Below are 59,887 nucleotides of genomic sequence, written 5' to 3'. Positions count from 1 at the left end.
GGAAAAGGGGAGCAAAGGGCAAACAAGCTGGAGCGGCTAACCAAGAAACTAAAGATTTACCTGCAGGAAATGGAGAAACTAAAAATGAGGAGAGTCCAACCTCTGATGCAGCAGGAGAGAAAGAAGCCAAGTCTGATTAATATCATATCCCATGCCTTATCAGTGGTCCCTGTTTGTCCCTTCTTGTACAACCCAGAGGAATATTTTTATCAACTATTTTGTAAATGCAAGTTGTTAGTAGCTCTAGCAGAAACATTTTTAGGGAGGAGATTGGAATCTCGCCTCATCCCATTTTTTTAAGTGTAAATGCTTTTATTTAAGAGGGGAAATTATTTGCTGGTTGTTTCTTTTTTGATACAACCAGAAAACAGTGGGATATTGACGTGGAAGGCTTTGACTGTCTCGGATGTCAACTTAAGGTTCCATAGGGTGGGGGGTGGCCGTTTTTACACCCTATAACACAACATATACTAAATGAAGGTTTGGAGTCGCTGTCATGCATTTAGTACATGTTGGACATTTTAAATAACTTCTGTTCTGTGTTTTTTAGTAGAGTTGTTTCTTAAAACTGCTCCCTAGTCTTGGCTATCCCTGTCAGAACTGCGTGCACACTGTAACGTCCTTGGTCGTGGTAGTCCAGTTTGCCTCATAACTTCATCATATGCTGGGGAAGATTGGAAATGTGCGTGTGGTGTGTATAATAGTAAATTGTGAATTAGTGGGACTTAGTGATGTAACAGCTTATCACCATTTGAAGACAGTGGTACTTGCTCATCTTCATAGGATAAACTTGCCTCCAAATTTTAAGCTGGAAAGCCACTGGAATAATTTTAGAAAAGAATTACAACTACATGGCTTTTTAGATTTTTGGTACGTGCATTGAGAATTGTGTACAAATTGTTCATAATGTCTGTGCTCATCTTCAGAACAACCAATAAAATCTCACTATGGGGAGAAAAAAAAAAAAACAGACAAAGGGACCCTCCGGGGAGATTTCCAGAGCAGGGCTGGCCCAGCCAAGGAGCCTCACGGGCCAGTCAAGCCCAGACTCATCCATGCCAGCTTCCCACATGAGCTGGCCTGAGTCGTCCAGGGTGGGGGTCAGGGAAGTCCCCGCTCCCTTCCCCTCGCCAGTGGTGGCTGATGCCTCTGGTTGCCCACTCGATTGTATTTGGAATCCGGCTGGGTGGGACTGGGGGGTACATTCACCCAGTCTTTCCCTTCCCACTCTCACCCCTGCTGCACTCCAGACCTGGCCTGGATTCTCGGTAACTGGGGAATCAGATGCTCTCATTAGCATGCATTTTGTCTCTCCGACTCCTGCTGCTGCGTAGCAAAGCCACTGGAGACACCCCAAGGTATCTCCCCACCAGCCTCCCCACGCCCCAGATCCACCAGTTTTAACATTTTGCCACATTTACCATTTGATTCTGTCTGTCTATCTGTCTGTCTGCCTGTCTATCTACATATCCATCCATCCATCCATCCGTTTATCCAACCATTTATCTGTCTATCTATCCGTTGATCCTTCCATTCGTCTATGTATTTAACTATTTTCTAAACCTATGAGAGTAGGCTGTGTACATCATGCTCCTTGAACGCATATTCCATGTACGTATCCTAAACACAAGACAGCTGACTGTGTCACCACCTGTTCTACGTTGCTAGCTGCCGGACTGCAATATACCACAAATGGAATGGCTTTTAAAAAGGGGAATTTAATAGGTTGCTAGTTTACAGTTCTCAGGCCAAGAAAATGTCCCAATTACAACAAGTCTATAGAAATGTCCAATCAAAAACATCCAGGGAAAGATACCTTGGTTCAAGAAGGCCGGTGAAGTTCAGGGTTTCTCTCTAGTGAGAGGGCACATGGTGAACACAGTCAGTTTCTCATCTGGAAGGGCACATGGCGAACACGGCATCATCTGCTAGCTTCCTCTCCTGGCTTTCTGTTTCATGAAGCTCCCCGGGAGGCGTTTTCCTTCTTCACCTCCAAAGGTGGTTGGTGGACTCTGCTTCTTATGGCTATGTCGTTCTGCTCTGCTCCCTCTGAATCTCTCATTCCCCAAAATGCTTCCTTTTTTTGGGGACTCCAGTATAACTAATGAAGACCCACCCAAATGCGTGGAGACATACCTCAACCTAATCCAGTTTAACAACCACTCTTGATTAAATCACATCTCCAGGGAGATGATCTGATTACAGTTCCAAATTTACAGTACTGAATAGGGATTAGAAGAAACGGCTGCCTTTACAAAATGGGATTAGGATTAAAACATGGCTTTTCTAGGGTACATACATCCTTTCAAACCAGCACACCACTTTACGGACCGTGATGAAATACAAGAACTTCAACGTTGTTATAAGGCTTATAGTCTAGAGAACAGGGAGTTTTCTGTCTGTCTTGCTGAGTGCCATTTCCCAGCATCTGGAACAGAGCGTGGGACATGTTAAGTCCATATTAGTGATAGTGATGGATGAATGCATGGATGCCTGTTTCCTACTGTCCACAGCAACCTCAGAACACTTGCAACTGTCCCTTATCCTTGTTGGGATTCTCTGCTTCTACCTCTGTGTCTGCTCATCTGAGGCTTTAAAAGAAGCCCCAAGTGAAAGTCTCCCTGGCACCGTGGGATCAACAATTCCATCCTGACCAAAAAGGGGAAAAGAAGTGTAACTGAAAAAGTATCGATGGCTGAGAGAGTTCAGATAGAGTCAAGAGGCTACTCTGGAGGTTGCTCTTATGCAAGCTTCAGGTAGACCTTGCTACCTATCATAACCTGCCAAACCCTGACCAGGACCATTCCAGCCAATCCTAAAGAACACCTAGGGCAATGTATAAGATTCTGTAAAGGTTCCACGCACTAGGGGTAACTTTCCAGAAACCTACAGCCTCCAAACGGGTCCCTGAACCAGATAAGTGCTGAAACCTAGAAGGCCCAGCCTCTCCAGAACATCAGATAGTTCCATCTCCCTACCTCATATTATGGACAGATCCTTCTAAAATAAAAAAGTTAGAATGGCCATAGCTCAAACACCCCTTAAGAGAGGGATAGAAAGATCAAAGATGATGGTGGAGTTATAAAGAGAAGGTAGGTTTTAACAAATGAATAGGATTGCTGAATCATTAAACTGGTATTTCTTTTAGTCTCTAGTATCATAGAGCAGCTAGAAGTAAATACCTAAAATTGTGGAATTGTAACCCATACCAAACTCTGAAATCTAGTCTACAATTAAATGTGCTGTGCTTTGAAATTTATTGCTTTTTTGTTTTTTTGGTATATGTTATTTTTCACAAAAAAAGAAAAAAAAGTCGATTGTGATGTTAAAAATATGTACATTTATTCCTTCTAGCCTCCTATGTTCTGGAGCCGCTGGAAGAAAAAATCTGAGAGGATGGTATGCGAGCCCATGACAAACTCTGGGATCTGTCCTGTAACTACCTGTTGAAGAGTGCTTTCAAAACTATTGCTTTTTCTCTTTCTTTGCTTTGTATATATGTTATATTGTACAATTTAAAAGCTAAAAAAAAAAAAAAAAAGAAGAAGCAGAGCACCCCCAGCTGCCTGGCTTCTGCACAGCTTCTCTCGGTCCCTGCCTCCCTCCGTCCTTCCGCCGACCCAGGACCAGCTGCATCCTGTCACCAACTCTCGCGCCAAGTGCTGTCTGCTCTCAACCTTCGACCCTCGACCCTCGGTCAATTTTGTGTCCTTGGGTCTGGAGGGTGGGGGCGGTGTCTCTCCTGCTTCTCTCCTGCATCTCCATCCCCCTCCCTCACCCCCGTCTCCACTTTCCTGTCCGCACATGGTTTCTGAAACCTGCTAGTGGCTCTGCTGAGAGGTGCCGATGGTGCCACATTGTCTGGTGCAGATGCCTTTCTAAATTTCGGGGGTGTTGACCTTGGCTTGGCTGGTCCTGGGCATCCTCGGCATTCCGGGAGTTTCCAGGGCCTAGGGCCTGCCAGCTCACCCACTACAGTACAGGGTGGGGGAGCCCTCAGCTCCCAGAGAAGAGCATGGGAAAGGATTCAAGAGCTGTGGAAGAACTTTCTCCAACATTTCTGGCAACCTGGACTCAGGACCACAGTAGTGGGGGGCCCAGCCCACCGCGAGAAGGCTCAGATTCATTCAGCAGATGTGTCTTATGTGCCCCCTTCCTGCCAGGCACTCCTTCAGGTCCCAGCTTTGGGGAACAGCAGTGAGGGGGCTAAAAGGTATTTCTGATATTGGGGATTGACATTCTAGTGGGGGAGACAAATAAAAGACTGAGGCTCTCAGTGGGGACAACAAATCAATAGGCCGAGCCCCTGATCTTGGGGTTTGCCCCTGTGAAACTTATTCCTGCAAAGGAGAGGCTAAGCCTACTTATGATTATGCCTAACAGTCACCCCCAGATAATCCCTTTTGTTGCTCAGATGTGGCCTCTGTGAGCCAGCTCGGCAGGTGAACTCACTGGCCTCCCTGCCCCCCCGCCACGTGGGATATGTCTTCTAGGGGTGTAAATCTCCCTGGCAACGTGGGACAGCAATCCTGGGATGAGCTGGAACCTGATATCAGGAGATTGAGAATACCTTCTTGACCAAAAAGGGGGAGAGAGAAATGAGAAAATATAAAGTGTCAGTGGCTGAGAGATTTCAGAGTCGAGAGGTTGTCCTGATGCATGATACAGATATTCCATTTCAATTTATGGTGTATCTGCATGGCTAAAGGGAAATACCTGAAACTGTTGAGCTGTTTCCAGTAGCCTTAATTCTTGAAGACAACTATATGAAGATATAACGTTTACAATGTGACCATGTAATTATGAATAGCTTGTGTCTCATTCCTGAGACACTAGGGTTTCAAAGAGAGGGAGAGTTTATTACTAGGCATGTAGGAGGAGAAAAGATGATGTAGCAGCCCAAAATCTGTCTCCCCAATCTGCAGCAACTTTGATAGTTTTATTAGAGAAAAGATGGGCAGGGTTTAGGATAATGAGCTCAGTGGCCCCAGATGATGTAATTAGGGGTGATCTAATTATTGAGCATGACCAGATTTCATTACCTGCTTAGTCACAGGACATATGTAAGAAAATGGCAGAATGAGGTGTATGTGACTTTTAAGTCAAAGCCTAAGCTACTGCACATGTCAGGAGGGCGCACTTTGGTTAGATCCAGTCTCGGTCATCAAGATAACTTTGTATTTGGGGTGGGTTAATTCTGGGGTGGACCCTAGACCCTTCATTCATAAACATTAGGGGCTGACTTGAGTGATTTCAAGACTCTGAAGTTGAAAAAAACTAGATAACCGGGTACAAATGAAGGTTTAGCGCAAGGTTTTTACAATCACCAGGACAGGAGATAAGGGCTATACAATCATTATCAGAGATCCGGGCAGCTGGATTATAATTTAGAGATTTCAGGAATTTCTCTCTGTCTACTCCAATATACCAGAAAGCAAAAAGGAGTATCTATATAATGATTCAGTAATCAAAATCATCCCTTAAATCCTGATTTCTCAGTTGCAATGCTATGCTCTAAATACTCTATTTAAAACAAAAAAAGTTATCCGGGGAAAATGCAGCAGGGAAAGAGAGAAGGTGTGGCTTGAAAGTGGGTGTCCAAGAAAGTTCTCATTAGTGACTAAATGTACAGATTTAAAAATGTTTTTGCATGAGGAAGAACTAAGGAATGTCAATATTGCAGGGTATTGAAAATAGATGGTAATTCATATTTTTAAACTTTAACTTATGTGTAAGACTAGAGCAAAAAATGTTTATTTGGTACAAAATTTGTATTTTGACTAGTGCATTTCCTAATATGACTTCTGTGGACAGCTTAATTGAACACCATAAGTACATGGAAACTTGAGTAGGGCATGAGATTTTGTGGTTTGTCCAGAGTGATGCCCCAATAAATCCCAGAGTGATTTGAAGAGTGAATTAAAAAGTACCTGCAAAGTCCTCTTGGGGGAATGGTGAGAAAGGGAGAGAATTCAACTTCCCCAAGTCGAGAATTCCTGATATTCTCACAAGCAGTGGGGACAACCAAAGCAATAGGCCAACTCCTCAAACTTGGGGCTAGTTCATATGAAACTTATCCCTGCAAAGGACAGGCTAAGCCTACTTAAAATTAGGCCTAAGAGTAACCCCCAGAGAACCTCTTTTGTGGCTCAGATGTGGCCTCTCTCTCTCTCTCTCTCAGCCAACACGACAAGTAAACTCACTGCCCTTCCCCTCTCTACATGGGACATGACTCCCAGGGGTTAAACCTTCCTGGTAATGTGGGACAGAAATCCTAGAATGAGCTGGGACTCACCATCAAGGGATTGAGAAAACCTTCTAGACCAAAAGTGGGAAGAGAGAAATGAGACGAAATAAAGTTTCAATGGCTGAGAGATTTCAAGCAGAGTCAGGAGGTTATCCTGGGGGTTATTCTTACACATTATATAGATATCACCTTCTTAGTTAAGATATAATGGAGAGGCTGGAGAGAAGTGCCTGAAAATGTAGAGCTGTGTTCCAGTGGCCATGTTTCTTGAAGATGATTGTATAATGATACAGCTTTCACAATGTGACTGTGTAATTGTGAAAACCTTGTGTCTGATGCTCCTTTTATCTATAGTATGGACAAATGAATAAAACATAGGGATTAAAAATAAATAATAGGTGGAGCAAATGTTAAAATAAATTTAGTAGATTGAAATGCTAGAGATCAGTGAAAGGGAGTGATAAGGGGTATAGAAAAAAATCGGGGAAACAAAAGCTAAAATATATTGGGTAGATGGAAATACAAGCAATCAATGAGAGGGAGGGATAAGGGGTATGGTACGTATAAGGTTTTTTTTTCTTTTTATTTCTTTTTCTGAAATGATGCAAATGTTCTAAGAAATGATCATGGTGATGAATATACAACCATGTGATGATATTGTAGTTACTGATTATATACTGAGAATGGAATGATCATCTGGTAAGAACGTTCATGTTTGTATGTTGTTATGTTAAAAAAAAAATTAAAATTAAAAAAAAATTGGAGAAGTCCAAAAAAAGAGAAAGAAAGAAAGTCCTCATTGTGAAATTGATCTCAGTGAGCCATCTGGATATTTGGGGAACACTTTGGGTGCAGACAACAGCAACCTCAAAAAACAAACAAACAAGCAAAAACCCTGTGTGGCTGGAGAGGAGAGAATTGAAAGGAAATAAGGTAAGAGATGAGGTCAGATTGGGGTGGACCCAGACTTTCTTCCCTAGAGAAAGCCCCAGTTTTAGGTGATTCATAGCCTAGGCACATAAAACGGGGCCTTGGGAGTAGCCCTAGGTAAGGAGGGATACCGCCCCCGTAAAGCCACTTCTGCAGTCCCCTGCCTGGCGACGTAGGCAGCTGGCATGGGAGCGTGAGAAAAACGCAGATGCTCTGAGGACGCCCCAGTGCTTCTGCGCAGCCGCAGCACATCCGCCTCGCCGGGACTCCTGTGATTGGTCGGGTTCAGGGGCGCTGCAGCCAATCAGCGGCCTGGCCGGAAGGGCTCGCACGTCCCCTCCCTAGCACGTTGATGGCCACGTGGGCAGCGCTGGGCGCACTACCACCCTCTGCTGGGTCCCCCTAGCTATGCTCAGGCGCAGTTCGCTCTGCTCGACGCCGGCGGGGGCGAAGGCGGGCGGGGGAGGGGGTAGAACGCTAACCTGGGCGTGGCCTTCAGACTTCCCAGCGACCCCTTCTGGAGGCAGCCAGTTTAGTTAATGTCGTACCCAAGGTTAATCTTTTAGATTGGGAGACTGTAGTATGATTACATAAACTCTGTACTATTTTGCAATTTTTCTGAAGTCTAAAATTATCTCAAAATAGAAAGTTAAAAACAAACAATCAACCCTTGGAAGCTGGCACTATTAATAGTCCCATGTTCCATAGAAGGAAACAGGAACAGAGAGGTTAAGCTATCTTTCTAAGGTCACACAGCCTGGAAGCATCAGGCCATGTTCCACCACCCGGTCTAAACAACAGCCTCACGCTGCCTTTACTTGATGGAAACAAAGTGCTTATCCCTGTCTATCTCACATGTCTCCTATTACTGGATCTACAGAATGACTTGTTATTGCGAGGTTTTTTTTTACGGTTCTTGGGCATATAGCGTTCTTCACACTTATGATTGGGAGATATTCCAAACACAGGCTTTCCTGGCTTAAAAGGTAAGGACATCATCATTTTGAAAGCTATCAAGAAACTGCCCGCACCCACCACCAACTTCCTACAACGGCCCCAGCATCCCAGTTTGTCAAACGTTCCTGTTTTTTTTTTTACCAGTCTGTAGTTATCTGTCCACTTTTTCTTAGAAGATCCGTTGTTCAACCAGATACTACCAAACCTCTTATGGCAAAGTTTAAGGGGAGCGAGTAGCTGTGGAGTGATCTAGAATAACTGCAGCCACAGCCTGTGACTCAAGCCTGCCCTCCCCCATCCCCCGTTCATCCCTCCCAATTACTCTTTTGAGGGAGGAAAGGAATCCTAAAGGGGCGCTCCATCTCAGCTTTCCTCAATCCATCCAGGAGGGGCTGGGATATTATGCAATTCCTTTGTGCGTGCTTTAAGCCTCCACATTTCAGACAGACGTGGGTTGAATCCGGCTCACCCACTTTAATTCCATTTATTCAACAAGCATTTTGAGCACTAGGGGGTACAGCTGGTGCACAAAACAACCAAAGCCCCTCCCTTCCCTCAAGGAGTTTCTATTCTTGTGGGATGAGATGCGTAATAAGCAAATATATATGTAATATGTCTGGAAATCATAGGAAAAATAAAACGGGGAAGGAGATAGAGAATAGTGGGGGTTATTTTTAATCACTTTTATTTTTAAGTAAAAGTTTTTATGGGTAAACATACGACTTAGGCATACATCTTTTAAGTGAACAGTTCCACGTGCTGTCCCTCTCGCAGTCTGTCTGGACTGTGACTTTCGAGCAGGTAGTTAGGGAGGACCTCACTGAGGAGGTGACATTGGAACAGAGATTGAGACGACGTGAGAGAGAGGCCAGGCAGGCGTCTTGGGGAAATGTTTTCCGGGTAGACGGAAGGAGCTGCTAGTGCAAAGGTCCTGAGGAGGAGGCGGGCTTTGGATTCAAGAAACAGGTCTGGAAGGATCAGCAGGAGCTTGGGAGAGACGCTTGGCCTCTCTGAGCCTTGAGTTCCCTTTATAAAATAGGTCCTGCGAGGGTGATGGTGAGGCTGTGCTTGGCACAGTGCCTGGAATAGTATACCTGAATAACGGTCTCTGCCTGCTTCCTGGAGAACAGGGCTGTTGGGATTAGTAGATGCAGGGTTGGGTATCTGTGACTCTGCCGCCCCCAGCCAAGACGCACAGATACAAAAGGATGTGTGTTTGAAAGGATTCTTACAGTCAGGAAGGCTTTAGGGAACCCCAGTTGAGGGGAGGCAGGAATTTTCTTCCATGACTGCCCCGGACCCTCGGGGAAAACCAGTTTCTGAGAAGGTCCCACACTTCTCATTTCGATGGGAAACTGAGGCACAGGGGAGCCTGGGAAGTATAGCGATTCAGAGACAAGAGATAAGACAGTGTCCAGAGTTGGAGGGGCCAGGTTGAGCCAGCAGGGGCCGGCCCGTCGGGGACCCCGGGCTGCCCCGTCGCGGGGGACTCCCCCACCCCGCCCCCGTCGTGCCTGGGCGGTGATTTCAGAGCCGGCGCGGATTCTATAAATGGCCAAGCTGCAGCCGGCCGGGGGGGCGGGGCCGAGTGACTCAGCGCGTGGCGTCATCGCCGCCCTGGCTGCGTCAGGTCCCGCCCCCGACCGCCCGCCAGGACCGCCAGGGGGCGCCGGCCGCCAGCTGCGGTCTGCACATGCGCATTAGCGACCTTGGCCCGCCGCGAGCCGCTTCGCTTGGGTCGGAGCTCCGAGTCCGCGGGTTCGAATCCCGGGCCCCGCCGCAGTCTCTGGGGGACCTAGCGCAGCCGGCCTCACCTGCGTCTCACTTTCCCCATCTGCCGAGGTGGCATCAGTGTAGGGCTGTCCCAAGAGGATTGAGTTAGTAGATCCTAAGTGCTGGCGACAGACAGTGCGTACACACAGGCGGTGCCAATTGTTAACTTATTTTGCGTATCTTCAACATATCCTTCCAGACCACCAACTTGTCCTTAGTCTCTTTCCTCTTAGCTCAGTGGGTTCTCGGCTGGGGGTAATCAGTCCCCCAGGGGACATGTGGCAGTGTCTGGAAACATTTTTGACATCCCCAGATGGTGGAAGTCAAGGATGCTGCAGAACAGGACAACCCCATAAACTAGGGGCAGGGGCCTGGGTTCAAATCTCACTCAGCCGCTGGCAAGCTGGTTGACACCCGGGAACATGACTCTACAGCCCCGTGCCTCAGTCTACCCATTTGTATAAAGAATGTAGAATAACCATGTCCATTTCATAGGGCTTGGAAAGATAAGGTGAGCTAAGACACGAGACAGGAACAGGGCCTGACATTTGGGCCATCGTAACATTGGCCACATCATAGCATGCCCTTAGCAAGCCCTTAACATGTCATTCACGTAGGGCAGGCCATTGACATGGCCTTGCGATAAGTGGCCCCTCATCTGCCCCGTGGTCCCCGCCCAAATCTGGCGCCTGTTTGCATGTATGTTTTCCAGGCCTGCCTGGCTGGGACGGGAGCATAGGGGAGGTGTCCATGGCCTGGGACCTACTGAGTGAGCCACTCCACACTTCGGGCAGCCCATATATATGGGGGGGTCTTTAGGAGGCTGTCAGGGACAGAACTGGGGTGCCAGAGCCTCAGCAGGCATCATGCAATGGCCTCTGAGCCAGGCACCACACTGAGCATGTCAAAGGGACAAGTTCTTATCCTCACCATACCCCAGACCTCTGTGCCCACATCTGTAAAATGGGCTAAGAATATTAGCCCATTATTCTTAGCCCATTTTACAGATGTGGGCACAGAGGTCTGGGGAAGGGACTTGGAAAGGTTGTAGACCATTTGTGTCAGGTGTTAAATCCGGGACAGGGCCTGGGAAACCTCAAGGCCGGAGAGAGGGGAACTCAGAGCCACCGAGGGATGGCCTCAGGGACGAGACGTGGCCAGAGGCCCGAGGGACAGCAGGGACGAGTGGGGGACAGTGGTCCCTACCCAGCCCACCTCCCCCCCCATCCATGGAATCACCCAGGCCGCCCCCCTAGGTGGAAACAATGACATAATTAGCTTCCAATACCAAGGCCCTGACATCACGAGGGGGGGATGGCTGGGGGGGTGCCCCGCCCCTTGGCAGGCCCCCGCGGCCAATGGGACGGCCCTGGAAGAGGCCCGGGTGCCTCCGGAGCTTCAAAAACGTGTGAGGAGGGAAGAGGGTGCAGAGGGAGCTCCGGCTGCGGCCACGGACCTCGTGCCAGTGCCCCCCGCCGCCCCGTCCCCAGCCCTCTGGTCAGCATGTCTTCTGCTCACTTTAACCGAGGGCCCGCCTACGGGTTGTCCGCCGAGGTCAAGAACAAGGTAGGGCCATGGGGCTCCCAGGCAGGCCCCACACCCTGCCGGCCCCTGCTCTGGGGGTGCCCTGAACCCTCTCCTGCCCCATCCCGTGTGATCTGGAGCCTGAGAGGGGATGGGGGATGGGCGTGGGGGGGACTTCCTCGCTGTCCTAAGCATCCCAGAGCCTTCAGCTCCTGTTTGGGGGATGCGGGGGTGCGAAATAGGGCTTCCCTCCCCCTGCAGGTTAGCCCCAGATAAACAGATCCCCCACCTGATCAGAGTCCTCTGTTAACCCCTTGTGTTCCCGGGAGGGGCATGTGGCACCCACGTGTTGACTTTTTCCCCCACCCCTAGCCCCATAAAGAAATTGGGGAGTGCTTGAGAGCTGGGGGTTCCTGGGAGGTGAGGCCCAAAAAGTGTGGGAGATGATGGGGGAAAGAGGGAGGGGCCAGGCATTATGGCTATGGCAGGGTTTTCCTAATGATGCCACAGTCATCCTGCAGGAGGGTAAACTGAGGCCCAGAGAGGCAAGGCAGGTAGGTAAGGGTCAGGCACCAGGCAGGTGCAGAGCTACGGCCCCAGCCTGGCTCTCCCTACACCAGGAAGGGGTCAGTTCCTCCAGGACAGGGAACTCGAAGTCCCCACCCCACTGGAATCCACCCACGGACGCTGCCAGGGGACCCCATTTGACAGGCAGGAACACTGAGGCTGGGGCCGGCTTTTCCCAGAGTCCCGCAGCGACGGAGCGGGGAGCCGGGATTGGAACGGGGCTGGGGGAGGAAGGGGAGGCCGAGGGCTGGAGAGGGGGGCGGGGGCTCGGGCCGGGAGCCGGATCCCAGCGCCGTCCCCCTCCTCCCCCAGCGCCAGCCGGGGAGCCGCGCACGGAGCCGCCGCGCCATATAAGGCGGCCTCGGGGAGCCCGGCCCGCGGGCCCGCGCTATATAAGGGCCGGTTTGCTTTATAAAGCCGGGCTGCTGGGGAGGGGGGCGCCACGGCCTGGGCCAGGTGAGGGAGCCACCCCCTCGCGCATCCCCCCACTCCCACTCCACTGTCCCCTCCAGGAGAAGGGGCAGCTCGCCCCCACCACTGCCTTCCTCCACTCCCAGGGACCAGGAGCTTGTCTTGGCAGGGCGGAAGGTTCTGGAAAAAGCAAGGAGGGCAAAGTGGGGAGAGGGAAGCCGGGAGAGACGCAGCCCGGGATACTGGGAGCCTGAGACATGGCAGGGGGGAGGCTAGACAGTTGGAGAGATAAGAGGGAGACAAGGATGGAGAGGCAGAGAGGGGAGACAGGACAGCCCCACCCCCGTCAGAGGCGGGGAACCTGCAGTCAGGGACAGAGAGACAGACAGGGACAGAGATGTCAGCACAGTGACCCAACCCAGGGACAGACACGCCACCTGGGGAGATGGGGACATGGACAGGGCCAAGGAAACACAGGGAGCTGGGGGGTGCTGGACCCAGCGGAATGTGGGGGCAGGGAAAGAGAGAAATGGGGACACACGTGGGGTCAGGGGTAAGACAGGGACAAGCCCCTGTCCCCAGCCAGGCAGAGCCCCCGAGAGATGGTGAGACAGTGAGAGCTGGAAGCAGATGTCAGAGCAGCCCCCTTCAAGCCAGTGCTCAGGGACACCTCCTTAGGTGTGTCCCTTCCCTGCCCAAGGCACCCCCTTTTCAGCAGGGGGGAGGAGGGCCAAGGGGATGGAGGAGGCAGGGCCATGGGAAGCTAAGCCCCAAGTTTGGCCTGGAGGGGGAGCCGGGAGGCGTGTCTTGTCCCCCACCCCACCCCCTCGTCCGCATTTTCTGGTGCCAAACCTCAGAATGTCCGGAATGGCCCCCTGGGCAGGTGCCACCTTGGCCCTGGCTCCCAGCCACCCCCCACTCCGCCAAGTCCACCCCGCACCAAAGGGTGCTGGGGCGGAATCGCCTTAGCTGGGAAGGGACCAGGAAGGAGAACAGGCCTGGGGAGCCAGCCCGTGCCCCTTTTTCTGTGCCCCCCACCCCCAGCTGGCCCAGAAGTACGACCCCCAGAGGGAGCACGAGCTGCGAGAGTGGATCGAAGGGGTGACCGGGCGCCGCATTGGCAACAACTTCATGGACGGCCTCAAAGACGGAATCATTCTTTGCGAGTGAGTGGGGCACCCGGGGGCCGGCCCCACCTTGGGCTGCTCCCCCCAGGGCCAGCCCCCACCAGGGCCCCCTCAGCCCCCTGCCAACGGCCACATGCCTGGGACTGGCTGGACGCTTTAGCTCCACTACCTCGAAACAGTTCCTTGATGGCAGATAATCATTGCACCCATTTAACAGATAAGGGCAACTGAGGCTCAACCCAAACAACAGCAGGATCTGAGTCTTAACCATCAGTGGCCAGGGCTGGGCTGGGCCATCTGGGTCCCAGCCAAAAGGCAGTTGTCCCAGGTGCAGGCGGAGTGGGGGTAGGGGGTTGGGGTAACAAAGGGGATGCCTTTGGGACTTGGGTCTCAAAGAGTGCGGAGCCTCCTACCCCCTCATTCATTCATTCACTCGCAGAGCAAGCGTTTCGGGAGCTCCTGCTGGGTGCCGGGCACTGGGCTCTGCAGTGAGGACAGTGACCAGGACCCCTGCTCCCACGAAGCTGTAGTTTTTATTACAGCAAACAGGGACTCGGATAACCACATGTTTGTCTAGTGCGTCGGGTGCTATTGGAGAAAGGTCAGGCACAGGAGCAGGGTGGAGGGCCAGGTTGGGTTCTATGTTTGATAGAATGGTCTAGAAAGGCCTTTTGGAGAAGGTAACGTTTGAGTAGCGCCTTTGATAGAGTGAGGGAGGAGCTGCGAGGATATCTGGGGGTGGGGGAGTCAGACCAGGCAGAAGGACAGCCAGTGCAAAGGCCTTGAGGCGTCCAAGGGTGACCTAGTGAGGGGCTCCTCAACTGAGTCCCAGGATTTCATCCTGAAGGCAAGGGGAGACCACTGGAAGATTCTGTGCTGGCGTGGGGCGGGGGGGCAGCTTGATTTTGTCTTTAGAAGGTCAGTCTGGTTTGTAGGGGACAAGATGGAAGCTGGGGGTTCAGGGGACGGTCATAGACAAGAGACGCCGATGGTCAGTCCAGGGTGGGGATGGAGCGGATGCTGAAGGCAGAGCCCAAGGACTTGCTGAGGGCTTGGATGGGGTGGGGGTGAGAGGAAGGGAAGGGGAGAGTCAGGGCAAGTCCAAGGGCTTGGGTTTGGATGCTCACGCCTATCTGAGATGGGGAGGGTGGGGGAGGAGTGAGTTTTGAGGGGGTGGGTGGGTGCCAGGAGTCTGGAACTGGACAGGTTCTTGGGGAACTGGACTTGAGGGTGAAGCCTGGACTGCGGAGGGAATCTGGGGGAGTCAGTGGCACGTCAGCGGCACCTAAAGCCAAGAGACTGGCTGGACCATCAGAGGGGGAGGGTGTAGATGGAGAGAAGGGGTTGTGTTTGGAGATGTGCAAGAGAAGGGGAGGCTGAGACGGGGCTGCCAGGGGATGTGGGAAACTGGGGAGACTTGGGCGTGATTAGCTAAGGGAACTCTTGGCCTGGGGTCCTGAGTCTAGCTCCCAATGTGGTTTCCCCGTCTCAGTCTTGACGGGGTTGGCGGGAGGGTTTGGGGACTGCGATGCCAAATGTCACGGTGGGTGTCACGCAGCCACGCTGGGGTGGGCACAGGGCCACCTTCCTCACGCCCCGTCCCCCATCCATCTTAGGTTCATCAACAAGCTCCAGCCGGGCTCCGTGAAGAAGGTGAACGAGTCGACCCAAAATTGGCACCAGGTGAGCTGGGACCCCCCTACCTGTTCCACCCCCAGCCCTTCCCAGCTCCTGCCACCTCTGACCGCCACCCGCTCCCCACCAGCTGGAGAACATTGGCAACTTCATCAAGGCCATCACCAAGTATGGGGTGAAGCCCCACGACATCTTCGAGGCCAACGACCTGTTCGAGAATACCAACCACACGCAGGTGCAGTCCACCCTCCTGGCCCTGGCCAGCATGGTGAGTGTCGGGGTGGCTGGGTGCCATGATGGGGGGGGTGGGGTGGGGGAGCGGGCTGGGGGCTGCAAGTCGGGAGTCGTGGTTTCCCAGGGTGACTGTCACAAGGAAGCCACAAGCCAGAAGAAATTAGTGGTCTCCCAGTTCCGGAGGCCGGAAGTCCGAAATCTAGCGTTGGGAGCCCGGGGCGAGCCTCTTCCCGGCTCCTGGTGAAGCCCCCCGGGGTCCCCTCGCCAGCCCCTGCCCTCCTCGCCCTCCCCAGGCCAAGACAAAAGGTAACAAGGTGAATGTGGGGGTGAAGTACGCGGAGAAGCAGGAGAGGAAATTTGAGCCAGGGAAGCTGCGAGAAGGGCGGAATATCATCGGGCTGCAGGTACCGCCCCCTTCCATGCCTGGGCCTCCATCGAGTTCAGGGGAGGGTCGGGGCGGCCGGGAGGGCCCCCCTGCTCCCCACTGGAAGCTTTCGGGGACGGCAGATTTGACATTAATGAAACCCATTGTCAAGTTCTGTGCTGAGCCCATTCTCCACCCAAACACACATCCTCCAGCGTTCCTCGGGGGTCAGCGCTGTTAGCATCGGTACCCTTTGCACAGAAGAGGAAACTGAGGCTGGAAAAATGAGTTCACGGGGAAGTCAGGCCCTGGGGCTCTGAACCATGTCCCGGTCATGTGTGCGCTTGGACGAATGGGGTGGCCCTCTTTCAGGCCTCGGTTTCCCCATCTGTAAGAAGGTGGTGTGGGGTGGATTGTGCTGTGGCCACCTCACATGGATCGGTCGCGACTCCCCTTCTAGATGGGCACCAACAAGTTTGCCAGCCAGCAGGGCATGACGGCCTACGGCACCCGGCGCCACCTCTACGACCCCAAGCTGGGCACGGACCAGCCGCTGGACCAGGCCACCATCAGCCTGCAGATGGGCACCAACAAGGGGGCCAGCCAGGTGCGCGGGGGGCCACGGGGTGGGCTGGTGGGGGTCCCCGGCCCGCAGCCTGATGGATGACCGCCTCCCCATGCCCCCCCCCCAGGCTGGCATGACCGCGCCCGGGACCAAGCGGCAGATCTTCGAGCCGGGGCTGGGGATGGAGCACTGCGACACACTCAACGTGAGCCTCCAGATGGGCAGCAACAAGGGAGCCTCGCAGCGCGGCATGACGGTGTACGGGCTCCCGCGCCAGGTCTACGACCCCAAGTACTGCCTGACGCCCGAGGAGGCCGAGCTGGGCGAGCTGGCCCACAACCACCACCTGCACAACTACTACAACTCGGCCTAGGGCCCCCCAGCCTGCCCCGCCTGTCCCCCCCCCACCCCACCCCCGGGTGGTCGGCCGGCCCCTCCCCCTGCACGGCGACCCCCCCCCCCACCTCCCTGGCACCCGCCCACAGTGGGGTTAAGAGTTTGGGGAGAGCAGGCTGGGAGTGGGGGCCGTGCGGGGCCAACGGGACCTCCTCCTCCTGGCAGCGCTGCAGGGTCCAACGCAGAGCCCCACCCCACCCCAAAGGACACACTGAGCAAGGCTATTCTGGCTGCCCCCGCCCCCCAACTCCCTTCCGGGTGGGTGCCCCCAGGACCAGAAGCTCCCCACCCCCCCACCCCCCCAAGCGAAGCCCCCAGAGCCCAGGCTCGGCCTTGCCCCCACCCCAGTCCCGCAGAGGGAGCCGACTGCACGCCCCGGGTCCAGCGGGCACACGCGGTTTGGTTTGCAGCGCCTCGGCGGTCGTGAACGGTCGTGAACGTGGACGTGGCGGCGCGTGGAGCGAGCACTTTCTTGTTCTATTTCACTGGAGCACAATAAAAGCTGTCGAATCACCGAGGCCTGCGGCGGCTCTGTCTCCAGGTCCGCGTGTCTCCGGCATACAGGCACCCACCTGGCTCAGGCACGCTCTCTCCACACATGTGTGCACTCACACCACCCCGAGATCCACATGTGAAAACCCTCTCACACGCCCACACCTCACGGCCACTTGGCTCAAAGCCGGAGGTGCCCTGTCTCGCTCATACCTGCAAATACGGCACATGCGCACACACACAGACACATACACTCTGTAGTCCTAGGCACACAGTCACACGCAAATCCTCCCACACCCTCTTGCACACCTCGGCAACATGCACCCACACGCCACCCCTGCCCACATCTGCCCACATCCAGGGTCACCCCCGGGCTTGGGGTCGCTGAGGGTGCTGAGGGGCCCAAGCCCTGGCATGGGCTAGACTGGGGTGTAAACCCTGGTGACCTTGGACAAGTCACTTCCATCCCATCTCCACGGGAAAATGGGGATGGTGAGCCTTGTTGTGTCACAGGGAGACGCCAGGGATCCCAGAGGGGGTGATATGCCCAATCCTTAGACCCCTGGTGAAGTCCAGGCACCGGCCAGTGGGAATGGACAAGGGTTGGGGGGTGGGGTCCGGGTAAGCACTTCTACCCTGGGGACAGGCACTTGGGGGGAATTCAGGACACTGTCCCTTCACCACTGGCACAGAGCGGCCAAGCAGCACGGGGCACGGCTTCCGAGACCGGCTCACCCTCAGCCCCTTTTGAAGGGCTGAGCCCCAGGTCTGGCCCGTGGGCCGGGGCCCTGGAGAGTCTGGGGGCAGGGCGCCAACCTCCTGTGTGTCAGAGGGGACCTGGGACTGGGGATGGTTGTCCCTCTGCCTGAAAGCGTTCTGCAGCAAGGGTGCGGCGACATGGAGGGGCAACGAGTGGCCATCTCCCCCGCCCTCCCCAGGGCAGGGGCCGGGACAAGAGGACCTGCAGAGACAGACGCCAGAAGACAGGCCCGTACTGAGGCAGGCGGCCTCCCGGGCCTCGTAAACGGGATTCCAGGCGCACTTGGCCCGGCTGCCGCACATCCCGCTCCCCAGAGCTGGCGCGAAGGACCCATGCCTGGCCCAGGGCCCTGCTCTTCGGGAAAACAGCACCATATTAGCACTCGGCCTGGGAGGCTGGGGTGGGCGGGTGGCAGGGAGGGCCCAGGGTACCGGAGGAACGAACCCCCTTTCCGCTGCCCCATCCTGGGGTGTTCCCCTCCCCGACCTGGGCCCTTGCCCATCCGATGGCTCCTGCCAGAGCCAGGGGACCTTTCCTGGGACATTGGAGGAGATGGGAGCTCTAGAGAGGGGCACGCCAGGGCAGGGTGGGCCCCAGGGACACTCACCAGCCCAATGGCCCAGTCTGGTGGTTAGGGCTTCCAGGCCAGCCCAGCATCTTCCTCAGCCCTGCCCTCAGCGTGTAACCTTACTGTGCATGGTCTAGAAGCTTCCCACCTTCTCATGTCAACCTTAGTGTGTCCTGGGAAAAAGTTCTCTCATCGTTCCCTCTACCCATAGGGATGCCGAAGAAAAGGTCATCTGCTGCCCAGGCTCAAAGTCCAGGTTGGGGAGCTGGACCCCGTCACCTCTGAGGCCCCCTATGGGCACTGTGTGACCCTGGCCCCCACCCTCAACCTCCCAACTCTTCATCACCCTCCAAAAGGCATCCAAACCCCTTCCACAGCCGTCACCCTTCTCTAGCCCGTGCCCCTTCCCCATCACTTCAGCCCCCCTTTGCCCACCTCCAGGCCGGTCAGTGGACTGCTCCCCTCAGCCAAACCCTCCCCTCCTCCCCTTCGCCTGGCTCCCTGGGCTGCTTTCTGGGACCAGGGACCTCCCTCTCTGGCCTCAGTTTCCTCAACTGCAAGCCTGGGACATAGGGTTACATGGGCAAACCCTGAAAACAGTGTCTGACCTCAAGTGCTACCCCATTCAGGGTGCCTCTTCCAGGAAGCCTTCCCTGACCACCTGGCTCTTTCCCACCTCCCCCCTTCCCTGTGACTCAGTACATATGTGGCCACATGTCCAGGTTCATTAGTGTCCCAAGCACTCAACCCTGCCTGTTTCACCCTGAATGCTTGTTGAGTGAATAAAACATTGGACAGTTCGAAGGACTGAGCAAATCCCATCTCCCAGGGACTGCTGGGCAGCCTTCCAAAGGCCTCAGCCTCGGAGATCCCCTGCCTCCCCACACCAAGTTCCGGGTGCTTGGGCAGACGAAGAAATCACAGACAAACAGGAGTCTGCACTGGCTGCTTTATTGAAGGGCTTATGACTGTCAACTGTCCCCAGCCCAGCCCCTACCCCCTCAATAAAAGCAACTCCACCTGACACGAGGCCTCCAGTTAACACAGGTGTGCCAAACCCCGACTAGGGCCCAGCCGTGAGGCCTGGGGTATGCAGCTTTGACTCCTGGCCACAGGCATTGGAAGGCAGGGAAGGAGGGCGGAAAGTCCAGTTAAAATACATGAGGTGCTGGTGAGGAGAGGCTGGGCCTGCTCTTGCTCAGGGGCATCTGGAAACTGGTTCCAGGGGGGTCCAGGCCCCAAAGCCAAGGAGGGCCAGGGACTGGAAGAGGGGAGCAAGTCAAAGGCTTTCACAGCCAACCGGGCCAGTTTAACCCCTCAGTCCGGAAAGCTCTGAACTGCACCCCAGTCTGCAGCACGCACAAAGTAACAGCTCCTCCAGCCTCCCACTCACACGGCACCTACTTCCCATTCAAACCAGGAGGGCTGGCACAGCCCTGGACCCACACCCTGGACCCCTGCCTGGAATGTCTCTGGTTTGGTACCCAGCTCCGTGGTGGGCGGGGCAGACAAGGGGGTGGGTCTTCTGTGTTGCTACTGGTTGGCTGCCTCACAGGCGTCTATCCAATCGCTGTACACATCCACTGGTTCTGACAGATCTGAGCCGCTGAGGTCAAGGGCATCTGCTGGCATGGGATCCCTTCCCTGCACCCCCCGCTACCCTGCATCTTTCACCCTGTGCAGGTCAGAGCAGTAACCGCGGGCAGGGCAGCCCCGACCATGCCGTCCCACCCCTCCCTGGGAAGAGCCTGCTTTTCCAAGGATACAGGTGATGGGTGTCTGGAATTCCTCAAGGCACACGGTACAGGAGATGACTCCGGTGTTGCGGGCTCGGTCCCTAAAATGTGGGGAGGGGAAGTAGGTGATGAGTGGAGGCCTGCGGGTAATGCCCCCCGCCACCCAACCAGGAGGCAGGGGGCAGACTCCAGACAGAGTGGAGGACAGGGGGCCGCCTCCCCACTGAGGCGGGCCCGGGAGACCTGGGCGTCCCACTCACATTTTCACGTCACAGGACTTCTCGTGGTTACAGAAGGGACAGGTAAACTGGGTTTCCAGGGTGCCCGTCATCTTCTTCTTGGGGGGTGGCTTCCGTTTTGACTTGCGGCGCCCCATGTCCCCAGGAGGGTGGACCTGGACCTGTTGCGGGAGCGGGGGGGGGCAAAAGTCAGCGACTGGGGGACCCACACAGTCCCCTAGCCTCGTGCTCTGGGAATAGGCCGGGAAGGAAGCCTGGCAGCGGGCCCTGGGGGAGGAGGGCTTCTCCGACAGCGCTGGGTCCCAGCCTCCAAGGGACGAGGCGCCCAGTCCCCAGGCAGATGGGTGATTTTAGCACAGTCTGGGCAGAGGGGGTGAAAGCAGGTGCTTGGGTGTCCTGGGTTCCAATCCTGGCTCCCCCATTTACTGTGTGACCCTGGGGACAGGTGACTTCAAGTTCTCTGGGCCTCTGTTTTGTCTGTAAATTAGAGATGCTGCTGCTCTTTCAAGAAGGGCCTTGTGAGGCTGGCAAACGTGGAGGCAAGCAGAGTGCTCAGCCCAGGGCCGGGCCCACTCACGCCTGTGTTCTTGTGAGGACAACACAAATAGGGCAAGGTAGAGTCCAAGTGCTCAGGAGCCAAAGATTTTGTTCTGGCTACTCCTGTTGTAGGGGATGTGAGGGAGCCCCAGACGGGCCCACTGGGCTCCCTCTCCCCAGGCAGAGAAGTAGGGACAAGCATTTGGAGTAGAGGAACACTAGGGGCTGAGGTTCAGGAGTGTGTGTCTGGTGACCACACAGATGGGGACAGCAGGAGGCTAAAGAGGGAGCAGGGACAGGTAGGAGGGGTTCAAAAGTTCAGAAGGATCCTGGAGGCCATGGAGAATGAAAGGATGAAACCTTTCTTTAAGGGACTGAGGCATATAGGTCAAAGGGCTGGAGGAAGCTGGAGTCAGAACTTCGACAGGACGGGTGGAGAGAGGACAGGAGGCAAGAGACCGTAGAGACACATGGACCAGGCAGGTGAATGAGGTGAAATAATAGTCCTGGATGACACCCAGGTGGCAGACGGAGCTGGCGGGGAGAGGCAGAAGGTGGCCTTATTCTCTGGTTTGCAAAAGAGGAAGAACAGGGGGCTGGGGACAATGATGCATTTCTGGTGCCAGAGGGACGTCCAAGGACAGAAGTCCTGGACGCAGCTGGTGGGGAGGCAGCAACAGCTCCCACTGAGTGCCTCTCCCACGCCAGGCACAGTGCCCTGGGATCTGCCTATCACTGACCCTTCCAATCAGTCCCCCAACCTTCTCCCCACGGTTTCGGTATCGTTCCTCCATGACAGGCAAGATGAGAGCCTGCCAGGGTCTTCCAGAATAAAGACCAGATTTTGTTCAACTTTCTTGATCATGGTCTATGTAACAACACCCCTCTTTTAACTGAGGGGGGCGTCCAACTCACTAAGTCAAAAGAAGCAATCCACTGCTGGAGAGAACATCCTCAAGCCCCCAGGACGATCCGCTTGGCCTCCCCCCAGTCCCCTGCTCTAGAAGGATGCCTGTTGCTGTTCATTTGTGCCCTGGATCCCATGCCCTCTCCTGCCTGCAACATCATGTTGCAGCATCTCTCTAGGATCATAACAAATGCATTCACTATTACCTCTTTCTTCATTTAAAAAAAAAACACCCTCTTGACTCTCTTCCAGATATCGCCTGGTTTTTCTGCTGCCTTTTCTAGTATAGAGCTGTCCATGCTGTGTGCTATCTGTGTTCTTTCCCATTCTCTCTCCAAGCCCCGCCACCTGTTCAGGGACACCAACCCCAATGGGCCGACCTCCTCCTCAAGTGACCTTTTCTCCTCCCTCCCCAGGCAGCTCTTAGGACCCCATGTTCTCTTGGTCCTGCCTCACTGTGGCTCCTTCCAGTCTACTCTGCTACTGCTTCTTCCTCACACAAGTCTGTAGCCCCTCTTGCCTCTCTCTGTCTGTACTCGCCCCTGTGGATCTTTCCTGCTCTCAGGGCTTCAGGTGATTCCGCTACACTGAGGACTCCCAGCTTTGGTTGCTGTGTCTCCCTGAACTGCAGATTTGTCCACCTACCTGCCTTGGCCACACTCCCAACTTCATGTCTAAAAAATCAAGCTCTGGAGAACTCAACCTGCTCTCCCACTGTCTTCCCCAGCTTAGCTACAAGCAACCCCATCTTTCCAGGCTGTAGTGAGGTGAACAGCGCCCCCCTCCCCGAAATGCAGTCACCTGGAACCTCAGAATATGACCTTCTATCCTGATAGAAGGTCTTTGAAGATGTAATTAAAGTAAGGATTGAGATGTGATCATCTTGAATTATGGTGGGGCCCTAAATCTAAGGAGAGAGCCCTTATAAATGAAAAAAAACATCATGTAAAGACGGAGGCAGAGATTGAAGTGATGCCACCACAGGCCAAGGAGCACCAAGGACTGCTAGCAGAAGCAAGGAGAGAGGCATGGGATGGTTTCTCCTACACAGCCTCCAGAAGGAACCCACCCTGCTGACACCCAGACTTCAGACTTCTTGTCTCCTGAACTGTAAGCGGATAAATGTATGTTTTAAGCCACCCCAGTTGGTGGTAATTGGTTATACAGTCCCAGGAAATTAGGACACAGGTGCTCTAGCCAAAAGCCTTGGATTCATCCTTCATTGCTTTCTCTCACACCCCCTACCTAATCCAGACCCTGCAGCTGTATCGATAAAATACACCCAGAATCTGACAACTTCTCACCTCCATGGACAGCACCCTGGTCCCAGACACAGTCATCTCTGGCTCGGATGATCACAACAGCCTCCTCGCTGGCCTCCCTGCATCCCCATCCACCGCCCTCTAAATGTAATTCAACAAGATGGACATCTTTGTCTTCTTTGTTCACTACCATATCCCCAGAGCCTAAAATCCCTCCTGGCACAGAGCTGGTACTCAACATGTTATTTACTGAATGAATGAATGAACAAATGCCAGGCCCCATGCTAAACTACAGCAACGCTGCAATAAACAAGGCAAGCAAAGTGGAACTTATATTCTAGTGGAGACAGATTTTTTACCAGTAAAATAATAAACCAGATTCATTTCAAATAATTGGTAAGTGCCTCAAGGTCAGTAAAACACATTAGTGAAGGCTTCTGGAGTGGGGCTATTTCAGCAAGGAGGTGGGGTGAGAGGGAAGGACCCTTAGGGTACCTGTCATTTGAGGCCTAAATGATGGGAGAAGACAGCGGTGCAAGGTGATCCAGGCAGAGGGAATGGCAAGTGCAAAGGCCCCACAGCAAGACAAACTTCCTTGAGAAATAAAGAGTGGCATGGCTGAAGCTCAGTGAGCAATGGGGGAAAGGGTATGGGATGCGACAAAAGAGGAAAGCAGCTGCAGGAACCCAAAAAACCCTGCAGGCTGATCCTTACTGTTTGTTGTTCTTGTTGTTTGTTCCCAAAACCTGGTCGTAGGACCCCTCCAACAGAATCAACTGGGGATGCTCAAAAAATGCTGATTTCTGAGCCTAACCCCAGATCTCGCTCTATTAGAGTGTCAGTTCTGTGGGGTGGGGACTTGGTTCTGTTTCGTCCATTGCTGAATTCCCAACACGCAGATAAATTAAGCCAACACACAGGTAGATTAAGCGCTCAAAAACTACTTGTTGAATGAAAAAATAAGTCTGGTGAATCACAGTCTACGGGGATGGAAACCTGAATCTCCTTATTTAAGCCAATGACAGTCCCTCCGTCCTGCCCCGCCCCGTCCCGTCCCAGGAAAGGGGTTTGGCCTGTCTTTCTGTTGCGAAGTAGGCCGAGGCGCGCCAAAGGGGGCTGGAAGACAGGTAGGCCCCCAACCCCGCCGTGTCCCAAGGGGCGGCGGGGGAGCGGTCCCTCCGGACTCACCGGGACTTCGGCGTCGCCTCCTGACGGCCGCCCGCAGGAGCCAGGCTCCCGAGAAGCCGCGCCTACCGGGTTGGGGCCCGGGGGAGTTAAGCTCCCCGACGGGCTGTCCCCCAGGTCCGGGGCCTCCGCCACCCCCGCCAGGACCCCGTGAGCACTCCCGAATAAAAGAGAACCGGCCCGACCTCAACGCCAGGGATCGCGACCATTACCTACAGTTGCGTTCCCTCGTTGCGAATGCTCCGCTCACCCGGGAGACGGCAACTTCCGGTTCCTGGCGGAGGCGGAAACCCGGGTCCTTTCAGGTCCCGCCCACCCCTGGCTCACAGGCCCCGCCTCCTTCACCAGGTTCTGTGTGCGCACGCGTGCACACATTCCGGGCCAGGCGGCGGGGTCGCGGTGCGCCTGCGCGGAAGCCCTCATTTATTTAATTATCCCCGAGCACGTGACTGCCGCTTCCGGTCAGTTTCCAGGAATACGGGTTCCAGCGTCTCAGAGGCGATGGGCTCTGGCCGTACCAGCGCTGGAAAGGTGGCCTCGCCCTCGGCTACAGCACCTTCACGGGTGCTGTTTTCTAAGTTCAAGCTCCAGCCCCTCGCAACCCACCTGAGTTTCTCTGCCTCCGACACTTAATTCTAAGCAGAGAGACGATGTTTGGGTTCTGGTTTAAGATGCCCGCTTCAGCTGCTGGGTGGACAATAGATGGTAGGAGGAAGCTGGGAGGCCCGTTGGAAAGGCACACAGTAGTTCGGTAAGAGATAGTGTTAGAATTAATGGAGGCGGACAGAAGCCTACTTATCTAGAAGTCTAGAAATGGAGCCAGTCCTTGTTTTTGGAGCTAGGGCGGAGGAGTGGGGGAACAAGGCCCCATAATTTAGTAAAGATGATGGTATGTTACTCAGAATTCTTTAGGAAACAGAACTGATAGGAAATACTGTAAATACTCAGAACTGAAAGTTTTATAAAAGTTGTCTCACGTGAATGTGGATGCACAGGTCCCAATTCTGTAGGGTAGACTGCAAGCTGGGAACTCAGAGGAAGGCTTTTGATGAACTCTCCAGGGGAAGCTAGCTCTCTTCTGACTGCTGGAATTTTAAAGCCTTTAAATGATAGGATGAGACATCTCTCTTTGTTGAAGTTAATCCTCTCAGTTGACTTTAGATATAATCAGGCATAAATGCAATCAAATCACTGATGATTTAAGTCCAGGAAATGTCCTTCCTTGACCAAACAACTAGACACCAAAACCTGGCCACCTTGACACATGAACCTACCTGTCACAGATGGATATAAACATAAACAATTAATTGCTACACATTTAGATACGGCAGAGAAGTGGTGCATAAGTCTCTGAGAACATATGATGGGGGCAGGCGGGGGGCGTTTCAAAAGTTTCCCCGTTGGGCTCATGCTCTGATTGGAATTTGAAGCCTGAGTAGAAGTTAAATAGCCAAAGGTAGTGCCCCTAAAACTTCCAGTGGAGTGAAGGGAAGAGGGGTGTCAAGAATGACTCCTAATGTCCTCAAGTTCCTGTGTGCTCCTGCCTTACTCAGATGAGGAAGCGTAGGAGAGAGGATTTGGAGGGGGAAGTCAAGAGTTGTGTTTTGCCCGTGATAAATTGGAGAAAGACAAAGGGGGGTGTGGAGCAGGCCATTAGGAATGGAAGTCTGGGGCTCAGGAGAGAGATCCAGGTGGAATTTTGAATCATTAGCTGTGGAAGTTACTTGACGTCTTGGGGGCAGAAACCTCGCCTGGTTTCAGGGGTGAGGAGCAAAGTATAGCAAAAGAGGAGGGCTAAGAGAGAGACCAGGGATTTTCTAGCCCCAGAAGTTGGTAAGAGGAGGATCCAGCAAGTAACTAGTTAATGCCAGTGAAAGAGGAGGAGAAAGAGGTGGGTGACCTGTCCTGGAAACCTCCAAAAGGTGTTTCAACATGGGAAGAGTGGTCGGCTGTGTGAAGTGTTGGTCGAGAGATTGAGGAAGATAGGAAAGAGGGTTGATTGTTGACTCTGGCAAGTACTTGGTCACTGGTCACTTTGGGAAGGGGTGCTTCATTGGAGTGTTCAGAAAAATAGTTTGTAATGAAATGTATTTCAAATATAGTTCACTGTTCAGATACTGGGGTCCTGCAATATCAATTGACCTATCTCCATGGTTTCCCCTAGGGGGCAGTGTTACCCTTGTTGGACAACTGCCCTTGGGTAGCATCCTTTCTCCTGAAGTACACACAGAATGGGTTTACACTCTAAACTTTACCCTGCAGCTTGCTATTCCCGCTTAATGATCAACCCACACATGTATAATGCTTGTTTTTAGTAGCTACAGAATCCGTGGTGCAACTCTGCCATAGCATATTCAACCATTATCCTTCTGATGGACAATTCCAGGCGCTTTCTGATTTTTGCCATTGCAAGGATGCAATAACAAATTTTGGACCAATATCCTAAAGATTGCATCTTTTATCATGAAGGGTAGATTTCCAAAAATAGCATTTCTGGGTTACAGGCTGTATATATTTTTCTTTTTGCTTATGATTGCAAGGTTAATTTTATTTTTCTCTCCTTCCTTATTTCCTTCCTTCTTCCCTTCCTCCCTCTTTCCCTTCCTCCCGCCTTACCTCCCTTTCTTCCTTTCTCTTTTATTTCCTTCTTCTCCTTCCTCCCTCCCTTTCTCATTTCCCTCCTTCCTCCTTCCCTCCCTCTCTCTTCCCGCCTTCCTTCTTTTCTTTCTTTCGCAGCTTTATTGAGGTAACATTAAGTATAAACACGTATTTCATTTTTTGACCTGCATATAGCCATGAAACCATCACCACAATCAAGATAGTTAATATATCCATCACCCCAAGAAGGCTCCTTGTGCTCTTTTGTAGGCAACTCCTTCCCCCACCCCCCAGCCCCGATGTGGCACCCACTGGTCTGTTTTCGGTCCCTAAAGCTTTATATTTTTCAGAAAATCATTTAAATGGAATTGTGTAATATGTGAGCTTTCGAGTTTGACTTCTTCCACTCAGCACACTACTATGTTTGAGTCTCATCAGTGTCATTGTGTCAGTAATCTGTTCCTTTTTTATTTTTTTATCATTTAAAAAATTTTTTTAAACATAACATACAAACACAAACATTTTTACCATATTATCATTCCATTCTTGGTATATAATCAGTAGCTCACAGTATCATCACATAGTTGTAATTCATGACCATGATCATTTCTTAGAACATTTGCATCAATTCAGAGAAAGAAATAAGAAAAAAGAAAAAAAGTCATACATACCATACCCCTTACCTCTCCCTCTTATTGACTGCTAGTATTTCTATCTATCCAGTATGTTTTAGCCTTTGTCTCCCCTATTTTTTTCCTATACCCCTTACCACTCCCTTTCATTGTCACTAGCATTTCAATCTACTACATTTATTTTAACATTTGTTCCCCCTATTATTTATTTATTTTTAATCCATATGTTTTACTCATCTGTTCATACCAGAGATAAAAAGGAGCATCAGACACAAGGTTTTCACAATCACACAGTCACATTGCGAAAACTATTTCATTATACAATCATCTTCAAATATTCCCTTTTTAAAAATTTTTTTTAATTGTAGAATATAACATATATACAACAAAGGAATAATTTTCAAAGTACACTTTTAAAGTAACTACAGAACAGATATCAAAATTTGGTATCGGTTACCACTCCACATTTTCAGGCTTTTCATTCTAGCTGTTCCAAAACACTGGAAGGTTGGAAGGTAAAAGAAATATCATTATAGTGATTCAGCAGTCAGACTTGTTTGTTTAATCCCAAGTCCTCTGTTATAACTCCTCCTACTCCTTTGAGCCTACTCCCAGTCTTTAGGGGTCTTTGGGCAATACCCATTCTAACTTTCTCATTTGAAAAGGGGTGTCAAATGAGAAAGTTAGAATGTCAAACTAATTCTGTCCCCCATCCTAATATAGGATGGGGGACAGAATTAGTTTGTATTCTTGGAGAGGCTGCGCCTTCTGGGTTTCAGGACTTATTTGGCCTATCAAGTCTCCAGAGGTTTCAGGAAAGTCAACTTAGTACATGAAACTTTTGTAGAGTCTCATTTAGAGTCCTTCATGTTCTTTGGGGTTAATGAGAATGAGGGGGGATGGGAAACCATGGCAATTAGCAATATCTAGCGGAAGCTCACACGAGAGGAGCCTCCAGAATAGCCTCGTGACTCCATTTGAAGTCTCTTAGCCGCTAATACATTATTTTGTTACATTTCTTTTCCCCCTTTTGGTCAGAAATGCATTGTCAACCCCTCAGGGCCAGGGCCAGGGCCAGGCTCATCCCTTGTCGACAAGTCTCATGTTACCAGGGAGACTTTCACCCCTGGATGTCGTGTCCCATGTTATGGGGAGGGCAGTGATTTTCCTTGCAGAGTTGGGCTTAGGGAGAGAGAAAGGCCACATCTGAGTAACAAAGAGGTTTCCTGGAAGCAACTGTTAGGCATAATATAGGTAGCCTTAGCTAATCTGTTCCTTTTTATTATTCCACTGTATGTATAAATCAGTTTGTTCATCCTTCCAACTCTTGATGGGCATTTGGGTTGTTTCCAGTTTGGAAATTATTGGCAGTTATGAGTAGAGTTCCAATGAGCCATCTCATTCAGATCTTCATTCATTTTCATCTTCTACTGTGTTTTATTTTTATGCTGAAATAGTTGATCCCTTTGAAATTTATGTTTGTCTACGGTCTGAAGTACAGCTTAGCCTTTGCCTTCTTTTGGGCAAATCAACAAGGCAAAGACCATCCCCTTTGCCATGAAATCATAACGCCCCTGTCAACAGACGCTGCATTCTTGCCTGTTCCTGAATTTGTTTCTGGATTGCCTCTTGTCCCACCAGACTCTCCATGTTTTCCCAAGCCGATGCCACGCTGTTTTGATGACAGTGAATCTTGCTGTTTGGTAAGGCAGCCCTCATGCTCCTTCTCCTTCACGGCTCTTCACCTTGGGTGTGACCCTTGCTTCCCGGGGGCTGGCCTGGTAGCTGCAAGTCCGTGCTGGTGCCTGTCCCAGGACCTGCTGGGAGGAGCGGAGGAGGGAGAGGAGGAGCGCTGTTTTAGACAAGCCGGTGTCCCAGGGAGAGAGCTGTGGATATGAATTTGGGGGCACAGCGGGGCACGTCCATGTCAGCGATGGTTGCAGTTGGGTGTGATTGCTCAGGAAAGGTGAGAAGAGATGAGACCTTGCAACAGGCCACAACGCACTCTGCCATCTGGTCCTTGCAGTTTAGAAGGCATCTGTGCCCTGGCTAGTGTCCCCACAGCTGGACGGCTGCTTCCTGGGGGCGAATACGCGCCCTGCCCTAATCCTTTTCGTGCTCCTGCAGTTCCCAGCTGCCTGGCTGGAAACTTCGGTCCTTGGTGCTTGGTAGAAGCCCTCGGCTGGTGGGGAGGAGGGGGCCCCCATCCTGCCACTCACTCCCCGGGTGACCTTACATGCGTCACTTCTCCTTTCTGAGCTCTGGGTCCCTCTGCTGTGAATGGGAACATCGGGCTAAGGCACCTCTGATTCAGACCCCTGCTTGCCCGGAGTCTCTGAGTCAGAGGGAAGAGAGAAGGCAGCTTGGTCGCCGAGGGTAAGGCCGCAGGGCTGACACTTCCCAGACGGCACCTTACTTAACCCCTTTGAGCATCTGTGATGTTCTCCTCCGAGAAGTGGTGAGAATTCGGTCCCAGCCTCACAGGGATGATTTTAACTTGCAGAGCTTGCCTCCTAGTAATTGCCTGGAAAATATCAGCTGGAATGAACCCAGAGCCGGCATTTTGATAAGACTACTTTGTCTCATTATAAGGGTAACACATGCACCGTGTGACAAATTCGATGACATTTATAAAGTAACAAATGGAAGGTGCCACTTCCAGGTCCCTCTCCCCAGAGGTGACCTCAGCTACATTTTTGTTCATGTGGCCAATTTCCTGTCAGTTGGCTGGGTCAGGAGCTGGAGCCAAACAGCTGGGTCCCTGCCCTGTCGCAGCTGAAGTGGCAGTTGAGGGACAGTTTCTGTGAATTGCCTCGTGCCGGCTGGCCGGCTGTGGGTGGGTGTTACTCAACCTTCCCTAGAGGGGAACTGGGTCCCCTGCAGCCTTCAGCTCAGGGCAGTCACTCTGCTTTCAGAACTCATCGTGCAGCAATAATTCTGCTTCTAGGTTTCCCACGTGTGAACTTGCATGGATGTACAAAGAGCATGGGTCCAGACACCTCTGTGGCTGCGAAAGATTGGAAAAGACCTCAACAGGTACCAGCAAGGAACTGGTGACGTAGGCTGTCCAAAAAGAAGGCAGCTCTCCTCCTGGGAATTTTGTGTGTGTGTGTATGCTGTATGGTAGGGTCACATTTCCTTATTTGTCCATGTGAGTAGCCCGTTATTGCAGCACCAGTTGTTGAATTTTTGCTTGTTTGTTTTTGGGGAAGTGTATGGACTGGGATTCAAACCTGGGTCGCCCACATGACAGGTGAGAATTCTGCCACTGAATTACCTGTGCATCCTCTGTGCTTGGGAGTTTTTCCTGCTTATGTGGTAAATGCATTCTGCACACATAGGGAGGTCCAGGGTTATTTATTGCCGCATTGTGTGAGCAGAGCAAAGGTATTGGAATGAACGTAGGGGTGTTGGTTTGAAGCTGTAAGTACCCCAGAAAAGATCATGTTCTTTTAATCCATCTCGGTAGTGTAGATCTACTGTAGATGGGACCTTTTGATTAGATTACTTCAATTGTTATGTAACCCACCTCATTCAAGGTGGGTCTTAAGCCTCCTGCTGGAGTCCTTTATAGGAGGCTAACACACAGAACAAAGCCCCAGAGAAGCTCAGGGAGGAAGCCACCAAATCCAGATGCAGAAAGCAACAAAACCCGAGAGAGAAGGGCCAGCAGATGCTGCCATGTGCCTTCCCGTGTGTGAGAGTTCGGAGCACCAGCAGCCTTTCTGCAGGAAGGAGGTCTCCTCCTGTAGACGCGTCGATTTGGACATTTTCACAGCCTACGAAGTGTAAGCTTGTAAGTTAGTAAATCCCCATTGCAAATGTCAGCCCAATATACCATATATTGCTTTTCCTCAGCTTTTGCAAACCAAAAGACTAGGCGAGACTTAGTGGGTGGCTGGTTGGATGGACGGGGTCTTTGGCCATAATAGGGTCTTTGCAGTCACAGAAAGAGCCCAGATGCACTCCTGAGGGCTGGCAAGTGCCAAGTCCCACTCTAGGGTACAAGAAGCTGAAACAGCAAGATGCAAAGAGAACCTTTTGGGAGACAGAAATGTTCTCTAATTCCATTTTTTTTAATTAAAAAAATTTTTTTTTAGTTCCATATCTTGATCATGATGACAGCTGTATACATTTGGCAAAACTCACCTAACTGTATACTTACAATGTGGCTGTTGTACCTCAACAGAGTTGATTTAAAAAAAAAAACAAGGTTAATTAGCAGCACTGAACCTTATATCTGAATGTGATTAAAAGGGGAAAACTAAATTGTAAAGATGGTTACAGAATAAAATTGTTTTAAAGCTTATGGCACTACAAACAGTGAACCGTAAGTTAAACCATGGACTGTAGTTAATAGTTCAATTATAAAAAATGTTCAGTCATCAACAAATGTGGCACACCAATGCAAGGTGTTAATAAAGGGGTGGCGTATGGGAACCCTGTATTTTATGCATGATGCTCCTGCGAACCCACAACTTCTCTAATAAAGGAAAAAAAGCAAGGTGAGTTGCATGCCTGTTACTGCAATAAAAAGCTTCATATATATGTAAAGATGGGGTTCAGATGCAAAAAAGAAAAAAAAGGAAGGTGTACATCAGTGGGAAAGAAAGGGAGAAAAACGGTCACATTTGCTTTTATTTTCACATAGAAATACAGGAAGGAGACTCAGGACATTAATTAAAAATTATTTTCTTTTGGGACAAAGGGAGGAAGTAGGGTGAAATGGGACAGGGAGGGTGGGAGATGTTTCATCTTTCTATGAACTGTAGATTTTGGAACCATCCAAACGTATTTACTGATTCCGCATACGAATGAACAAAAATGCACGTTCTGATATGAAAAAAATCCCAACAGTTGTGTGGTGAAGTATAAAGAGCCAGGCGGAAGTACATGGAGATTGCATTGCTTTGGTGTGTAAAGGGGGATGATTTTTGATTATAGAGCCATCGACGATGGAAGGAGACAAAATGATATGCTGGCTGCCCTTTGGAAGGCAGGGGGACAGTGTGGGCTGCAGACCTGGCCTGCGAGAGAGACTTGCTTTGTGTTGGACCCTCCTGGGGTTGGTGGGGGATGCAGATTATAAAACCAAACAGCGAGAGGAGAAGAGATAGCTCCTGGCACAATTTGGTGCTGGCAACTTTATTTTTTTAAATTTTTATTATGGAATGGCAGTGACAGAAGGAAGCTTGATTCAGAAGGAAGCTTCCCTCTCTGCTCCCCCCACTGCCCGGAACTTAGGTGTGCCTCCCTGAGGCTCCCCCTTGTCTGTGTCTCTCTCACATAAGTGGGGTGTCTGTGACACAAGGGCCACGTGGCACCGGGGGGCCTGCACTGCGGACCCCCTTTCTGGCACTGCCCCCAGCCCCCGCCCCCTGCCCAAGGGACCCGAAGGAAAGCTGTGCCCTGTGGCCAGGAGTCCCGGGCTGGGCAGACCACTGCACCCGGGGCCTGGGAGTAGCTCAGGGTCTGGCCCTCCTGGGCAGCCTGGCCTTGAAGAGGGACTTGCCCGAGGCCTCGATGTAAGTGACAGCCATCTCCTTGGGGCCCACCTCCACGTGGGCAAAGCCGCCCAGAGAGTCCTCGGCGCCGTAGTGGAAGCGCAGGTAGCCGGCGGGGACCTTGCGCTGGTGCTGTGTGGAGGGGTCCATGAAGTTCCCGGCCCCGCTCAGCACGTAACCCACGCCGTTTTCGTCCTGAAGGTACTGCAGCAGGGGACAGGGGACACGGCGTCGGTGGAGCCACCAGCCTGCCCACGGGGCTCAGTAGCCATCCAACCTGGGGGCCAGGGACAGGTCCCTCTCCCCCCATGGTCACCCCTTGGGGCAGGGTGCGTAACCCCTCTGTGCCTCAGTTTCCCCGCCTATAGGAGTGCACAAATGGTTCCTTCTTTACAGGTAGAGCCCAAAATCGGCAATTGGGAACTAGCAGCTCTTATCATGATTGGGGTGGGGTGGGGGTGGGGATTTTTCCCTAGGAAGAGTTTGAGGGCGAGTGGGGTCATGGAAAGCCCCACCCCTGCCCCATCTCCCCCCCTCTGCCCCCCCCCCCACTGGCAGCTCACCTGCAGGTTGTGGTCGTGACCGCACAGGTAGGCGGTGACCCCATAGGTGGCCAGCAGCGGCTGCAGCTGCTTGACCAGGCAGTGCGTGGGGCCGTGCTCGGCCACCGACCACACAGGGTAGTGACCGGCCACCAGCACGTAATCCTCCCGGGCCGCCGCCAGCTGCTTCTTGAGCCAGGCCAGCTGGGTGCGGGCCAGACCCAGGTCGCGGGGCCCCCGGGGCTGCTGGCTGGTGAAGTCGTCCGAGTTGCCACACAGGGTCACCGTGTCCAGCATGAAAATGGCCACGGAAACGTTGGTCCGTGGGACCTTGAAGCGTAGGCGGTAGAAAGGGCTGGGGAAGTTCCTGCAGAGGGGGTGGGGGAGTGGGGGGTGGGAGAGAAGCCGTGGGCGGATGTGTGGGGCAGAGAAGCTGGGGGTCGGGGTGGGGTTGTGGGGCCCCCTGGTCCACCCAGGGTGCAGCAGGGCCAGCCCGGGCTCACCAGCGCTTGGAGATCTTGGAGTAAGCGATCTGCGCAGAGACGTTGCCGAGGTGGTCGTGGTTGCCGGCCAGCACGTACCAGGGGATGTTGCGAAGGGAGCGGGCGGAGAAGACATCCTCAAAGGTTTCCTGCAGCAGGGAGAAAGGCCACCCAGGCCCCGGGCTCAGGGAGCTGCCCCTGCTGTGGTCCCCTCCACCGGCCATGCCCAAGGGCACGTGGGAGCCATCCAGTGTTCCAGGCACCTCCCTGCAGGTGGACCCCGCCCACCTCCGCCCTACTCCCTGCCCCAACGCTGGGTCCCCTGCGGGCACCCACCTGGAACCGCTTGTCGTTGGCGTCCTGCACCCCCGTGAAGTAGAAGTTGTCCCCAAGGGACAGGATGAAGTCGGCCCCCAGGGTCTGCACCGTCCTGGCCATCTCCTTGGCACTGGCCACCTCGCGGGCCGTGTGGTACGGGGCGTTGGGGACCCCTCCCCAGTCCCCCACGGCCAGGAAGCGCAGGGCAGGGGCAGCGCCCTCAGCCAGGGGGAGCCCCAGGTGGGCTTGCAGGACAAAGGTCAGCAGCGCCGCCCGCACGTCCATCTGAGAAGGCAGAGACCAGTGTCTGGGGGTCCCCCCCCGGCCCTGGCGACCCTCCCCCTCGGGACCCCCCTGACTGAGGGGGACCCCCCTGGCTGAGGGGGACCCCCCCAGAGCCCTAGTTCTCAGGATGCCGTGGCCAGAGCGGGCTGGAGGGGACAACGAGTGGGCAGGCTAGGGAGGGTGACCTGTGTTGGCCGGCCCCAGGCTCCCTGCCCGGCACTCACCCTGGAAGGGGGCACACACCGGTCAGCAGTGGGGGTTGGCTCCAAGTGGCAGGTGAGTTCCAGGGCAGAAAGGGCTGGCTGCGAGCCTTTATTCCCTGGGGCGGAAGTGGATGCTCAGTGAGGGTGATGGTGACGCGGGTTCTCCACTGAGTGTCCCTGGAACGTCCCCATGATCATGTGAGACTGAACTTCCCCAACGCCGCACACGGGACCAGCCCGGGTGTGTGCCTGCCTGCACGCACCTGTCCACACCGGGTCCCGAGCCGTCCGTGTATCTCTGTGTCATCTGTCGTGTGTACAAGTGTCCCGTGGCCCTGTGAGACATGCCACGCATAGCTGTGTTCTCTGAGGACGTGTCTGCCTGCATTTGGGCGTCTGTCTGCACGGCAGGACGGGCCTCTTTGGCTTGTATGTGTGTGCAGACACATCTGGCGGAGTCTGTAAAGCCTGTGTTGCATGTCTGTGATGTGTGCCTGCGCTCTCATGTGATGTCCTGTGGTGTCTCTGCAGGCCAGGATTTACCTACCCGTGTTTTGTGCCTGAGGTGTGTTGTGTGCAGTGCTGTGTGTGTGTCTGAGCTCCTGCATGTATCTGGGTGTATTTCAAACGTGTACTATGTGCCTGCATTGTAGGTCCAATGTGAGTTGTGTGTCTGTGTTGAATCTTGAATGTGAATTATAGGGTATCGGTGTTGTAGCTCGACTGTGAGCTATGTGTCTGCATTGTAGCTCAACTGTGAGTTGTGTGTCTGCATTGTAGCTTGAGTGTGAGTTGTGCATGTGCATTGTAGGTCAAATGTGAGTCACGTGTTTGTACTGACTCTCCAATGTGAATTGTCAGTCTGTGTTGTAGCTCGAATGTGAGTTGTGTGCCTGGGGTGTGACATGTTGGACCACATCTGAGTGTGGGAGGCTGTAAGTGCTCTGGTGTCCCCCCCCTCCCCCAGGCAGGCAAACAGCAGCCTCTTCCCTTTTCCAGGAAGTCCTGCCCCTGCCCGCCCCCCCACCCCGCCCCCCTCCTGCAGAAAGGACCCGCAGAGGCAGCTGCGGCCTGTCTGTGACCTCAGCCCTTTGACCCTAGCACCCTTGGGCCCTTCCGTGCCCCGCGACGGCAGCCTCCGGGGGCTGGAGGCCCCTCACCTGCCCCACACCTCCCCGCCTCCCTCCCCCGCTGGGTGGGGCCGGGACAAGCCGCCTGCGCCCTGTCACCGCGAGTCCCAGCCCGGGCCGGGGGCGGGGGGATCTTATTCCGCACCGAAGACAGAGGCTCCGAAAGCTGCGGTGACTCGCCCGGGCTCCCTGCGCTGCTGATTGTTGCCCACCGTCCCCCGTGTTCCCCCCAGACGGGACGCTTAGGAAGGAAGTGGGTCACGCGGGCAGGCGGGGACCCCTCCCCCGGGGGCCCGGGTGCGGAGGGCGCGGGGATCCCCGCCCGGGCCCACAGCTCCGTCCACACCCGCCCGCCCGGGTGGGGGGCTCGGCGAGCCTCCCCGGCGGTGACTGGGGGTGGAGGGCCAGGTCGGCGGGGCGCCCTGGGCCAGCGGGGCGCAGACGTGCGGGGCGCTGCGCGCGGGTCCCGGGGCTGGGCCAGGTGATAACCCGCAGAGGGGGGCAGGTGGGGACCCCCGGGACGCGGCCTCCCTCCCCCCACCGGCCCGCCCCGCTGCCTCCGCGGCGCGCGCGCTTCCTACCTGCCCCCGCGGGCCGCGCCCCGGAGTCCCGCCCGGCCGCCCCGCGCCGCCACGCCCCCCTCATCTGCGAAATGGGGCCGCGAAGCCTCGGAGGGCGGGCCCGGCCGGGGGTGGGGCGGCACCCTCGGCCCCGGGCACCCGATCTCGTCCCCCACCCCCATCCCTCACCGCGCCAGCAGGGGCGCGACGCCGGCCGACCACCCGGGGGGCGCCCGGGACCTACCCGGGCTCCCGGGGGTGGGCGGGGTCCTGGGCCAGGCTGGAGTGCGGAAATTGGTTCTTCCTCAACTTCGGCTTCCTGGCCTTTAAAATGGGTGTGAGGAGGGAAGGGTGACGGCTTCCTGACGGGTGGCGGCGAGGGTGCCCTGGAAGGGTGACTGACGCCGCGGGATCTTACACTTGACAGTGATTCCAATGGGAAATGGCGCTTGTATGGACGTCACCACAATTAAAATAATAATAATAATAATCCTCCTAACAGAAGAAATCCTAAAAGTATAGGCCGACAGTATCAAGGTCCTAAAAACCTAGGAAAGACCGAGGAGGCTTTTCCAGGCTGGAGGGGAGCCTGGAGACTGAACTAGATACGATGTGAGCCCTGGCTAGACTGAGTTCATTCATTCGTGGAAAACCCGATGAAATTCTAATAAAGTCTGACACTTCCCTAATAGCCATGCCCCGAGCTGAATTTCTCTGTTGCGGCAAGTTGTATTGAGGTGATGTGAAATTTTTGACGGTAAGACCAGGCTGGCCTGGGGTAAGCAGAGCTCCCTTCACCATTTCTGTAGCTTTTCTTTGGAATCTACAATTATGACAAAATGAAAAGTTTCTTTTCAAATGGGCATGATCCAAGAAACTTAAAAATGCTTGTGATTGACATTTATGGAGTGCCTACTGTGTGTGCTCTGTATTCAGAGCTGTGAGCAAGCAGACACGGGTTTTTGTCCTGGTGGAGACTGACATCCTAGAGGAATTTACGTCCTAGCTGTTAATTATGTGTGCCTCCCCCACTTTTTTGGGGGGGGGGCAAGGAGGAGGAATTGTATATATATCATTTCAATATATTTTTATATTCTGCTTGAATTTCGTCTTGAAAAGCCCTGCTAGTTATTTTACCTTACCTGTGGAATAAATGCCCACTTCCTCATAGTATATCTGTAATAAAAATGTAAACAAAGGGAAGAAGACTTTCACTCCGTATTCAGGGCAGAGTTGGTTTTTCTGGGGACAGTGAGAAGGGAATGGAATTAGGGCTAGGGGACGACAGAGGGAGGGGTACGGCTTCAACTTAAATCCTATGGTTTTCTTTCTCATGCAAAAAAGGAAAAAAATGCATCTGAGGCAATTACATTTTCTTCTTCATGCGATTGGTATAGGGAGCAGCTTTATGGGCTATCCTCTGTGTTTTTCTGTATATATTTATATATATATATATATATTTTTTCACTCAAAAAACAAAGGCATGTGCACATGATTAAACAAGCCAGCCCTTGCAAAAGGCATGCAGTGAGCAGTGAACATCTGTGCATCATTTTACTGTATCTTTGTGGTCACCTCCGGGGCTCTGAAAATACTCTTCTCTCTCCTTTCCTTCCCTGCCACCCTCAGCTGTTGATTTTCTGTGGAGTAGGTCAGGACAGCTCATGGCCTTCCTCCCCACCCACTCCTCCTCTGCCTCCAGGTAGGGGGTGGAAAATTCTGAATTAAGCCCTGCCCTTGTCTCCCTCCCTTTCTCCCTCTTGCCCAGGTACATGCTGACCTCAGGACCTTTGCATTCTTCTTTCCCCTTCTCCTTACCCGATTGCATCTGAGGCTCTTTAAAGTATCTCAAATGCACCCTCCCCCAAGGCTGTCTGACTTATCCTGCTGTAGTTTTCTCTATAGTCCTTATCACTGCCGGGCAAAAACCACATGCTTCTATCTCTTTTTTTCTGTCTCTCACTTGAGAAAGACCTGCCTGGAGATAAAAATTTTCTCTGGCTTGCTCCCTGGCACCTAGAATTGGGCGCACACATGGTGGTTGCTCAGTCATTATTTTGGGGGAATGATGGGCTGTCCCTCTGTCTTCTTTCGAGTCTGAGGGAGCCGTCTCTCCCGCCTGCCCTGCTGGCTTCCGCCCTTGTTTGGACTCAACCAGCCTCTTTCCAGGTTGGTTCCATTTCCAGTGTTCTTGCTGCTGTGGTTTTACAATCTGGCCAGGGCACACCGCTCGGAGATAAGGTTAAGTTCTTCATCTCTCCTCACATTTTGGTCCCCAGGGTTTCTTCGCTTTGTCCTCTGGACTGTCCCTGGAGGGTCTGCCGGCTGTTGAGTTCTTGGCTTCGGTGCCACCTCCGTGAACCTCCCTGGCACTCTGACTCAATTAGCCACCCACTGCCACCCACTGCCCAGCCTCTGCTGTTATCCCAGCAGCCTCCCACCCCACCCCCACCTCCACCAGGAGTTTCCATGAAAGGGTTTAGACAACCAGTGAATTCCCAATGCTTAGGGCAAAGGTGTGTGTGTGGGGGGGGGGGGGGTGGAGTGGGTGGGTGTTGAACATGAGTTCTAATGGAACTCATGGGTGAAGGCAGGTGGGTCCCCGACCTGTAGGTGTGCTGTGATGACAGCCCGAGGTGGGAGGCTGGTGGCGGGTGTCAGAAGGTGGGGGCCAGGGGCTAAGGAGCGTGGACTGAATTAGGAAGGTGGCCGGTTAGGAGGGTGGGGTCTGAATTGTTTGTATTTGGCAAGATCAAGCTGAAAAAAAGCAAGTCAAAGGGATCGCTTTGTCTACTTTAAGTTTTTATCTAGGACATCTATTGCTACAGTATCTTTATCTGTGTAATTTCTATCTCTGTCACCCCTTTATCATTTAGCCATCCATCTATTATATAGATTATATAATCTATTAATCTCTTTATCTACCTCCCTTTTCTCTATCATTTATCTATTTATCTATCCATCTTTCCAACCACCCATCCATCATCTCTTTCTCTACCTATCCATCTCTCTCATTGATCTATCATTTATATCTGTGTCTATATATTGTCAGCCATCTTTCTATGTCTATCAATCTATCTTTCTTCTATCTCTATCCATTCATTCATCTTATTTTTTATGCATTCTCATGCAAGTTGCAGACATCTGTACACTTCTCAACCACTTCAGTGTTCATTTCATTAACTAGCGTTCAATTCTTGTTTACAGTTTGTTTTTTCCTTTTGGTATAAAATTTACATCACACAAACATTAAGTGTACACCAGCTGAGTTCTGATAAGCTTCAGTTACAACCATTCAATAAATCATATATTCATCCCGGGGGTAGATTCATCTTAAGAATAAATAAAAGTAATGGGAGGGAATAGAGTGCTAAGATTACAAGCCAGTCTCTGCCACTTGCGAAGCTCTGTGACATTGAGCAAGCGACTTGCCTTCTCTGGCCCTCAGCTTCTCTTCTCTAAAACAGTGTAAAGGTGCTTGTCTGATGAGGTTGCTGTGGGATTAAACAAGTTAAACTATGTAGAAGCACTGAGAAGTGCTGGGCACCTAGTATGTGTCTAACAAACGCTTTTTCCCCCAGTAATTATTCATTTATTTACCATCACGCTATGACACCACCCCATTTTCTTTTTTTATTTAGTTTTTAGGGAAGTTGTAGTTTTACAGAAAAATTATGCAGAAAGTAAAGGGTTCTCATATACCAACCCCTGCACACACAGTTTTCCCTACTACTGACACTTTGCATGAGTGTGGTATATTTGATACAACTGGTGAACAAACATTATTATCGTTGTTATGAACTATAATTGTTATGAACTAAAGTCCAGAGTGTACATTAGGGTTGACTCTAATTAGGGTGTACAGTTTTGCCCTTTTCTTTTTTGAAGTTTTTATTATGGTAACAAATACGAACATACTTTCAAGTATACAATTCAGTGGTGTATACTTCCATCTCTCCAAGTGGAAACTCTGTACCCATTAAACATCCTGCCTTATAATTTCTATTCAAAAGGTCCCAAAGGGTTTGCAGAGAGAGCTCTCCCGTCTACTCTCACCCCCCGACTTTCCCCTCCCAAGCAGCAAGTGTTAGTGAATTTTCGTGTCTTTTTCCTGACATGATTAATAGATTTCAGACTTGTAATTTTAAATGGAAAAGTATACAACAACAATTTGCCAAAATTTGGAAGCAATATTGGAAAGTTTAAGAGAACACAGAATGTCCCCCTTTTATAGGCTTGATTTTAAAGTTTATTACTACTAAGGACTTCAGGAGGTTTTACTTGGTGGAGGTATTTTAAAAGATTCAAGGATAAAATGAATCACATTTGCGGGTGTCGTCTAAAATGTTCAAGGGATTTTCACCCATTAACTTTGTAAATGGACCCGAATGTCGGTCGAAGGGCCCCCTGGAACGTGACTGTCAGTTTTGCCAGGTTTGTAAGTAGCATCATAGTTGCAATTTGAACTGAAGGCCTAAGGGAAAGTCTTTTCCTAAGGGTTTAATTTAAATGGACTGTTCATTCACAAAATAACCACAGAGATGGATGTTTCTAAGCACGAAATCTGTGCCAACGCTGTCTCGAGTTGGTTTGATTTGAGAAACTGAAAGGACAGCGTGATCAGGGCAAAAGTGAATGAGGGGGAGGGGCGGCCAGAGCAGGCGGCTGAGGAGCAGGGGAGTAGGGGGTGGGGTGAGGGCGGAGCGCACACGACCTTTAGGGGCGCAGGGACGGACTTTGGCTTTCACCCCCAGGGAGACGGGAGCATTAGTGGGTTCTGGGCAGAGGAGGGTCTGATCTGACTTAGCTCTTGCAGAGTTTCCATTGGCCGGTGGGCTGGGCTACACCCTTCCTCCTCCCTCCCCTACCCCCCCACCTCCTCCCCCCATCCCTCGTAGACGCCGGTCTGGGCCAGGCTGACTCTGGAGACGCTTTCCCAGCTTCTCCAGCGGCCGCGGAGCCTTTTCCGGGCCCTCTGTGCTGTCCGCTTCTGCCCCCACGTGGCCACAGCCTGAACTGCAGCAATGTCCCGCAGCCCGTTTCCTTTCCGGTCAGCAAATGCTCCTTTGGGGGGACGGCGTCGGGGGTGGGGGGGTCCTTGCAAAGAGGATCTTGCGATGGGTCCAGGTGAAGACCGTCCCAGAGGACCTTCCCGGGGAGGGACGCGTGAGATGCGCAGGGATTCCGATGCTCGATGAGAAGCCGGAAACTGCAAAGGGCGGCTGCTCCAGAAAGGTTCTCGGGGGAGGGAGCCCTGGGCGGCCAATCCCAGGACAAGCAGGAGTTTTCTCAGGAAGATACAAGAAAATACAGCCTAGGCAGACGCAACGACGTGTACAAAAGAAGGTCAAAACTGGACTCCTGAGAACCCCAGTGATAGTTTGAAGCTGTTACGTACCTGAGAAAAAGCCATGTTCTTTTTTTTTCTGTCATCCTTATTTTTTTTTTATTAAATTCAACTTTATTGAGCTATATACACACATGGCACACAACCCATCCTAAGTGTACAAAGGCTTACAGTATTGTCACATGGTTCCTCACCGCATTCCATTTTTTTTATCATCACACAGTTGCATATTCATCAGCATGATTTTTTTAGAACATTTGCATCATTCCAGAAAAAAAAAAAAGAAAAAACGCATACATCCCATATGCCTTACCCCTTCCACTCACTGGCCACTAATATTGCAATCTACCCAATTTTTTTAATTAAAAAAAAAATATATGACAAGAAAGAAACACATTCTTAACATATGATCATTCCGTTCTACATATATAATCAATCATTCACAATATCATCACATAGTTGCATATTCATCATCATGATCATTTCTTAGAACATTTGCATCAATTCAGAAAAAGAAATAAAAAGACAACAAAAAAGAAATAAAACGAAAACAGAAAAAAAAAGTATACATACCATACCCCTTACCCCTCCCTTTCATTGGTCACTAGCATTTCAAACTAAATTTATTTTAACATTTCTTCCCCCTATTATTTATTTTTATTCCATATGTTCTACTCATCTGTTGACAAGGTAGATAAAAGGAGCATCAGACACAAGGTTTTCACAATCACACAGTTACATTGCAAAAGCTGTATCATTATATAATCATCTTCAAGAAACATGGCTACTGGAACACAGCTCTACATTTTCAGGCACTTCCCTCCAGCCTCTCCATTACATCTTGAATAACAAGGTGATATCTACTTAATGCATAAGAATAACCTCCATTGTAGCCTCTCAACTCTGTTTGGAGTCTCTCAGCCATTGACACTTTGTCTCATTTCACTCTTCCCCCTTTTGGTCGAGAAGGTTTTCTCAGTCCCTTGATGCTGAGTCTCAGCTCATTCTAGGATTTCTGTCCCATGTTGCCAGGAAGGTCCACACCCCTGGGAATCATGTCCTACATAGACAGGGGGAGGGTGGTGAGTTTGCTTGTTGTGTTGGCTGGAGAAAGAGAGGCCACATCTGAGCAGCAAAAGAGGTTCTCTTGGGGGTGACTCTTAGGTCTAATTTTAAGTAGGCTTTACCTATCCTTTGTGGGGTTAACTACCCAATCTTTTTTATTTTTTTACCCCTTATCCCCCTTCCCCTATTATTTATTTATTTTTGTCCTTATTTTTTTTACTCATCTGTTCATACCCTAGATGAAAGGGAGCATCAGACAAAAGGCTTTCACAATCACACGGTCACATTGTAAAATCTATATAATTATACAGTCATCTTTAAGAATCAAGGCTACTGGAACACAGTTCAACAGTTTCAGGTACTTCTCTCCAGCCACTCCAATACACCATAAACTAGAAAGGGATATCTATATAATGTGTAAGAATAATCTCCAGGATAACCTCTCAACTCTGAAATCTCTCAGCCACTGAAACTTTATTTTGCCTTATTTCTCTTTTCCTGATTTTGGCCAAGAAGGCTTTCTCAATCCCATGATGCCAGGTACCAGCGCAACCCCAGGAGTCATGTCCCACATTGCCAGAGAGATTCACACCCCTGGGAGTTATGTCGGGGTCATGTTCTTTTAATCCATTTTTGTGGGTGTAGACCTATTGTAGGTGGGGCCTTTTGGCTAGGTTATTTTAATTGGGATGTGACCCACCTCATTCAAAATGAGGCTTAATCCTCTTACTGGAATCCTTTATAAGATAAAAGAAAGAGGGGGGGCCGCGGTGGCTCAGCAGGCAAGAGTGCTTGCCTGCCATGCCGGAGGACCCCGGTTCGATTCCCGGCCCCAGCCCATGTAAAAAACAAACAAACAAACAAAATATAATAAAACAAGAAAATGTTTAAAGATGTTTCCCTTTCTTCCTCCCTTCCTTCCTTCCTTCTCTCTGTCTTTCCTTCCCTTCCTCCCTCTCTCTAAAAAAAAAAAAAAAAAAAAAAAAAAAGAAAGATAAAAGAAAGAAAAAAGCCCCCCCAGAGTAGCACACAGAGAATAAAAGCCAGAGAGAAGCTACGAGAGACAGAAGCTAAAAGAGAGAAACCCAGAGAAGCTGAGAGAGGAAGCTACTGAAGCTAGAAGCAGGAAGCAATGAAACCAGGGATAGAAGAACGAGCAGATGCCACCATATTCCTTGCTATCTGACAGAGGAACCCCGGATGCCAGCGGCCTATCTTCAGAGTCCAGGTATCATCCTGTTGATGCCTTAATTTAGACATTTTCATGGCCTTAGCACTGTAAATTTCTCAGTTAATAAATCTCCATTGTAAAAGCCAACCCATTTCCAGTATATTGCATTTTGTCAGCTTTATCAAACCAAAATAACCTCCCATCCAATTCCCTTTGTCACCCCTCCCCCACCTGGGTCTGGCATCACCATACAAGCCCCACACCCCAGATGCATGCTGATCTCTTCTCTTTTTCTTACTTCTGTCACCCCATGGTCACCACACATCTTAGTGGTTGTCCCAATGTCCTCCCTGGCCTTCTGACTTTGAATTCTTAGTACTCCACCCCAGCCCCCAAGGATTGCTCCTTGTTTTCTCCTCTGCTCACACACCTCCCATGGCTCCCTAGTGCCCTTGAGAGCAAGTTCAAGCTCTTCAGCTTGGTATCTGAAGCCCGGACATTCCCTGCTTTGCCTGCCCCACTGTTTTACTTGCATGAACAACTCCAAAAACAAATAACCATAACAGCACCTATTTATCGAGGGCCTTCATGGTGCCAGGCATTTTAAAAGGCTGCATCACAAGAAGCTTGATTTTACAAAAGGTGCTGCTGAGGCTTAGAGAACCAGTTCTTGGGTCAGAAGCAATGCTGCGTGGCATACTTACTTCCCTGGAGCTGCCGTAACAAAGTGCCACAAGCGGGATGGCTTAAATAGCAGCGATGTATTATCTCACAGTTTTGGAGGCTAGAAGTCCGAAGTCAAGCTGTCAGCAGGACCATGCTTCCATGATCCTTTCTGCACATGTCTCTTGTCTTGGACATGTGCGCGTGGCCCTAGGAATTCCCTCACTGACACGCATAGGAAAATCCCTCTTCCCTAGGAAAGCATTTCCTTATGGTCCTGGAACTGCCCCGTGCACCCTATAGCCTGCGATCTCTTGCCTTAGACAGCACAACTCGACTGCTTTCCCATGGTGTTCTGTAGGATGGTTCTTTGAGCCATCTTCAACACACAGGGCAAGTTCTGGGTTGGCAAGTCCTTCAAGCCACAACTAGAAAGATTTGTGCCCGATATGTATGCTCCAAGAGTTACTCCACCCCCTCCAGAAAGACCAGGGGTCTATACTGGGAGCACAAGCCGGCTCCATGAGGAGTGGGGGAGGGGTTGGAGAAGGGCCAGCCAAGGCACCATAGAATCCTACTGCTTTTTTTTTTTTTTTTGTAAGCTATTATGGTGGGGTCACGTTTCATTCTTTTTCCTTGTGAGCATTCCGTTATGGCAGCACCATCTGTTGAACTTTTCTTTGTTTGTTTCTTTGTTTTTTGGGAAGTGCATGGGTCAGGAATCGAACCCAGGTCTCCCACATGGCAGGGGAGAATTCTACCACTGAGCTACCCTGGCGCCGCCCCATGCTACTGCTTTGAAGTAGCCTTTTTCTTGTTTTGGTGCTTATCCTGTTAGTCCTTCAACAACTGTCTTCTGCAGCTTTGAGAAAGATGTTTCTGCCAAGTTCTTGTTGGTTGTTTCAAGTTTCTGTGATAGGATGGAGCCTTGCAGCATCTCGTTCTGCCATCTTGATTGGGGGGACAGCATCATTTTGAACGGTTCCCCACCTCTTCTTCTCTGGGTCTGCCTGCTGGGAGACCAGGAGGGATCAGCCCTGGGAACCACTGTGGGTGGCTTCTCAAGGCACTTTGCCTCAGGGCCTGGGTGGATGGAGGAGGGAGAAGCAGCTGAGGGGAACAGGGTCCCGCCCTAGACAGCAGGTCCAGCATCTGCAGACAGCAGGTCCTGCGGCTGACCTTCCTGAGTTATAAATTCCTGCCCAAAGCAAAACCACACTCTGTCACTCCCCCAGCCGGGGTTGATGGGTGGCATTTTAATGGCTCTAGTTTGCAGGAGTAGGAGGGGGAGATGGTGGTTGTCCCTGCCCATGGTGGAAGGTGCTCTGGCCCTAAAAGAAATGCTGCCGCCATCCATGCTGCGTTCTCCCATCGCACAGAGGCCAGGAGAGCGGGATCTCCAGCGGTTGCAGCATGATGGTTCCCGGGTTGGTGAGGGGGCCCCCGAGGGCAGCATCCGGGGTAGCAGCGGGGAGACCAGGAGTGAAGGGAGCACCCACCTTCCTCGGCCTCACCCCACGGGAATGCCTCCCCTGAGCCTTCCAGGTCCTCTGTGAAGCCATCCCACCCCAGAACGTCAAACCCTCCCTGTTCCTCAGCCCGGACAGGAAGCCATCAGGCCTTCCACGCAGGGCACTGCCCTCAGGCCGGAAGCCCCTCCCCTGGGTGTCCACAGCGCCCCCCACCTCCAAGCGTCTCTCGCCCCCGGCAGGCCCCCACCCCTGTGCGTGTCCCACTAGAGTCTGGAGGCGGCCTTCCGAAGCTGGTTGGGGGCCAGCGTGGTCTCCCGCAGGGAGGTGATGTTGAAGGTGGAGAACAGGTCCTGCGGGTGGGGTGGGGGGCGGCCAGGCTGAGAGGGGGCGGGGCCGGGTTTCCCCCTCCCCCCCTTGCCCCTTCCACCTCGGCTCACCCGCAAGTCCACGGTCACGGGGGAGCTCAGCTTGCGGCCCGAGTCCTCCCCAACAGCGAACTGGTGCTTCAAACGCAGCAGCAGCGTCCCCGGGCCTCAACGAGCCAGCGTGAGCAGGTGCGCGGCGGGGGGCAGCTCCCGGCGCAGCGCGGAGAACTGCGGGGACCGGGGCGGGGCGGGGCTGAGCCAGGGTGGGCGGGGCTGTAAAGGGGAGGGGCGGGGTTGAGTCGTAGAGGGGCGGGGTTGAGTCCAGAAGAGGCGGGCCTTGACCGAGAGGGCGGAGCTGAGCCGGGGTGGGCGGGGCAGCCGCTGGGGCGTGGAGGGACTGGGAGGAGTGGGAGTGAATTAAGCGCCTAGGACTGGGACGACTTCTGGATAAAAACTCAAGGAGTGAGGCTGGAAACGGGTCCGTCGAGGCAGCGGGACAGATCAGAAAAGGCAAGGTCTCCACCCCACCCATTTGTTGTCCCCGTCCTTACCTTGGGCAGAGGGACGGTCCCCTCCTCAGCCCCGCCCCCCCGTCCTGAAGCCCCTCCGCCCTCTTCATCTCCCCCCGCCCCACTCCCACCCCTCCTTTTCCCTCCTGCGCCGAATCTCTCACCGTTTGGGGTCGGACGACCCCGCGGAGATGGCTGGAAGGGGCGTCCGGGCACCAGCAGTCCCGGCCACCCCGTCCCTGCCCGCCTCCCACAGCGGCCCAAACACCCCTGGGGCATCATCTGAGATCCCCCTCCAGGGCGCCCGGCGGGAAACCTGGCAGGGAAGGAGTGCGAGCTGGGGCGCACGTGAGCAGGCGCAGGTGTGCGTGTGGGGGTAGGGGGAGACCAGGAGGCTAAAAACGTCGGGGCCCCAAGGGGGAAGCACGTGGTGGGAGAACCAGGCAGAAATAGGAGTCAGATGAAGCAGAGGGTTGAGGGCAGGGAGGAAACAAGTACTGAAAACGAGGACATGAATTGAACGAGAGTCCCGGGAAGGCCCTGGGCGAGGAATAGACAATAAGCTAGAGAAAGAAGTCGGCTTGGGCATGGGGTGGGGGTGTGGTCCCAGCTTCCAGGAGGTGGTCCAAGGATGTTAGGCCACTCTTCCCGTCCTGTGGGATGCATCTGGCGGCCAACTGGGACAGAAAGAGGGCTCGAGGCCCAGTAGGGAGGGCAGTGTGGGAGCTGGGTATGGGCCTGAAAACGGTCCCGCTGGGGTGACCTGGGGGTGGGGGGTGGGGTACAGGTATTAGGTAAAGGCCTGGCAGGAGGGAGGACCCCAGCATGGGCGGACGCTGACACTACTCTCCATGAGCTTTAGGGAGTGGTCTCTCAGGCTGCTGCGCCCCTGGGCGCGGTGGGTCAGCATGGTCAGCGGCATGTTTCCATCCTGGGGGAGGTGGAGGGGACAGGTGATGGGCAGCCTGCCCCCCCACCCATGCCCAGCCCCGCAATCTGGCAGGAGAGGAGGTGGAGGTGTGGACTGTGGCGGAAGGCACAGGAGGAGGGGCTGACCCCCCACCTGGGGAACGGAAGGGCGAGATGCTTGGTGGAAGGTCAGGCCTTGGGGTCTGGAGAGTATGGTGATGTAAATGAGAGTGTAGACCCGGTAGTAGTTTCCTGCCACTGGCTAAGTCTGGTTCAGCTTTCAGATGGGCAGTCATTCTTCCAGCACTTATATGGCCCCCACGTGCTCCCTGCTGTTCTCTAGGCCCCCCTGTCTTTCATGCCACCCTCCTGCCTTCCCCCATCCAATGCCCCACCCATCCCCACCTCCTCTCCAAGATCTGCCAGCCATTGCTGTCTGTCTAGAAACGTCCACTGTCCTCAACATGAAGCTGTGTGCACCTGATGGAATGAATGGCATGAAGGTGAGACTTTCCCAAGCCCCCTGGTGCCTCTGTCTCAGGTACAGTGAGCCACCTGGGAATACCAGGTGAGAAGTTCTGGTGCATTCCTGTGCCAAGGCCGTCTATGGGCACATGGGATGGGGTGAGGGATTAGAGTCCCCAAACCCTGAGCAGAGTGGAACCCCATGAGGTTCTGTCACAGCCCTGAACCCCAAAAAGACGTACCTCATGATCAAGAATGCTAAAGGACAGTTCTCTCTCCATATCCCCAAGCGGGGCACCCTGTATCTTTCCAGGCAAGTTTATTTCACTATCCCCAATTATCACAATTCCCCATCGTTTACAGGAGTGCATGTACTTGTTTCATTGAGGCCCAAATGACATAAAACAAATTACACATATTTGTAATCTACAACTTGTAAAATTTTTAATACAATCCTTGTTAATCCTGCCCCACAGCACAGCTACCTGTCCCTTGAATGGGTGAGGTCACATCTCCATGCAAATAATCTAATCAAAAGGTCCCACCCACAATTGGGTGTGTCACATTGCCATGGAAACAATCTAGTCAAAAGGTGCTGTGCTGGTTTGAAGGGAAGTATGCCCCCTAAGAAAAGCCATGTTTTAATATGGATCCCATTTCTTAAAGGTAGAATAGTCTCTATTCAATGCTGTGTATTTGGGACTGTGATGGGATCATCTCCCTGGTTGATGAGATTTAGTTAAGAACGGTTGTTAAACTGGATTAGGGGATGACATGTCTCCACCCATCTGAGTGGGTCTTGATTAGTTTCTGAAGTCCTATAAAAGAGGAAACATTCAGCAATTCAGAGAGACTCAGAGAGAGCAGAGAATGCTGCAGCACCAGGAAGCAGAGAGTCCACCAGCCAGCGACCTTTGGAGATGAAGAAAGGGAAATGCCTCCCGGGGAGCTTCATGAAACCGGAAGCCAGGAGAGTAAGCTAGCAGATGACGCCGTGTCTGCCATGTGCCCTTCCAGCCGAGAGAGAAGCCCTGACTGCATTCACCATGTGCCTTTCCAGATGAGAGAGAAACCCTGAACTTCATCGGCCTTCTTGAACCAAGGTTATCTTTCCCCGGATGCCTTTGATTGGACATTTCTATAGACTTGTTTTAATTGGGACATTTTCTCGGCCTTAGATATGTAAACTAGCAACTCATTAAATTTCTTTTTTTTAAAAGTCATTCTGTTACTGGTATATTGCATTCCAGCAGCTAGCAAACTAGAACAGATTTTGGTACCGGAGAGTGGGGTGCTGCTGCTGCAGTTTGCAAATACCAAACATGTTGGAACGGCTTTTTAAATGGATATGGGGAAGATTCTGGAAGAGTTGTGAAAAGCTTGATAGAGAAGGCCTAGAATGCTTTGGAGAGACTGTTGGTAGAAATGTGGACTCTAAAGACACTTCTGATGAGGCCTTAGACAGAAATGAGGTCCGTGTTATTGTAGACTGGAAGGAAGGCGATCCTTGTTTTAAAATGGCAGATAATCTGGCAAAATTGACTGGTAGTTTTGGCTGGAAGGCAGATTTTAAAAGCCATGAACTTGGATATTTAGCAGAAGAGATCTCCAAATTAAATGTGGAAAGTGCAGCCTGGTTTCTCCTTGCAGCTTATAGTGAAATGCGACAGGAAAGAGATAAGCTGAAAAGTGAACTCTTGGGTACAAAGAAACCAGAAATTGAGGTCCTGGAAAATTCTGGGCCTACAGAAAGGGAGACTCCAGAGTATAGTGCCCTGTGTGTGGATTTAACCAAATGTGAAACCAGTCAGACATTTCAGAGAAAGTCAGGATTGGACATGGAGTTATCCAGGAAGGATTTGTGGAAACTCCTTCTGTCTGATGGGCATGATCCAAGGCTACTGCATAGAAAGCCAACGAGAGTGCTGTGGGACCTGTATAAACAGAGCCGCTGCCAGTCTGGACTGAGGGGTTCAGAGAAGGGACACATTGGAGGAAAAATAACTGCAGAGGCAAAACCATGGAGGCTGAGGTCTGAAGTCAGGAAGCCTCGGGCCAGGAGAGTGGACCCACCCAAGCCCGTGGAGAGGGTGAGTTTGCCCCAAAGGCAGAGAATGGGCCTTCCACCTCATTGCAGTGGAAGAGTCATGCCGCCTCAGGCCTTGGAGAGGGTGAAGCACGTTTCTTGGGGTTGGGGGAGAACCTGGCTGCCACCACATGGAGGGGCTGAGCGTGTGCCCTGGAGATGGCAGAGAGCCCGAGTGCGGCTCCAATGCTTGGAGAGGGTGGAGCCGAGAGAAAGGTGGTCTCCCCAATATCCCCCAAGGTTGCATTCAGACAGAGGCAGGCATAGGCATTTGGAAAGGGTGGGACTGCCACTTTCTAAAGCCCTGAGGATAAATGAGTCTCAGACTTTGAAATCTAATGGACTTTGCCCTGCGGGTTTTCGAAACTGTATGGGTCCAGTGACCCCTGTGTTCCTTCCTCCCTATGGAAATGTGTCTATGTATCCTGTGAATGTTCCTTCTTTGTATGTTGGCAGCAAATAACTTGTCATGAGTTTTCAACGGTCCAGAGCAAATGAAGAGAATTTTGCCTTAGGACAGACCATGCCTGTAACTGACTTGATGAGATTTTATACTGTCTCTAATTTTTTACTTCATTGTATTGCTACTGATAGGTTTAAGGATTTCTGATATTGTTATGAAATTAATGTATTTTGCATTTGGGAAAAACATGTCTTTTTTAGGGGCCAGAGGGTGGAATGTGCTGGTTTGAAGGGAAGTATGCCCCCTAAGAAAAGCCATGTTTTAATATGGATCCCATTTCTTAAAGGTAGAATAGTCTCTATTCAATGCTGTGTATTTGGGACTGTGATGGGATCATCTCCCTGGTTGATGAGATTTAGTTAAGAACGGTTGTTAAACTGGATTAGGGGATGACATGTCTCCACCCATCTGAGTGGGTCTTGATTAGTTTCTGAAGTCCTATAAAAGAGGAAACATTCAGCAATTCAGAGAGACTCAGAGAGAGCAGAGAATGCTGCAGCACCAGGAAGCAGAGAGTCCACCAGCCAGCGACCTTTGGAGATGAAGAAAGGGAAATGCCTCCCGGGGAGCTTCATGAAACCGGAAGCTAGGAGAGTAAGCTAGCAGATGACGCCGTGTCTGCCATGTGCCCTTCCAGCCGAGAGAGAAGCCCTGACTGCATTCGCCATGTGCCTTTCCAGATGAGAGAGAAACCCTGAACTTCATCGGCCTTCTTGAACCAAGGTTATCTTTCCCCGGATGCCTTTGATTGGACATTTCTATAGACTTGTTTTAATTGGGACATTTTCTCGGCCTTAGATATGTAAACTAGCAACTCATTAAATTTCTTTTTTTTAAAAGCCATTCCGTTACTGGTATATTGCATTCCAGCAGCTAGCAAACTAGAACAGGTGCCAATTTAAACAATAGGTCTGCCTCTACAATATTGGACTAGGATTAAAAGAACATGGCTTTTCTGGAGTACGTAACTGTTACAAACCAGCACAGGTGTCATATCTATGAATTCATTGTCAATTTCAAGACCATGAAAGCATTATCTTCAGGTTATCTCTATGTTATCTTCTAAGAATTCTATGGTTTTATTCTTATATTTAGGTCTTTGATCCATTTTGAGTTCCTTTTTTTTATATGCTGAGAAGTAGGGGTCCAATTGTGAAAATCCAGTTCACCCAGCACCATTTGTGGAAGAGACTATTCTTTCCCCACTGTATGTACTTGGCATCTGTTCTAGTTTGCTAGCTGCCAGAAGGCACTATACCAGAAATGGAATGGCTTTTAAAAAGGGGAATTTAATAAGTTGCAAATTAACAGTTTTTAGGCCATGGAAATGTCTCAATTAAAACAAGTCTATAGAAATGACCAATCTAAGGCATCCAGGGAAAGATACCTTGATTGAAGAAGGCTGTGAAGTTCAGAGTTTCTCTTTCAAGTGGAAAGGTACATGGCAAACACGGTCAGAGTTTCTATCTCATCTAGAAGGGCACATGGTGAACACAGTGTCATCTGCTAGCTTTCTCTCCTGGCTTCTTGTTCATGAAGCTCCCCGGGAGGTGTTTTCCATCTTCATCTCCAAAGGTCGCTGGCTGGTGGACTCTATGTGGTTATGTCATTCTCTGTTCTCTCAGAATCTCCCATTCTCCCAAATGTGTCCTCTTTTATAGGATTCCAGTAAACTAATTGTTCTAGTTTGCTAGATGCTGGAATGCAATATACCAGAAACTGAATGGCTTTTAAAATGGGAATTTAATAAGTTGCTAGTTTATAGTTCTAAGGCCGAGAAAATGTCCCAATTAAAGCAAGTCTATAGAAATGTCCAATCTAAGGCATCCAGGGAAAGATACCTTCATTCAAGAAGGCCGAAGAAGTTCAGGGTTTCTTTCTCCGCTGGGAAGGCACATGGCAAACACAGTCAGGGATCCTCTCTCATCTGGAAGGGCATGTGGTGAACATGGCATCATCTGCTGGCTTTCTCTCCTGGCTTCCTTTCATTGAAGCTCCCTGGGAGGCGTTTTCCTTCTTCATTTCCAAAGGTCGATGGTTGGTGGACTCTTCTTCTTGTGACTATGTCATTCTCTGCTCTCTCAGAAATCTCCTTCATTCTCCAAAATGTTTCCTCTTTTACAGGACTCCAGAAACTTATCAAGACTCACCAAATGGGTGGAGACATGTCATCACCTAATCCAGCTTAACAACTACTCTTGACTAAATCACATCTCCAAGGAGATGATCTGATTATAGTTTCAAACATATAGTATTGAATAGGAATTATTCTGCCTTTACAAAATGGGATTTTGATTAACACATGACTTTTCTAGGGTCCATACATCCTTTCAAACCAGCACACTAGCAGCGCCTGATGTGGCACCTTTGCCTGAGGTGACCAGCCAGCTACAAGGTGGCAGGTTGGTTACATTGGACCACTCCCTTCAGGAAGGGAGAACAATTTGTTCCAATTGGAATAGACACAAACTCTGGATATGGGTTTGTTTTCCCTGCACGCAATGCTTCTGCCAAAACTACCATCTGTGGACTTACAGAATGCCTTATCATCGCCATGGTATTCCACACAGCATTGCTTCTGATCACGGAACACACTTCATGGCAAATGAAGTGCAGGAATGGGCATATGCTCATGGAATTTTCTGGTCTTACCATGTTTCCCATCATCCAGAGGCAGCTGGATTAATAAAATGGTGGAATGGCTTTTTTTTTTTCTTTTTAACTTTTTAAATTGTATAGTATAACATATATACAAACCAAAGAAATAAAAAAGCAATAGTTTTCAAAACACTCTTCAACAAGTAGTTACAGGACAGATCCCAGAGTTTGTCATGGGTTACATATGATTCTCTCATATTTTTCCTTCTAGCTGCTCCAGAATATAGGAGGCTAGAGGGCTTAAATACTTTTTATCATCACAATAGACTTTTTTCCTTCTTTTTTGTGAAAAATAGCATATACACAAAAAAGCTATAAATTTCAAAGCACAGCACCACAGTTAGCTGTAAAACGTATTTCAGAGTTTGACATGGGTTACAATTTCACAATTTTATGTTTCTATTTCTAGCTACTCTAAAATACTGGAGTCCAAAAGCGGTATCAATTTAATGATTCAGCATTCATATTCATTTGTTAAATCCCATCTTCTTTGTATAACTCCACCATCACCTTTGATCTTTCCATCCCTCTCTTTAGGGGTGTTTGGGCTATGATGATTCTAAATTTTTGATATGGAAGTGTCTGTCACTAATGCGGGTTAGGGAGATGGAACTATCTGATATTCTGGAGAGGCTGGTCTGGGTTTCAGGACTTATCTGGACCAGGGACCCATCTGAAGGTTGTAGGTCTCTGAAAAGTTATTCTAGTACCTAGAATCTTGTGGAATCTTAAATATTGCCCTAGGTGTTCTTTAGGATTGGCTGGAATGGTCCTGGTTGGGGTTTGGCAGGTTATGATAGGTAGCAAGGTCTAACTAAAGCTTCTGTAAGAGCAACCTCCAGAGTAGCCTCTCAACTCTATTTGAACTCTCTCTGCCTGGAATGGCCTTTTGAAAACACAATTACAGTGCCAACTAGGTGGCAATACCTTGCAGGGTTCGGGTAATGTTCTCCAGGAAGATATGCATGTTCTGAATCAGCATCCACTGTATGGTGCTATTTCTCCCATAGCCAGAATCCATGGGTCCAGGAACCAAGGGCGGCAAGGTGGAAGTGGGAGTGGCCCCATTCATTATTACCCCTAGTGATCCACTAGGAAAATTTTTGCTTCTTGTCCCTGCGACCTTGAGCTCTTGCTGGTCTATAGGTTTTAGTTCCCAAGGGGGAGTGCTTGCACCAGGAGGCACAACAATGATTCCATTGAACTGGAATCTAAGGCTGCCACGTGGTCACTTTGGGCTACTCATGCCCCTGGATCAACAAGCCAAGAAGGGGATTACATTACTGGCTGGGGTGATTGACCCTGACTATAGTGGGGAAATAGGACTGCAACTATACAATGGAGGTAAAGAAGAGTTTTCCTGAAATATAGGCGATCCCCTTGGGCGTCTTTTAGTACTACCATGCCTGTGATTAAAATCAATGGAAAACTGCAACAACCCAATCCAGGCAGGACTACCAATAGCTCTGCAACTTCAGGAATGAAGGTTTGGGTCACCCCACCAGGCAAAGAACCACAGCCAGCTGAAGTGCTTGCTGAAGGTAAAGGGAACATGGAGCAGATAGTGAAAGAAGGTAGTGATAAATATGAACTACGACCACGTGATCAGTTACAGAAACAAGGACTATAATGGTGTTTTGTTAATGTTATAGTATTTAAGTTGTAAGATATCAAGTTTAAGAATGAATATTACCCAAGGACTTGCCCTATTCTGGGGAGATTTAATGCATTTCTGGTTGTATGTGGGAAGTTGAGTATCATTTGGCAAGGAAAAATGTGTCTTTTATTGTTTTCTATTTAGAGATTAAGTATGGTTTAAGTGATGTGTATAGCTGTCAAGTTGACAAGGGGTGGACTGTCATGGTCAGGTTCATGTGTCAACTTGGCCAGGTGGTGGTGCCCATTTGTCTGGGTGGGAATGTGCTGGCCTGTCTTTTGCTGTGAGGAGACTTTATGGAATTAGATCATGATCATGTTGGCCGCATCCACAGCTGATTGCATTTGTAATCATCCAAGGGGAGTGTCTTCTGCAATGGGTGACACTTAATCTAATCACTGGAAGGTTTTAAATGAGGAGTCAGAAGAGACAGTTCCTTCTTCCTGCTTTGGCCAGCAAGCCGCCCCTGTGGAGTTCATCCAGACCCTTCATCAGAGTTGTCAGCTTCACAGCTTGCCCTTTGGATTTTGGACTCTACGTTCCCACAGTTATGTGAGACACTTCTATAAATTTATATCTATAGATATTTCCTGCTGATTCTGTTTCTCTAGAGAACCCTACCTAACATAATTCTAAAATTCCTAGAAGAGTATGTAGGAAAGTATCTTCAAGAGCTTGTGTTAGGAAATGGTTTCTTTGACTTTACAACCAAAGTACAAGCAAAAAAAGAAAAAAAATAGATAAATGGGACTGCATCAAAATTAAAAACTTATGAGCATTAAAGGACTTTATCTTGAAAGTGAAAAAAACAACATACTCAATGGGAGAAAATATCTGGAAATCACATATCCTATAAGGGTTTAATATCCAGATACAAAAAGAAATTCTACCATTCAGCAATAAAAAGACAAACAACCCAATTAAAAAATGGACAAATGATCTGAATAGGCATTTCTCCAAAGAGGATATACAAAATGGCTAAAAAGCACATGAAAATATGTTCAACATGATTAGCTATTAGGGAAATGCAAATCAAAATACAATGAGATACCATTTCATAGCCACTAGAAGGCTACATTAAAAACAAACAAACAAACAGAAAATTACAAGTGCTGGAAAAGATGAGGAGAAATAGGAACACTCATTCATTGCTGGTGGGAATGTAAATGGTGCAACTACTGTGGAAGACAGTTTGGAAGTTCCCCATAAAGTTAAGGATAGAATTACCATATGTGCTGGTTTGAAAGGATGTATGTCCCCTAGAAAAGCCATGTTTTAATCTAAATCCCATTTTGTAAAGGCAGAATAATCCCTATTCAATACTGTATGTTTGAATCTGTAATTAGGACATCTCCCTGGACATGTGATTTAATCAAGAGTGTTTGTTAAAATGGATTAGGTAGAGGCATGTCTCCACCCATGTGGATGGGTCTTGTTTAGTTTCTGAAGTTCTATAAAAGAGGAAACATTTTGGAGAATGAGAGATTCAGAGAGAGCAACACTACGAAGCAGAGAGTCCACCAGCCAGCGACCTTTGGAGATGAAGAAGGGAAATGCCTCCTGGGGAGCTTCATGAAACAGGAAACCAGGAGAGAAAGCTAGCAGATGATGCCGTGTTCACCATGTGCCCTTCTAGCTGAAAGAGAAGCCCTGACTGTGTTCACCATGTGCCTTCTCACTTGAGAGAAACCCTGAACTTCATCCGCCTTCTTGAACCAAGGTTTCTTTACCTGGATGCCTTTGATTGGACATTTCTATAGACTTGGTTTAATTGGGACGTTTTCTCAGCCCTACAACTGTAAACTAGCAACTTATTAAATTCCCCTTTTTAAAAGCCATTCCGTTTCTGGTATATTGCATTCTGTAGCTAGCAAACTAGAACACCATATGACTTGGCAATCCCTCTATTAGGTAATAGTTGAAAGCAGGGACTCAAACAGATATTTGAACACCAATGTTCATAGCAGCATTATACACAATGGTCAAAGGATGGAAGCAATACAAGTGTCCATCAGTTAATGAAAGGATAAATGGGTGTGGTATATACATACGATGGAATATTATACAGCATTAAAAAGAAATGAAATTCTGGTTCATGTAACAGAATGGATGAATCTTGAAGACATCATGTTGAGTGAAATTAGCCAGACACAAAACAACAAATAGTGTATGATCTTGCTGATATGAAACAATTAGAATAAGAAAACTTATAAAGTTAGAATCTCTATAGGTTACTAAGGGTTGAGTTGGGGGTAGAGAACGGGGAAGTTAATGCTTAATTTGTTTCTTGTAATTTTTTTTTTAATGCTTAATTTATACAGAATTTCTATTTGGGTTGATTACAAAGTTTTGGAAATGGGTGGTGGTCAATGATAGCACAACATCATGAGTATGATTAACAGCACTGAATTATAGATGTGAATGTGGTGAAAAGGGGAAATTTTAGGTTGTGTATCTATTACTAGAATAAAAATTAAAAGATAAAACATAGGACTAAAAAACACAGTGAACCCTATTGTAAATGGTGGTCTATAGCTAATAGTACAATTATAAAAATGTTCTTTTGTGAATTATAACAAATATACCACATTTGATGCAAGGTGTTAATAATAGGGTATTATAGGGAGAAATACATCCTAAAGTAAACTATGGATTTTAGTACTTAGTAGTACAATTATAATATTCTTTCATCATTTGTAACAGGTACACACTAATGCAAAGTTAATAGTGGGGGGATGCCAGTTTGAAACTGTTGTGTACCCCGGAAAAGCCACATTCTTCAATCCTTATTCAATACTGCTGGGTGAGATCTTTTTGATTAAGTTGTTTCCATGGAGATGCATCTCTACCCATTCAAGGTGGGTCACTAACTGGAGTCCTTTAAGAAGGAACTATTTTGGAAAAAGTTTGAGCCAAAACAGACAAGAGACCTTTGGAGATGCAGAAGGAAAAGCCTTTCATAATTAGAAGCCAGGAGAGAAAGCTAGTAGATACTGCCATGTGCCTTCCCAGCTGACAGAGAAACCCTGAACATCAAATGCCCTTTCTTGAGTCAAAGTATCTTTACCTGGATGCCTTACTTTGGAAATTTTCTGTGGCCTTAGAACCATTAACTTGACACTTAATGAATTCCTTTTATAAAAGCTGTTCCCGGGCCACGGTTGCTCAGCAGGTACGAATGCTTGCCTGCCATGCCCGAGGACCTGGGTTCGATTCTCAGTGCCTGCCCATGTAAAAAAAAAAAAAAAAAAAAAAAGGCTGTTCCAGGGCAGGCAACCATGGCTCAGTGGCAGAATTCTCACCTGCGATGCTGGAGACCTGGGTTTGATTCCCAGAGCCTGCCCATGTGAAAAAAAGAAAAAGCTGTTCCATATCTGGTATACTGTATTCTGACAGCTTTAGCAAACCAAAACAAGGGGGTGCATGGGAATGCTTTATATTTAATGATTTTTCTGTAAACCTACTATTTCTATAACTGATGTCAACCCAGCCCCATCTCTGAAAGTCTGCCAAGTTCTGAAACCACTCTGCCCCAGAAATCCAACAGAAGAGGAGTCTGCTTAGAAAAGCTGTGCCTGATCAACCTAGCTCTCCAGTAATTAACAAAGCAATGAATTCATCTTTATTAATTTGTTTGAGATATCTAGAGGTGGCCCCAATTTTTGACAGTACCATGCATTGAGCAAAATGTTCCCAGTTTCATCAGAATCTGCCCATGTCCGACCCATTCCAATTTCCAGTCAATGCCTTCACTTTATTATTTACTATTATTTTATTATTATTTTTAATGTCTTCACTTTAATAGCAGACACCCCGGGGGAGTGGGAGTTAAATTTGCATCACTAATAGGATGAGGCCCTGGGTTTACTTTTCAGAAAACCTAACGCACACATCCTAATATTCAGGTCACTTATTTGGTGCTTGAGCTGGGAATTTGAAGCCCTGACAGCTCATTCTTCTCTCCATTTTCTCCAGCACAATTAGAACCAGCCAATCGCAATTTACTTGTTCATTTGGCCAAAATGTTTTAAAGTATCAAATACATAGTCACCCCAAACCTTGCCTCTTATAAGCATTTTTGGTAGGAGTATCCAATGATGATATTTTGTGAAGCTCTATTGCAACATCATGCCATGGAAATAAAGACCCTGGTAACTTTAAATCTAATCAAATTAGAGAACCCCTTCCACATAATGGGGAGGGCACACTCACCTCTGCATTGACGCGTCAGATGAGCTTGTCCATGTTCTTGAAACTGCTTTTCAGCAAAATTGTATCGAAGTCTGAGCCCATTGTCTTGACTGTGTGGTTGGTGAGATAATAACGGGCTGCCCTCCCCTGCAGGTGGCCCCCAGCTACTCGAACATCTCAGAACATTCAGTGTGAG

General features: G+C 50.5%; 3 protein-coding genes and 1 long non-coding RNA gene across 8 annotated transcripts; 2 read left to right on the top strand and 2 right to left on the bottom strand.

Moving 5' to 3' along the window:
• Nucleotides 1-11,293: 11,293 nt before the first annotated feature.
• On the top strand, nucleotides 11,294-17,244 carry CNN1 (calponin 1). Its single transcript, XM_077121728.1, has 7 exons — nucleotides 11,294-11,473; nucleotides 13,454-13,575; nucleotides 15,153-15,219; nucleotides 15,302-15,439; nucleotides 15,699-15,809; nucleotides 16,230-16,376; nucleotides 16,462-17,244. Exons 1-7 carry the CDS (start codon nucleotides 11,411-11,413, stop codon nucleotides 16,705-16,707), a joined length of 894 nt encoding a protein of 297 aa, XP_076977843.1. The 5' UTR covers nucleotides 11,294-11,410; the 3' UTR covers nucleotides 16,708-17,244.
• A 2,241-nt stretch (nucleotides 17,245-19,485) lies between these two features.
• ELOF1 (elongation factor 1) lies at nucleotides 19,486-24,741 on the bottom strand. 5 transcript variants are annotated; one of them, XM_077121723.1, is made up of 5 exons: nucleotides 24,629-24,653; nucleotides 23,274-23,372; nucleotides 20,547-20,686; nucleotides 20,317-20,387; nucleotides 19,486-20,153 (listed from the first exon to the last, which is right to left on the bottom strand). In XM_077121723.1, exons 2-5 carry the CDS (start codon nucleotides 23,307-23,309, stop codon nucleotides 20,110-20,112), a joined length of 291 nt encoding a protein of 96 aa, XP_076977838.1. In that variant the 5' UTR covers nucleotides 23,310-23,372; nucleotides 24,629-24,653; the 3' UTR covers nucleotides 19,486-20,109. The 5 variants fall into 5 exon arrangements, with proteins under 5 accessions (XP_076977838.1, XP_076977839.1, XP_076977841.1 ...); XM_077121724.1 differs by lacking the exon at nucleotides 23,274-23,372 and having other exon boundaries at nucleotides 19,486-20,148; nucleotides 24,629-24,741; XM_077121726.1 differs by lacking the exon at nucleotides 23,274-23,372 and having other exon boundaries at nucleotides 19,486-20,148; nucleotides 24,633-24,728.
• LOC143650670 (uncharacterized) lies at nucleotides 24,279-31,641 on the top strand. Its single transcript, XR_013159635.1, has 3 exons — nucleotides 24,279-24,358; nucleotides 29,288-29,349; nucleotides 30,594-31,641. It is a non-coding gene; the product is annotated as an uncharacterized LOC143650670 (long non-coding RNA).
• A 1,134-nt stretch (nucleotides 31,642-32,775) lies between these two features.
• On the bottom strand, nucleotides 32,776-36,722 carry ACP5 (acid phosphatase 5, tartrate resistant). Its single transcript, XM_077121721.1, has 6 exons — nucleotides 36,692-36,722; nucleotides 35,002-35,096; nucleotides 34,511-34,777; nucleotides 34,196-34,323; nucleotides 33,714-34,059; nucleotides 32,776-33,354 (listed from the first exon to the last, which is right to left on the bottom strand). The coding sequence occupies exons 3-6, from the start codon at nucleotides 34,775-34,777 to the stop codon at nucleotides 33,112-33,114; spliced, it is 984 nt and encodes a 327-aa protein (XP_076977836.1). The 5' UTR covers nucleotides 35,002-35,096; nucleotides 36,692-36,722; the 3' UTR covers nucleotides 32,776-33,111.
• Nucleotides 36,723-59,887: the final 23,165 nt, after the last annotated feature.

Source organism: Tamandua tetradactyla, chromosome 11, assembly GCF_023851605.1.
Source record: "Tamandua tetradactyla isolate mTamTet1 chromosome 11, mTamTet1.pri, whole genome shotgun sequence".
Lineage (NCBI taxonomy): Eukaryota > Metazoa > Chordata > Mammalia > Pilosa > Myrmecophagidae > Tamandua > Tamandua tetradactyla.
This window is presented reverse-complemented; position numbering and strand designations above follow the sequence as displayed.

Coding starts and splice junctions, on each gene's coding strand:
- CNN1 (XM_077121728.1), top strand. CDS start 11,411: ATGTCTTCTGCTCACTTTAACCGAGGGCCCGCCTACGGGTTGTCCGCC. Junction 11,474..13,453: donor CCGCCGAGGTCAAGAACAAG/GTAGGGCCATGG, acceptor CCCCACCCCCAG/CTGGCCCAGAAGTACGACCC. Junction 15,440..15,698: donor TCCTGGCCCTGGCCAGCATG/GTGAGTGTCGGG, acceptor CGCCCTCCCCAG/GCCAAGACAAAAGGTAACAA.
- ELOF1 (XM_077121722.1), bottom strand. CDS start 23,309: ATGACTGTGTCTGGGACCAGGGTGCTGTCCATGGAG. Junction 20,388..20,546: donor AAGTCCTGTGACGTGAAAAT/GTGAGTGGGACG, acceptor CCCACATTTTAG/GGACCGAGCCCGCAACACCG. Junction 20,149..20,316: donor ATTCCAGACACCCATCACCT/GTATCCTTGGAA, acceptor TCAGCGGCTCAG/ATCTGTCAGAACCAGTGGAT.
- ACP5 (XM_077121721.1), bottom strand. CDS start 34,777: ATGGACGTGCGGGCGGCGCTGCTGACCTTTGTCCTGCAAGCCCACCTG. Junction 34,324..34,510: donor CCAACGACAAGCGGTTCCAG/GTGGGTGCCCGC, acceptor TCCCTGCTGCAG/GAAACCTTTGAGGATGTCTT. Junction 33,355..33,713: donor GTCACGACCACAACCTGCAG/GTGAGCTGCCAG, acceptor CCCCTGCTGCAG/TACCTTCAGGACGAAAACGG.